Source organism: Carcharodon carcharias, chromosome 11 (assembly GCF_017639515.1).
Source record: "Carcharodon carcharias isolate sCarCar2 chromosome 11, sCarCar2.pri, whole genome shotgun sequence".
Taxonomy (NCBI): Eukaryota; Metazoa; Chordata; class Chondrichthyes; order Lamniformes; family Lamnidae; genus Carcharodon; species Carcharodon carcharias.
The window spans coordinates 54028368-54098948 of NC_054477.1; positions in this window are offsets into that span (position 1 = coordinate 54028368).

A 70581-nucleotide genomic window follows, 5' to 3' on the forward strand; every position below is an offset into this window, starting at 1 on the left:
CCTGACTGTCTCTCCTCTCGTGCTGTTTTCAGACTCCTGACTGGCTCTCCTCTAGTGATGTTTTCAATCTCCTGACTGGCTCTCCTCTCGCACTGTTTTCAGTCTCCTGATTGTCTCTCCTCTCGCGCTGCTTTCAGTCTTCTGACTGTCTCTCCTCTCACGCTGTTTTCAACCTACCGACTGCCTCTCCTCCCGCGCTGTTTTCAGGTTCCTGATTGTCTCTCCTCTCGTGATGTTTTCAATCTCCTGACTGTCTCTCCTCTCGCGCTGTTTTCAATCTCCTGACTGTCTCTCCTCTAACACTGCTTTCAGATTCCTGATTGTCTCTCCTATCGTGATGTTTTCAATCTCCTGACTGCCTCTCCCCTCGTGTTGTTTTCAATCTCCTGACTGCCTCACCTGTCGCGCTGTTTTCAATCTCCTGACTGCCTCTCCTCCCGCGTTGTTTTCTGACTGCTGATTGTCTCTCCTCCTGCACTGTTTTCAATCTCCTGACTGTCTCTCCTCTCGCACTGTTTTCAATCTCCTGACTTCCTCTCCACTCACGCTGTTTTCAATCTCCCGGCTGTCTCTCCTCCCGCGCTGTTTTCAATCTCCTGACTGTCTCTCCTCTGACACTGTTTTCAATCTCCTGACTCTCTCTCCAATCGCGCTGTTTTCAATGTCCCGACTGTTCATCCACTCACGCTGTTTTCAATCTGCCAATTGTCCCTCCTGTTGCGCTGTTTTCAGTGTCCTGACTGTCTCTCCTCTCGCGCTGTTTTCAATCTCCCGACTGCCTCTCCAATCGCGCTGTTTTCAATCTACCGACTGCCTCTCCTCTCCCGCTGTTTTCAGACTCCTGATTGTCTCTCCTCTCGTGATGTTTTCAATCTCCTGACTGTCTCTCCTCTCGCACTGTTTTCAATCCCCCAACTGCCTCTCCTCTCGCGCTGTTTTCAGACTCCTGATTGTCTCTCTTCTGGTGATGTTTTCAATCTCCTGACTACCTCTCCTCTCGTGCTGTTTTCAAGCTCCTGAATGTCTCTCCTCTCGCACTGTTTTCAGACTCCTGATTGTCTCTCCTATCGTGATGTTTTCAATCTCCTGACTACCTCTCCTCTCGTGCTGTTTTCAGTGTCCTGACTGTCTCTCCTCTCGCGCTGTTTTCAATCTTCCGACTGCCTCTCCTCTCGCGCTGTGTTGAATCTCCCGACTGCCTCTCCAATCGCGCTGTTTTCAATCTACCGACTGCCTCTCCAATCGCGCTGTTTTCAATCTACCGACTGCCTCTCCTCTCACGCTGTTTTCAGACTCCTGATTGTCTCTCCTCTCGTGATGTTTTCAATCTCCTGACTGTCTCTCCTCTCGCACTGTTTTCAATCCCCCAACTGCCTCTCCTCTCGCGCTGTTTTCAGACTCCTGATTGTCTCTCCTCTCGTGATGTTTTCAATCTCCTGACTACCTCTCCTCTCGTGCTGTTTTCAATCTCCTGAATGTCTCTCCTCTCGCACTGTTTTCAGACTCCTGATTGTCTCTCCTATCGTGATGTTTTCAATCTCCTGACTACCTCTCCTCTCGTGCTGTTTTCAAGCTCCTGAATGTCTCTCCTCTCGCACTGTTTTCAGACTCCTGATTGTCTCTCCTCTCGTGATGTTTTCAATCTCCTGACTGTCTCTCCATTCGTGCTGTTTTCAATCTTCCGACTGTCCCTCCACTCACGCCGTTTTCAATCTCCTGACTGTCTCGTCTCTCGCGCTGTTTTCAATGTCCCGACTGTCCATCCACTCACGCTGTTTTCAATCCACCGACTGCCACACCTCCCGCGCTGTTTTCAGACTCCTGACTGTCTCTCCTCTCGTGCTGTTTTCAAGCTCCTGAATGTCTCTCCTCTCGGACTGTTTTCAGACTCCTGACTGTCTCTCCTCTCGTGCTGTTTTCAATCTCCCGGCTCTATCTCCAATCGCGCTGTTTTTACTCTCCTGACTGTCCATCCACTTGCGCTGTTTTCAATCTCCCAACTGCCTCTCCATTCACACCAATTATCTCTCCTCTTGCGCTGTTTTCAGTGTCCTGACTGTTTCTCCTCTCGCTCTGTTTTCAAACTACCGACTGCCTCTCCTCCCGCGCTGTTTTCATGTTCCTGATTGTCTCTCCTCTCGCGCTGTTTTCAATCTCCTGACAGTCTCTCCTCCCGCACATTTTTCAGACTCTTATTGTCTCTCCTCTCGTGATGTTTTCAATCTCCCGAATGCCTCTCCAATCGCGCTGTTTTCAATCCACCGACTGCCTCTCCTCTCGCGCTGTTTTCAGACTCCTGATTGTCTCTCCTCTCGTGATGTTTTCAAGCTTCCGACTGCCTCTCCTCTCGCGCTGTTTTGAATCTCCCGACTTCCTCTCCTTTTGCGCTGTTTTCAATCTCCCGACTGTCTCTCCATTCACGCTGTTTTCAATATCCCGACTGTCTCTCCTCTCGCACTGTATTCAATCTCCTGACTCTCTCTCCAATCGCGCTGTTTTTAATCTCCTGACTGTCCATACACATGCGCTGTTTTCAATCTCCCGACTTCCTCTCCATTCACACCAATTGTCTCTCCTCTTGCGCTGTTTTCAGTGTTCTGACCTTCTCTCCTCTCGCGCTGTTTTCAACCTACCGACTGCCTCTCCTCCCGCGCTGTTTTCATGTTCCTGATTGTCTCTCCTCTCGTGATGTTTTCAATCTCCTGACTGTCTCTCCTCTCGCGCTGTTTTCAATCTCCTGACAGTCTCTCCTCCCGCATTGTTTTCAGACACTTATTGTCTCTCCTCTCGTGATGTTTTCAATCTCCCGACTGCCTCTCCACTCACGCTGTTTTGAATCTCCCGACTTCCTCTCCTCTCGCGCTGTTTTCAATCTCCCGACTGTCTCTCCATTCACGCTGTTTTCAATATCCCGACTGTCTCTCCTCTCGCACTGTATTCAATCTCCTGACTCTCTCTCCAATCGCGCTGTTTTTAGTCTCCTGACTGTCCATACACTTGCGCTGTTTTCAATCTCCCGACTGCCTCTCCATTCACACCAATTGTCTCTCCTCTTGCGCTGTTTTCAGTGTTCTGACTGTCTCTCCTCTCGCGCTGTTTTCAACCTACCGACTGCCTCTCCTCCCGCGCTGTTTTCAGGTTCCTGATTGACTCTCCTCTCGTGATGTTTTCAATCTCCTGACTGTCTCTCCTCTCGCGCTGTTTTCAATCTCCTGACTGTCTCTCCTCTAACACATCTTTCAGATTCCTGATTGTCTCTCCTATCGTGATGTTTTCAATCTCCTGACTGCCTCTCCCCTCGTGTTGTTTTCAATCTCCTGACTGCCTGACCTGTCGCGATGTTTTCAATCTCCTGACTGCCTCTCCTCCCGCATTGTTTTCTGACTGCTGATTGTCTCTCCTCCTGCACTGTTTTCAATCTCCTGACTGTCTCTCCTCTCGCACTGTTTTCAATCTCCTGACTGCCTCTCATCTCACGCTGTTTTCAATCTCCCGACTGTCTCTCCATTCGTGCTGTTTTCAATCTCCTGACAATTCTTGCACTCGCGCTTTTTTCAGACTCCTGACTGTCTCTCCTCTCGCGCTGTTTTTAATCTCCTGACTGTCCATACACTTGCGCTGTTTTCAATCTCTCGACTGCATCTCCATTCATGCCAATTGTCTCTCCTCACGCGCTGTTTTCAGATTCCTGATTATCCTCCTCTCGTGATGTTTTCAATCTCCTGACTGGCTCTCCCCTCGCGCTGTTTTAAATCACCTGACCGTCTCTCCTCTCGCACTGTTTTCAATCTCCTGACTTCCTCTCCACTCACGCTGTTTTCAATCTCCCGGCTGTCTCTCCATTCGTGCTGTTTTCAATCTTCCGATTGTTCCTCCACTCGCGCTTTATTCAGACTCCCGACTGCCTCTCCACTCACACTATTTTCAATATCCCGACAGTTCCTCCACTCACGCTGTTTTCAATCTCTTGACTTGCTCACCTCTCGTGCTGTTTTCAGACTCCTGATTGTCTCTCCTCTCGTGATGTTTTCAATCTCCTGACTGTCTCTCCTCTCGTGATGTTTTCAATCTCCCGACTGCCCCTCCGCCCGCTCTGTTTTCAGACTCCTGACTGTCTCTCCTCTCGTGATGTTTTCAATCTCCTGACTGTCTCTCCCCTCGCGCTGTTTTCAATCTCCCGACAGCCTCTCCTCCCGCTCTGTTTTCAGACTCCTGACTGTCTCTCCTCTCGTGCTGTTTTCAGACTCCTGACTGGCTCTCCTCTAGTGATGTTTTCAATCTCCTGACTGGCTCTCCTCTCGCACTGTTTTCAGTCTCCTGATTGTCTCTCCTCTCGTGCTGCTTTCAGTCTTCTGACTGTCTCTCCTCTCACGCTGTTTTCAACCTACCGACTGCCTCTCCTCCCGCGCTGTTTTCAGGTTCCTGATTGTCTCTCCTCTCGTGATGTTTTCAATCTCCTGACTGTCTCTCCTCTCGCGCTGTTTTCAATCTCCTGACTGTCTCTCCTCTAACACTGCTTTCAGATTCCTGATTGTCTCTCCTATCGTGATGTTTTCAATCTCCTGACTGCCTCTCCCCTCGTGTTGTTTTCAATCTCCTGACTGCCTCACCTGTCGCGCTGTTTTCAATCTCCTGACTGCCTCTCCTCCCGCGTTGTTTTCTGACTGCTGATTGTCTCTCCTCCTGCACTGTTTTCAATCTCCTGACTGTCTCTCCTCTCGCACTGTTTTCAATCTCCTGACTGCCTCTCATCTCACGCTGTTTTCAATCTCCCGACTGTCTCTCCATTCGTGCTGTTTTCAATCTCCTGACAATTCCTCCACTCGCGCTTTTTTCAGACTCCTGACTGTCTCTCCTCTCGCGCTGTTTTTAATCTCCTGACTGTCCATACACTTGCGCTGTTTTCAATCTCTCGACTGCATCTCCATTCATGCCAATTGTCTCTCCTCACGCCCTGTTTTCAGATTCCTGATTATCCTCCTCTCGTGATGTTTTCAATCTCCTGACTGGCTCTCCCCTCGCGCTGTTTTAAATCACCTGACCGTCTCTCCTCTCGCACTGTTTTCAATCTCCTGACTTCCTCTCCACTCACGCTGTTTTCAATCTCCCGGCTGTCTCTCCTCCCGCGCTGTTTTCAATCTCCTGACTGTCTCTCCTCTGACACTGTTTTCAATCTCCTGACTCTCTCTCCAATCGCGCTGTTTTCAATGTCCCGACTGTTCATCCACTCACGCTGTTTTCAATCTGCCAATTGTCCCTCCTGTTGCGCTGTTTTCAGTGTCCTGACTGTCTCTCCTCTCGCGCTGTTTTCAATCTCCCGACTGCCTCTCCAATCGCGCTGTTTTCAATCTACCGACTGCCTCTCCTCTCACGCTGTTTTCAGACTCCTGATTGTCTCTCCTCTCGTGATGTTTTCAATCTCCTGACTGTCTCTCCTCTCGCACTGTTTTCAATCCCCCAACTGCCTCTCCTCTCGCGCTGTTTTCAGACTCCTGATTGTCTCTCTTCTGGTGATGTTTTCAATCTCCTGACTACCTCTCCTCTCGTGCTGTTTTCAAGCTCCTGAATGTCTCTCCTCTCGCACTGTTTTCAGACTCCTGATTGTCTCTCCTATCGTGATGTTTTCAATCTCCTGACTACCTCTCCTCTCGTGCTGTTTTCAGTGTCCTGACTGTCTCTCCTCTCGCGCTGTTTTCAATCTTCCGACTGCCTCTCCTCTCGCGCTGTGTTGAATCTCCCGACTGCCTCTCCAATCGCGCTGTTTTCAATCTACCGACTGCCTCTCCAATCGCGCTGTTTTCAATCTACCGACTGCCTCTCCTCTCACGCTGTTTTCAGACTCCTGATTGTCTCTCCTCTCGTGATGTTTTCAATCTCCTGACTGTCTCTCCTCTCGCACTGTTTTCAATCCCCCAACTGCCTCTCCTCTCGCGCTGTTTTCAGACTCCTGATTGTCTCTCCTCTCGTGATGTTTTCAATCTCCTGACTACCTCTCCTCTCGTGCTGTTTTCAATCTCCTGAATGTCTCTCCTCTCGCACTGTTTTCAGACTCCTGATTGTCTCTCCTATCGTGATGTTTTCAATCTCCTGACTACCTCTCCTCTCGTGCTGTTTTCAAGCTCCTGAATGTCTCTCCTCTCGCACTGTTTTCAGACTCCTGATTGTCTCTCCTCTCGTGATGTTTTCAATCTCCTGACTGTCTCTCCATTCGTGCTGTTTTCAATCTTCCGACTGTCCCTCCACTCACGCCGTTTTCAATCTCCTGACTGTCTCGTCTCTCGCGCTGTTTTCAATGTCCCGACTGTCCATCCACTCACGCTGTTTTCAATCCACCGACTGCCACACCTCCCGCGCTGTTTTCAGACTCCTGACTGTCTCTCCTCTCGTGCTGTTTTCAAGCTCCTGAATGTCTCTCCTCTCGCACTGTTTTCAGACTCCTGACTGTCTCTCCTCTCGTGCTGTTTTCAATCTCCCGGCTCTATCTCCAATCGCGCTGTTTTTACTCTCCTGACTGTCCATCCACTTGCGCTGTTTTCAATCTCCCAACTGCCTCTCCATTCACACCAATTATCTCTCCTCTTGCGCTGTTTTCAGTGTCCTGACTGTTTCTCCTCTCGCTCTGTTTTCAAACTACCGACTGCCTCTCCTCCCGCGCTGTTTTCATGTTCCTGATTGTCTCTCCTCTCGCGCTGTTTTCAATCTCCTGACAGTCTCTCCTCCCGCACTCTTTTCAGACTCTTATTGTCTCTCCTCTCGTGATGTTTTCAATCTCCCGAATGCCTCTCCAATCGCGCTGTTTTCAATCCACCGACTGCCTCTCCTCTCGCGCTGTTTTCAGACTCCTGATTGTCTCTCCTCTCGTGATGTTTTCAAGCTTCCGACTGCCTCTCCTCTCGCGCTGTTTTGAATCTCCCGACTTCCTCTCCTTTTGCGCTGTTTTCAATCTCCTGACTGTCTCTCCATTCACGCTGTTTTCAATATCCCGACTGTCTCTCCTCTCGCACTGTATTCAATCTCCTGACTCTCTCTCCAATCGCGCTGTTTTTAATCTCCTGACTGTCCATACACATGCGCTGTTTTCAATCTCCCGACTTCCTCTCCATTCACACCAATTGTCTCTCCTCTTGCGCTGTTTTCAGTGTTCTGACTGTCTCTCCTCTCGCGCTGTTTTCAACCTACCGACTGCCTCTCCTCCCGCGCTGTTTTCATGTTCCTGATTGTCTCTCCTCTCGTGATGTTTTCAATCTCCTGACTGTCTCTCCTCTCGCGCTGTTTTCAATCTCCTGACAGTCTCTCCTCCCGCATTGTTTTCAGACACTTATTGTCTCTCCTCTCGTGATGTTTTCAATCTCCCGACTGCCTCTCCACTCACGCTGTTTTGAATCGCCCGACTTCCTCTCCTCTCGCGCTGTTTTCAATCTCCCGACTGTCTCTCCATTCACGCTGTTTTCAATATCCCGACTGTCTCTCCTCTCGCACTGTATTCAATCTCCTGACTCTCTCTCCAATTGCGCTGTTTTTAGTCTCCTGACTGTCCATACACTTGCGCTGTTTTCAATCTCCCGACTGCCTCTCCATTCACACCAATTGTCTCTCCTCTTGCGCTGTTTTCAGTGTTCTGACTGTCTCTCCTCTCGCGCTGTTTTCAACCTACCGACTGCCTCTCCTCCCGCGCTGTTTTCAGGTTCCTGATTGACTCTCCTCTCGTGATGTTTTCAATCTCCTGACTGTCTCTCCTCTCGCGCTGTTTTCAATCTCCTGACTGTCTCTCCTCTAACACATCTTTCAGATTCCTGATTGTCTCTCCTATCGTGATGTTTTCAATCTCCTGACTGCCTCTCCCCTCGTGTTGTTTTCAATCTCCTGACTGCCTGACCTGTCGCGATGTTTTCAATCTCCTGACTGCCTCTCCTCCCGCATTGTTTTCTGACTGCTGATTGTCTCTCCTCCTGCACTGTTTTCAATCTCCTGACTGTCTCTCCTCTCGCACTGTTTTCAATCTCCTGACTGCCTCTCATCTCACGCTGTTTTCAATCTCCCGACTGTCTCTCCATTCGTGCTGTTTTCAATCTCCTGACAATTCCTGCACTCGCGCTTTTTTCAGACTCCTGACTGTCTCTCCTCTCGCGCTGTTTTTAATCTCCTGACTGTCCATACACTTGCGCTGTTTTCAATCTCTCGACTGCATCTCCATTCATGCCAATTGTCTCTCCTCACGCGCTGTTTTCAGATTCCTGATTATCCTCCTCTCGTGATGTTTTCAATCTCCTGACTGGCTCTCCCCTCGCGCTGTTTTAAATCACCTGACCGTCTCTCCTCTCGCACTGTTTTCAATCTCCTGACTTCCTCTCCACTCACGCTGTTTTCAATCTCCCGGCTGTCTCTCCATTCGTGCTGTTTTCAATCTTCCGATTGTTCCTCCACTCGCGCTTTATTCAGACTCCCGACTGCCTCTCCACTCACACTATTTTCAATATCCCGACAGTTCCTCCACTCACGCTGTTTTCAATCTCTTGACTGGCTCACCTCTCGTGCTGTTTTCAGACTCCTGATTGTCTCTCCTCTCGTGATGTTTTCAATCTCCTGACTGTCTCTCCTCTCGTGATGTTTTCAATCTCCCGACTGCCCCTCCGCCCGCTCTGTTTTCAGACTCCTGACTGTCTCTCCTCTCGTGATGTTTTCAATCTCCTGACTGTCTCTCCCCTCGCGCTGTTTTCAATCTCCCGACAGCCTCTCCTCCCGCTCTGTTTTCAGACTCCTGACTGTCTCTCCTCTCGTGCTGTTTTCAGACTCCTGACTGGCTCTCCTCTAGTGATGTTTTCAATCTCCTGACTGGCTCTCCTCTCGCACTGTTTTCAGTCTCCTGATTGTCTCTCCTCTCGCGCTGCTTTCAGTCTTCTGACTGTCTCTCCTCTCGCACTGTTTTCAGACTCCTGATTGTCTCTCCTCTCGTGATGTTCTCAGTCTCCCAACTGTCTCTCCTCTCTCACTGCTTTCAGATTCCTGATTGTCTCTCCTATCGTGATGTTTTCAATCTCCTGACTGCCTCTCCTCTCGTGTTGTTTTCAATCTCCTGACTGCCTCACCTGTCGCACTGTTTTCAATCTACCGACTGCCTCTCCTCTCGCGCTGTTTTCAGACTCCTGATTGTCTCTCCTCTCGTGATGTTTTCAATCTCCTGACTGTCTCTCCTCTTGCGCTGTTTTCAATCTCCTGACTGTCTCTCCTCTCGCACTGTTTTCAATCTCCCAACTGCCTCTCCTCTCGTGCTGTTTTCAGACTCCTGATTGTCTCTCCTCTCGTGATGTTTTCAATCTCCTGACTGTCTCTCCTCTTGCGCTGTTTTCAATCTCCTGACTGCCTCTCCTCCTGCGCTGTTTTCAGACTCCTGACTGTCTCTCCTCTCGTGATGTTTTCAATCTCCTGACTGGCTCTCCTCTCGCGCTGTTTTCAGTCTCCTGATTGTCTCTCCTCTCGCGTTGCTTTCAGTCTTCTGTCTCTCCTCTCGCGCTGTTTTCACTCTCCTGATTGTCTCTCCTCTCGTGATGTTTTCAATCTCCTGACTGGCTCTCCTCTCGCGCTGTTTTCAGTCTTTTGATTGTCTCTCCTCTCGCACTGCTTTCAGTCTCCTGACTGGATATTCTCTCCCGCTGTTTTCAGTCTCCTGATTGTCTCTCCTGTCATGCTGTTTTCAATCTCCTGATTGGCTCTCCTCTCGCGCTGTTTTCAATCTCCTGGCTCTCTCTCCAATCGCGCTGTTTTTAATCTCCTGACTGTCCATCCACTTGCGCTGTTTTCAATCTCCCAACTGCCTCTCCATTCACACCAATTATCTCTCCTCTTGCGCTGTTTTCAGTGTCCTGACTGTTTCTCCTCTCGCTCTGTTTTCAAACTACCGACTGCCTCTCCTCCCGCGCTGTTTTCATGTTCCTGATTGTCTCTCCTCTCGCGCTGTTTTCAATCTCCTGACAGTCTCTCCTCCCGCACTCTTTTCAGACTCTTATTGTCTCTCCTCTCGTGATGTTTTCAATCTCCCGAATGCCTCTCCAATCGCGCTGTTTTCAATCCACCGACTGCCTCTCCTCTCGCGCTGTTTTCAGACTCCTGATTGTCTCTCCTCTCGTGATGTTTTCAAGCTTCCGACTGCCTCTCCTCTCGCGCTGTTTTGAATCTCCCGACTTCCTCTCCTTTTGCGCTGTTTTCAATCTCCCGACTGTCTCTCCATTCACGCTGTTTTCAATATCCCGACTGTCTCTCCTCTCGCACTGTATTCAATCTCCTGACTCTCTCTCCAATCGCGCTGTTTTTAATCTCCTGACTGTCCATACACATGCGCTGTTTTCAATCTCCCGACTTCCTCTCCATTCACACCAATTGTCTCTCCTCTTGCGCTGTTTTCAGTGTTCTGACTGTCTCTCCTCTCGCGCTGTTTTCAACCTACCGACTGCCTCTGCTCCCGCGCTGTTTTCAGGTTCCTGATTGTCTCTCCTCTCGTGATGTTTTCAATCTCCTGACTGCCTCTCCCCTCGTGTTGTTTTCAATCTCCTGACTGCCTCACCTGTCGCGCTGTTTTCAATCTCCTGACTGCCTCTCCTCCCGCGTTGTTTTCTAACTGCTGATTGTCTCTCCTCCTGCACTGTTTTCAATCTCCTGACTGTCTCTCCTCTCGCACTGTTTTCAATCTCCTGACTGCCTCTCATCTCACGCTGTTTTCAATCTCCCGACTGTCTCTCCATTCGTGCTGTTTTCAATCTCCTGACAATTCCTCCACTCGCGCTTTTTTCAGACTCCTGACTGTCTCTCCTCTCGCGCTGTTTTTAATCTCCTGACTGTCCATACACTTGCGCTGTTTTCAATCTCTCGACTGCATCTCCATTCATGCCAATTGTCTCTCCTCACGCGCTGTTTTCAGATTCCTGATTGTCCTCCTCTCGTGATGTTTTCAATCTCCTGACTGGCTCTCCCCTCGCGCTTTTTTAAATCTCCTGACCGTCTCTCCTCTCGCACTGTTTTCAATCTCCTGACTATCTCTCCTCTCATGATGTTTTCAATCTCCTGACTTCCTCTCCACTCACGCTGTTTTCAATCTCCCGGCTGTCTCTCTATTCGTGCTGTTTTCAATCTTCCGATTGTTCCTCCACTCGCGCTTTATTCAGACTCCCGACTGCCTCTCCACTCACACTGTTTTCAATATCCCGACAGTTCCTCCACTCACGCTGTTTTCAATCTCTTGACTGGCTCACCTCCCGTGCTGTTTTCAGACTCCTGATTGTCTCTCCTCTCGTGATGTTTTCAATCTCCTGACTGTCTCTCCTCTCATGATGTTTTCAATCTCCTGACTGTCTCTCCCCTCGCGCTATTTTCAATCTCCCGACTGCCTCTCCTCCCGCTCTGTTTTCAGACTCCTGACTGTCTCTCCTCTCGCGCTGTTTTCAATCTCCTGACAGTCTCTCCTCCCGCACTCTTTTCAGACTCTTATTATCTCTCCTCTCGTGATGTTTTCAATCTCCCGAATGCCTCTCCAATCGCGCTGTTTTCAATCCACCGACTGCCTCACCTCCCGCGCTGTTTTCAGACTCCTGACTGTCTCTCCTCTCGCGCTGCTTTCAGACGCCTGACTGTCTCACCTCTCGCGCTGTTTTCAGACTCCTGACTGTCTCTCCTCTCGCGCTGTTTTCAATCTCCCGGCTCTATCTCCAATCGCGCTGTTTTTACTCTCCTGACTGTCCATCCACTTGCACTGTTTTCAATCTCCCAACTGCCTCTCCATTCACACCAATTATCTCTCCTCTTGCGCTGTTTTCCGTGTCCTGACTGTTTCTCCTCTCGCGCTGTTTTCAATCTACCGACTGCCTCTCCTCCCGCGCTGTTTTCATGTTCCTGATTGTCTCTCCTCTCGTGATGTTTTCAATCTCCTGACTGTCTCTCCTCTCGCGCTGTTTTCAATCTCCTGACAGTCTCTCCTCCCGCACTGTTTTCAGACTCTTTTTGTCTCTCCTCTCGTGATGTTTTCAATCTCCCGACTGCCTCTCCAATCGCGCTGTTTTCAATCTACCGACTGCCTCTCCTCTCGCGCTGTTTTCAGACTCCTGATTGTCTCTCCTCTCGTGATGTTTTCAAGCTTCCGACTGCCTCTCCTCTCGCGCTGTTTTGAATCTCCCGACTTCCTCTCCTTTTGCGCTGTTTTCAATCTCCCGACTGTCTCTCTCTTCACGCTGTTTTCAATATCCCGACTGTCTCTCCTCTCGCACTGTATTCAATCTCCTGACTCTCTCTCCAATCACGCTGTTTTTAATCTCCTGACTGTCCATACACATGCGCTGTTTTCAATCTCCCGACTGCCTCTCCATTCACACCAATTGTCTCTCCTCTTGCGCTGTTTTCAGTGTTCTGACTGTCTCTCCTCTCGCGCTGTTTTCAACCTACCGACTGCCTCTGTTCCCGCGCTGTTTTCAGGTTCCTGATTGTCTCTCCTCTCGTGATGTTTTCAATCTCCTGACTGCCTCTCCCCTCGTGTTGTTTTCAATCTCCTGACTGCCTCACCTGTCGCGCTGTTTTCAATCTCCTGACTGCCTCTCCTCCCGCGTTGTTTTCTGACTGCTGATTGTCTCTCCTCCTGCACTGTTTTCAATCTCCTGACTGTCTCTCCTCTCGCACTGTTTTCAATCTCCTGACTGCCTCTCATCTCACGCTGTTTTCAATCTCCCGACTGTCTCTCCATTCGTCTGTTTTCAATCTCCTGACAATTCCTCCACTCGCGCTTTTTTCAGACTCCTGACTGTCTCTCCTCTCGCGCTGTTTTTAATCTCCTGACTGTCCATACACTTGCGCTGTTTTCAATCTCTCGACTGCATCTCCATTCATGCCAATTGTCTCTCCTCACGCGCTGTTTTCAGATTCCTGATTGTCCTCCTCTCGTGATGTTTTCAATCTCCTGACTGGCTCTCCCCTTGCGCTCTTTTAAATCTCCTGACCGTCTCTCCTCTCGCACTGTTTTCAATCTCCTGACTATCTCTCCTCTCATGATGTTTTCAATCTCCTGACTTCCTCTCCACTCACGCTGTTTTCAATCTCCCGGCTGTCTCTCCATTCGTGCTGTTTTCAATCTTCCGATTGTTCCTTCACTCGCGCTTTATTCAGACTCCCGACTGCCTCTCCACTCACACTGTTTTCAATATCCCGACAGTTCCTCCACTCACGCTGTTTTCAATCTCTTGACTGGCTCACCTCTCGTGCTGTTTTCAGACTTCTGATTGTCTCTCCTCTCGTGATGTTTTCAATCTCCTGACTGTCTCTCCTCTCGTGATGTTTTCAATCTCCCGACTGCCCCTCCTCCCGCTCTGTTTTCAGACTCCTGAGTGTCTCTCCTCTCGTGATGTTTTCAATCTCCTGGCTGTCTCTCCCCTCGCGCTGTTTTCAATCTCCCGACTGCCTCTCCTCCCGCTCTGTTTTCAGACTCCTGACTGTATCTCCTCTCGTGCTGTTTTCAGACTCCTGACTGTCTCTCCTCTCGTGATGTTTTCAATCTCCTGACTGGCTCTCCTCTCACGCTGTTTTCAGTCTCCTGATTGTCTCTCCTCTCGCGCTGTTTTCAGTCTCCTGATTGTCTCTCCTCTCGTGATGTTCTCAGTCTCCCAACTGTCTCTCCTCTCTCACTGCTTTCAGATTCCTGATTGTCTCTCCTATCGTGATGTTTTCAATCTCCTGACTGCCTCTCCTCTCGTGTTGTTTTCAATCTCCTGACTGCCTCACCTGTCGCACTGTTTTCAATCTACCGACTGCCTCTCCTCTCGAGCTGTTTTCAGACTCCTGATTGTCTCTCCTCTCGGGATGTTTTCAATCTCCTGACTGTCTCTCCTCTCGCACTGTTTTCAATCTCCCAACTGCCTCTCCTCTCGTGCTGTTTTCAGACTCCTGATTGTCTCTCCTCTAGTGATGTTTTCAATCTCCTGACTGTCTCTCCTCTCGCGCTGTTTTCAATCTCCCGACTGCCTCTCCTCCTGCGCTGTTTTCAGACTCCTGACTGTCTCTCCTCTCGTGATGTTTTCAATCTCCTGACTGGCTCTCCTCTCGCGCTGTTTTCAGTCTCCTGATTGTCTCTCCTCTCGCGCTGCTTTCAGTCTTCTGATTGTCTCTCCTCTCGCACTGTTTTCAGTCTCCTGATTGTCTCTCCTCTCGTGATGTTTTCAATCTCCTGACTGGCTCTCCTCTTGCGCTGTTTTCAGTCTTTTGATTGTCTCTCCTCTCGCACTGCTTTCTGTCTCCTGACTGGATATCCTCTCCCGCTGTTTTCAGTCTCCTGATTGTCTCTCCTCTCATGCTGTTTTCAATCTCCTGACTGGCTCTCCTCTCGCGCTGTTTTCAGTCTCCTGACTGTCGCACCTCTCACACTGTTTTCAATCCACCGACTGTCTCTCCTCTCGCGCTGTTTTCAGACTCCTGACTGTCTCTCCTCTCGTGATGTTTTCAATCTCCTGACTGGCTCTCCCCTCGCGCTGTTTCAAATCACCTGACCGTCTCTCCTTCCGCACTGTTTTCAGACTCCTTATTGTCTCTCCTCTCGTGATGTTTTCAGTCTCCCGACTGCCTCTCCTCTCACGCTGTTTTCAATCTCCTGACTGCCTCTCCTCTCACACTGTTTTCAGACTCCTGATTGTCTCTCCACTCAAGCTTTTTTCAATCTCCCGACTGTCTCTTCATTCGTGCTGTTTTCAATCTTCCGATTTTTCCTCCGCTCGCGCTGTTTTCAATGTCCCGACTGTTCCTCCACTCATGCTGTTTTCAAAATCCTGACTCTCTCTCCAATCGCGCTGTTTTCAGATTCCTGACTGTCTCTCCTCTCGTGCTGTTTTCAATCTCCTGACTGACTCTCCTCCAGTGCTGTTTTCAATGTCCCGATTTTCTCTCCTCTCGCGCTGTTTTCAATATCCCGACTGTTCATCCACTCACGCTGTTTTCAATCTGCCTATTGTCTCTCCTGTTGCGCTTTCAGTCTCCTGACTGTCCCTCCACTCGCGCTGTTTTCAATCTCCTGACTGTCTCTCCTCACGCGCTGTTTTCAATATCCCGACTGTTCATCCACTCACGCTGTTTTCAATCTGCCTATTGTCTCTCCTGTTGCGCTTTCAGTCTCCTGACTGTCCCTCCACTCGCGCTGTTTTCAATCTCCTGACTGTCTCTCCTCTCACGCTGTTTTCAATCTCCTGACAATCTCTCCTCCCGCGGTGTTTTCAGACTTCTGATTGTCTCTCCTCTCCTGATGTTTTCAATCTCCCGACTGCCTCTCCTCCCACGCTGTTTTCAGACGCCTGATTGTCTCTCCTCTCACGCTGTTTTTAATCTCCTGAAAGTCTCTCCTCCCGCGCTGTTTTCAATCTTCCGATTGTTCCTCCACTCGCGCTGTTTTCAATATCCCGACAGTTCCTCCACTCACGCTGTTTTCAATCTCCTTACTGCCTCTCCTCCCGTGCTGTTTTCAGACTCCTGATTGTCTCTCCTCTCGTGATGTTTTCAGTGTCCTGACAGCCTTTCCTCTCACGCTGTTTTCAATCTCCCGACTGTCTCTCCTCCCGCGCTGTTTTCAATCTCCTGACTGTCTCTCCTCTGACACTGTTTTCAATCTCCTGACTCTCTCTCCATCGCGCTGTTTTCAATGTCCCGACTGTTCATCCACTCACGCTGTTTTCAATCTGCCAATTGTCCCTCCTGTTGCGCTGTTTTCAGTGTCCTGACTGTCTCTCCTCTCGCGCTGTTTTCAATCTTCCGACTGCCTCTCCTCTCGCGCTGTGTTGAATCTCCCGACTGCCTCTCCAATCACGCTGTTTTCAATCTACCGACTGCCTCTCCAATCGCGCTGTTTTCAATCTACCGACTGCCTCTCCTCTCACGCTGTTTTCAGACTCCTGATTGTCTCTCCTCTCGTGATGTTTTCAATCTCCTGACTGTCTCTCCTCTCGCACTGTTTTCAATCCCCCAACTACCTCTCCTCTCGCGCTGTTTTCAGACTCCTGATTGTCTCTCCTCTCGTGATGTTTTCAATCTCCTGACTACCTCTCCTCTCGTGCTGTTTTCAATCTCCTGAATGTCTCTCCTCTCGCACTGTTTTCAGACTCCTGATTGTCTCTCCTATCGTGATGTTTTCAATCTCCTGACTACCTCTCCTCTCGTGCTGTTTTCAAGCTCCTGAATGTCTCTCCTCTCGCACTGTTTTCAGACTCCTGATTGTCTCTCCTCTCGTGATGTTTTCAATCTCCTGACTGTCTCTCCATTCGTGCTGTTTTCAATCTTCCGACTGTCCCTCCACTCACGCCGTTTTCAATCTCCTGACTGTCTCGTCTCTCGCGCTGTTTTCAATGTCCCGACTGTCCATCCACTCACGCTGTTTTCAATCCACCGACTGCCACACCTCCCGCGCTGTTTTCAGACTCCTGACTGTCTCTCCTCTCGCGCTGTTTTCAGACTCCTGACTGTCTCTCCTCTCGCGCTGTTTTCAGACTCCAGACTGTCTCTCCTCTCGTGCTGTTTTCAATCTCCTGGCTCTCTCTCCACTAGCGCTGTTTTTAATCTCCTGACTGTCCATCCACTTGCGCTGTTTTCAATCTCCCAACTGCCTCTCCATTCACACCAATTATCTCTCCTCTTGCGCTGTTTTCAATGTCCCGACTGTTCATCCACTCACGCTGTTTTCAATCTGCCAATTGTCCCTCCTGTTGCGCTGTTTTCAGTGTCCTGACTGTCTCTCCTCTCGCGCTGTTTTCAATCTCCCGACTGCCTCTCCAATCGCGCTGTTTTCAATCTACCGACTGCCTCTCCTCTCACGCTGTTTTCAGACTCCTGATTGTCTCTCCTCTCGTGATGTTTTCAATCTCCTGACTGTCTCTCCTCTCGCACTGTTTTCAATCCCCCAACTGCCTCTCCTCTCGCGCTGTTTTCAGACTCCTGATTGTCTCTCTTCTGGTGATGTTTTCAATCTCCTGACTACCTCTCCTCTCGTGCTGTTTTCAAGCTTCTGAATGTCTCTCCCATCGCACTGTTTTCAGACTCCTGATTGTCTCTCCTATCGTGATGTTTTCAATCTCCTGACTACCTCTCCTCTCGTGCTGTTTTCAAGCTCCCGACTGCCTCTCCTCTCGCGCTGTGTTGAATCTCCCGACTGCCTCTCCAATCGCGCTGTTTTCAATCTACCGACTGCCTCTCCAATCGCGCTGTTTTCAATCTACCGACTGCCTCTCCTCTCACGCTGTTTTCAGTCTCCTGATTGTCTCTCCTCTCGTGATGTTTTCAATCTCCTGACTGTCTCTCCTCTCGCACTGTTTTCAATCCCCCAACTGCCTCTCCTCTCGCGCTGTTTTCAGACTCCTGATTGTCTCTCCTCTCGTGATGTTTTCAATCTCCTGACTACCTCTCCTCTCGTGCTGTTTTCAATCTCCTGAATGTCTCTCCTCTCGCACTGTTTTCAGACTCCTGATTGTCTCTCCTATCGTGATGTTTTCAATCTCCTGACTACCTCTCCTCTCGTGCTGTTTTCAAGCTCCTGAATGTCTCTCCTCTCGCACTGTTTTCAGACTCCTGATTGTCTCTCCTCTCGTGATGTTTTCAATCTCCTGACTGTCTCTCCATTCGTGCTGTTTTCAATCTTCCGACTGTCCCTTCACTCACGCCGTTTTCAATCTCCTGACTGTCTCGTCTCTCGCGCTGTTTTCAATGTCCCGACTGTCCATCCACTCACGCTGTTTTCAATCCACCGACTGCCACACCTCCCGCGCTGTTTTCAGACTCCTGACTGTCTCTCCTCTCGCGCTGTTTTCAGACTCCTGACTGTCTCTCCTCTCGTGCTGTTTTCAATCTCCTGGCTCTCTCTCCAATTGCGCTGTTTTGAATCTCCTGACTGTCCATCCACTTGCGCTGTTTTCAATCTCCCAACTGCCTCTCCATTCACACCAATTATCTCTCCTCTTGCGCTGTTTTCAGTGTCCTGACTGTTTCTCCTCTCGCGCTGTTTTCAATCTACCGACTGCCTCTCCTCCCGCGCTGTTTTCATGTTCCTGATTGTCTCTCCTCTCGTGATGTTTTCAATCTCCTGACTGTCTCTCCTCTCGCGCTGTTTTCAATCTCCTGACAGTCTCTCCTCCCGCACTGTTTTCAGACTCTTATTGTCTCTCCTCTCGTGATGTTTTCAATCTCCTGAATGCCTCTCCAATCGCGCTGTTTTCAATCCACCGACTGCCTCACCTCCCGCGCTGTTTTCAGACTCCTGACTGTTTCTCCTCTCGCGCTGCTTTCAGACGCCTGACTGTCTCACCTCTCGCGCTTTTTTCAGACTCCTGACTGTCTCTCCTCTCGCGCTGTTTTCAATCTCCCGGCTCTATCTCCAATCGCGCTGTTTTTACTCTCCTGACTGTCCATCCACTTGCGCTGTTTTCAATCTCCCAACTGCCTCTCCATTCACACCAATTATCTCTCCTCTTGCGCTGTTTTCAGTGTCCTGACTGTTTCTCCTCTCGCGCTGTTTTCAATCTACCGACTGCCTCTCCTTCCGCGCTGTTTTCATGTTCCTGATTGTCTCTCCTCTCGTGATGTTTTCAATCTCCTGACTGTCTCTCCTCTCGCGCTGTTTTCAATCTCCTGACAGTCTCTCCTCCCGCATTGTTTTCAGACTCTTATTGTCTCTCCTTTCGTGATGTTTTCAATCTCCCGACTGCCTCTCCAATCGCGCTGTTTTCAATCTACCGACTGCCTCTCCTCTCGCGCTGTTTTCAGACTCCTGATTGTCTCTCCTCTCGTGATGTTTTCAAGCTTCCGACTGCCTCTCCACTCGCGCTGTTTTGAATCTCCTGACTTCCTCTCCTTTTGCGCTGTTTTCAATCTCCCGACTGTCTCTCCATTCACGCTGTTTTCAATATCCCGACTGTCTCTCCTCTCGCACTGTATTCAATCTCCTGACTCTCTCTCCAATCGCGCTGTTTTTAATCTCCTGACTGTCCATACACTTGCGCTGTTTTCAATCTCCCGACTGCCTCTCCATTCACACCAATTGTCTCTCCTCTTGCGCTGTTTTCAGTGTTCTGACTGTCTCTCCTCTCGCGCTGTTTTCAACCTACCGACTGCCTCTCCTCCCGCGCTGTTTTCAGGTTCCTGATTGTCTCTCCTCTCGTGATGTTTTCAATCTCCTGACTGTCTCTCCTCTCGCGCTGTTTTCAATCTCCTGACTTTCTCTCCTCTAACACATCTTTCAGATTCCTGATTGTCTCTCCTATCGTGATGTTTTCAATCTCCTGACTGCCTCTCCCCTCGTGTTGTTTTCAATCTCCTGACTGCCTCACCTGTCGCGCTGTTTTCAATCTCCTGACTGCCTCTCCTCCCGCGTTGTTTTCTGACTGCTGATTGTCTCTCCTCCTGCACTGTTTTCAATCTCCTGACTGTCTCTCCTCTCGCACTGTTTTCAATCTCCTGACTGCCTCTCATCTCACGCTGTTTTCAATCTCCCGACTGTCTCTCCATTCGTGCTGTTTTCAATCTCCTGACAATTCCTCCACTCGCGATTTTTTCAGACTCCTGACTGTCTCTCCTCTCGCGCTGTTTTTAATCTCCTGACTGTCCATACACTTGCGCTGTTTTCAATCTCTCGACTGCATCTCCATTCATGCCAATTGTCTCTCCTCACGCCCTGTTTTCAGATTCCTGATTATCCTCCTCTCGTGATGTTTTCAATCTCCTGACTGGCTCTCCCCTCGCGCTGTTTTAAATCACCTGACCGTCTCTCCTCTCGCACTGTTTTCAATCTCCTGACTTCCTCTCCACTCACGCTGTTTTCAATCTCCCGGCTGTCTCTCCATTCGTGCTGTTTTCAATCTTCCGATTGTTCCTCCACTCGCGCTTTATTCAGACTCCCGACTGCCTCTCCACTCACACTATTTTCAATATCCCGACAGTTCCTCCACTCACGCTGTTTTCAATCTCTTGACTGGCTCACCTCTCGTGCTGTTTTCAGACTCCTGATTGCCTCTCCTCTCCTGATGTTTTCAATCTCCTGACTGTCTCTCCTCTCGTGATGTTTTCAATCTCCCGACTGCCTCTCCATTCACACCAATTGTCTCTCCTCTTGCGCTGTTTTCAGTGTTTTGACTGTCTCTCCTCTCGCGCTGTTTTCAACGTACCGACTGCCTCTCCTCCCGCGCTGTTTTCAGGTTCCTGATTGTCTCTCCTCTCGTGATGTTTTCAATCTCCTGACTGTCTCTCCTCTCGCGCTGTTTTCAATCTCCTGACTTTCTCTCCTCTAACACATCTTTCAGATTCCTGATTGTCTCTCCTATCGTGATGTTTTCAATCTCCTGACTGCCTCTCCCCTCGTGTTGTTTTCAATCTCCTGACTGCCTCTCATCTCACGCTGTTTTCAATCTCCCGACTGTCTCTCCATTCGTCTGTTTTCAATCTCCTGACAATTCCTCCACTCGCGCTTTTTTCAGACTCCTGACTGTCTCTCCTCTCGCGCTGTTTTTAATCTCCTGACTGTCCATACACTTGCGCTGTTTTCAATCTCTCGACTGCATCTCCATTCATGCCAATTGTCTCTCCTCACGCGCTGTTTTCAGATTCCTGATTGTCCTCCTCTCGTGATGTTTTCAATCTCCTGACTGGCTCTCCCCTTGCGCTCTTTTAAATCTCCTGACCGTCTCTCCTCTCGCACTGTTTTCAATCTCCTGACTATCTCTCCTCTCATCATGTTTTCAATCTCCTGACTTCCTCTCCACTCACGCTGTTTTCAATCTCCCGACTGTCTCTCCATTCGTGCTGTTTTCAATCTTCCGATTGTTCCTTCACTCGCGCTTTATTCAGACTCCCGACTGCCTCTCCACTTACACTGTTTTCAATATCCCGACAGTTCCTCCACTCACGCTGTTTTCAATCTCTTGACTGGCTCACCTCTCGTGCTGTTTTCAGACTCCTGATTGTCTCTCCTCCCGCTCTGTTTTCAGACTCCTGAGTGTCTCTCCTCTCGTGATGTTTTCAATCTCCTGGCTGTCTCTCCCCTCGCGCTGTTTTCAATCTCCCGACTGCCTCTCCTCCCGCTCTGTTTTCAGACTCCTGACTGTATCTCCTCTCGTGCTGTTTTCAGACTCCTGACTGTCTCTCCTCTCGTGATGTTTTCAATCTCCTGACTGGCTCTCCTCTCACGCTGTTTTCAGTCTCCTGATTGTCTCTCCTCTCGCGCTGTTTTCAGTCTCCTGATTGTCTCTCCTCTCGTGATGTTCTCAGTCTCCCAACTGTCTCTCCTCTCTCACTGCTTTCAGATTCCTGATTGTCTCTCCTATCGTGATGTTTTCAATCTCCTGACTGCCTCTCCTCTCGTGTTGTTTTCAATCTCCTGACTGCCTCACCTGTCGCACTGTTTTCAATCTACCGACTGCCTCTCCTCTCGAGCTGTTTTCAGACTCCTGATTGTCTCTCCTCTCGGGATGTTTTCAATCTCCTGACTGTCTCTCCTCTCGCACTGTTTTCAATCTCCCAACTGCCTCTCCTCTCGTGCTGTTTTCAGACTCCTGATTGTCTCTCCTCTAGTGATGTTTTCAATCTCCTGACTGTCTCTCCTCTCGCGCTGTTTTCAATCTCCCGACTGCCTCTCCTCCTGCGCTGTTTTCAGACTCCTGACTGTCTCTCCTCTCGTGATGTTTTCAATCTCCTGACTGGCTCTCCTCTCGCGCTGTTTTCAGTCTCCTGATTGTCTCTCCTCTCGCGCTGCTTTCAGTCTTCTGATTGTCTCTCCTCTCGCACTGTTTTCAGTCTCCTGATTGTCTCTCCTCTCGTGATGTTTTCAATCTCCTGACTGGCTCTCCTCTTGCGCTGTTTTCAGTCTTTTGATTGTCTCTCCTCTCGCACTGCTTTCTGTCTCCTGACTGGATATCCTCTCCCGCTGTTTTCAGTCTCCTGATTGTCTCTCCTCTCATGCTGTTTTCAATCTCCTGACTGGCTCTCCTCTCGCGCTGTTTTCAGTCTCCTGACTGTCGCACCTCTCACACTGTTTTCAATCCACCGACTGTCTCTCCTCTCGCGCTGTTTTCAGACTCCTGACTGTCTCTCCTCTCGTGATGTTTTCAATCTCCTGACTGGCTCTCCCCTCGCGCTGTTTCAAATCACCTGACCGTCTCTCCTTCCGCACTGTTTTCAGACTCCTTATTGTCTCTCCTCTCGTGATGTTTTCAGTCTCCCGACTGCCTCTCCTCTCGCGCTGTTTTCAATCTCCTGACTGCCTCTCCTCTCACACTGTTTTCAGACTCCTGATTGTCTCTCCACTCAAGCTTTTTTCAATCTCCCGACTGTCTCTTCATTCCTGCTGTTTTCAATCTTCCGATTTTTCCTCCGCTCGCGCTGTTTTCAATGTCCCGACTGTTCCTCCACTCATGCTGTTTTCAAAATCCTGACTCTCTCTCCAATCGCGCTGTTTTCAGATTCCTGACTGTCTCTCCTCTCGTGCTGTTTTCAATCTCCTGACTGACTCTCCTCCAGTGCTGTTTTCAATCTCCCGATTTTCTCTCCTCTCGCGCTGTTTTCAATATCCCGACTGTTCATCCACTCACGCTGTTTTCAATCTGCCTATTGTCTCTCCTGTTGCGCTTTCAGTCTCCTGACTGTCCCTCCACTCGCGCTGTTTTCAATCTCCTGACTGTCTCTCCTCACGCGCTGTTTTCAATATCCCGACTGTTCATCCACTCACGCTGTTTTCAATCTGCCTATTGTCTCTCCTGTTGCGCTTTCAGTCTCCTGACTGTCCCTCCACTCGCGCTGTTTTCAATCTCCTGACTGTCTCTCCTCTCACGCTGTTTTCAATCTCCTGACAATCTCTCCTCCCGCGGTGTTTTCAGACTTCTGATTGTCTCTCCTCTCCTGATGTTTTCAATCTCCCGACTGCCTCTCCTCCCACGCTGTTTTCAGACGCCTGATTGTCTCTCCTCTCACGCTGTTTTTAATCTCCTGAAAGTCTCTCCTCCCGCGCTGTTTTCAATCTTCCGATTGTTCCTCCACTCGCGCTGTTTTCAATATCCCGACAGTTCCTCCACTCACGCTGTTTTCAATCTCCTTACTGCCTCTCCTCCCGTGCTGTTTTCAGACTCCTGATTGTCTCTCCTCTCGTGATGTTTTCAGTGTCCTGACAGCCTTTCCTCTCACGCTGTTTTCAATCTCCCGACTGTCTCTCCTCCCGCGCTGTTTTCAATCTCCTGACTGTCTCTCCTCTGACACTGTTTTCAATCTCCTGACTCTCTCTCCAATCGCGCTGTTTTCAATGTCCCGACTGTTCATCCACTCACGCTGTTTTCAATCTGCCAATTGTCCCTCCTGTTGCGCTGTTTTCAGTGTCCTGACTGTCTCTCCTCTCGCGCTGTTTTCAATCTTCCGACTGCCTCTCCTCTCGCGCTGTATTGAATCTCCCGACTGCCTCTCCAATCGCGCTGTTTTCAATCTACCGACTGCCTCTCCAATCGCGCTGTTTTCAATCTACCGACTGCCTCTCCTCTCACGCTGTTTTCAGACTCCTGATTGTCTCTCCTCTCGTGATGTTTTCAATCTCCTGACTGTCTCTCCTCTCGCACTGTTTTCAATCCCCCAACTGCCTCTCCTTTCGCGCTGTTTTCAGACTCCTGATTGTCTCTCCTCTCGTGATGTTTTCAATCTCCTGACTACCTCTCCTCTCGTGCTGTTTTCAATCTCCTGAATGTCTCTCCTCTCGCACTGTTTTCAGACTCCTGATTGTCTCTCCTATCGTGATGTTTTCAATCTCCTGACTACCTCTCCTCTCGTGCTGTTTTCAAGCTCCTGAATGTCTCTCCTCTCGCACTGTTTTCAGACTCCTGATTGTCTCTCCTCTCGTGATGTTTTCAATCTCCTGACTGTCTCTCCATTCGTGCTGTTTTCAATCTTCCGACTGTCCCTCCACTCACGCCGTTTTCAATCTCCTGACTGTCTCGTCTCTCGCGCTGTTTTCAATGTCCCGACTGTCCATCCACTCACGCTGTTTTCAATCCACCGACTGCCACACCTCCCGCGCTGTTTTCAGACTCCTGACTGTCTCTCCTCTCGTGCTGTTTTCAGACTCCTGACTGTCTCTCCTCTCGCGCTGTTTTCAGACTCCTGACTGTCTCTCCTCTCGTGCTGTTTTCAATCTCCTGGCTCTCTCTCCAATTGCGCTGTTTTTAATCTCCTGACTGTCCATCCACTTGCGCTGTTTTCAATCTCCCAACTGCCTCTCCATTCACACCAATTATCTCTCCTCTTGCGCTGTTTTCAATGTCCCGACTGTTCATCCACTCACGCTGTTTTCAATCTGCCAATTGTCCCTCCTGTTGCGCTGTTTTCAGTGTCCTGACTGTCTCTCCTCTCGCGCTGTTTTCAATCTCCCGACTGCCTCTCCAATCGCGCTGTTTTCAATCTACCGACTGCCTCTCCTCTCACGCTGTTTTCAGACTCCTGATTGTCTCTCCTCTCGTGATGTTTTCAATCTCCTGACTGTCTCTCCTCTCGCACTGTTTTCAATCCCCCAACTGCCTCTCCTCTCGCGCTGTTTTCAGACTCCTGATTGTCTCTCTTCTGGTGATGTTTTCAATCTCCTGACTACCTCTCCTCTCGTGCTGTTTTCAAGCTCCTGAATGTCTCTCCCATCGCACTGTTTTCAGACTCCTGATTGTCTCTCCTATCGTGATGTTTTCAATCTCCTGACTACCTCTCCTCTCGTGCTGTTTTCAAGCTCCTGAATGTCTCTCCCATCGCACTGTTTTCAGACTCCTGATTGTCTCTCCTATCGTGATGTTTTCAATCTCCTGACTACCTCTCCTCTCGTGCTGTTTTCAAGCTCCTGACTGTCTCTCCTCTCGCGCTGTTTTCAATCTTCCGACTGCCTCTCCTCTCGCGCTGTGTTGAATCTCCCGACTGCCTCTCCAATCGCGCTGTTTTCAATCTACCGACTGCCTCTCCAATCGCGCTGTTTTCAATCTACCGACTGCCTCTCCTCTCACGCTGTTTTCAGACTCCTGATTGTCTCTCCTCTCGTGATGTTTTCAATCTCCTGACTGTCTCTCCTCTCGCACTGTTTTCAATCCCCCAACTGCCTCTCCTCTCGCGCTGTTTTCACACTCCTGATTGTCTCTCCTCTCGTGATGTTTTCAATCTCCTGACTACCTCTCCTCTCGTGCTGTTTTCAATCTCCTGAATGTCTCTCCTCTCGCACTGTTTTCAGACTCCTGATTGTCTCTCCTATCGTGATGTTTTCAATCTCCTGACTACCTCTCCTCTCGTGCTGTTTTCAAGCTCCTGAATGTCTCTCCTCTCGCACTGTTTTCAGACTCCTGATTGTCTCTCCTCTCGTGATGTTTTCAATCTCCTGACTGTCTCTCCATTCGTGCTGTTTTCAATCTTCCGACTGTCCCTTCACTCACGCCGTTTTCAATCTCCTGACTGTCTCGTCTCTCGCGCTGTTTTCAATGTCCCGACTGTCCATCCACTCACGCTGTTTTCAATCCACCGACTGCCACACCTCCCGCGCTGTTTTCAGACTCCTGACTGTCTCTCCTCTCGCGCTGTTTTCAGACTCCTGACTGTCTCTCCTCTCGTGCTGTTTTCAATCTCCTGGCTCTCTCTCCAATTGCGCTGTTTTGAATCTCCTGACTGTCCATCCACTTGCGCTGTTTTCAATCTCCCAGCTGCCTCTCCATTCACACTAATTATCTCTCCTCTTGCGCTGTTTTCAGTGTCCTGACTGTTTCTCCTCTCGCGCTGTTTTCAATCTACCGACTGCCTCTCCTCCCGCGCTGTTTTCATGTTCCTGATTGTCTCTCCTCTCGTGATGTTTTCAATCTCCTGACTGTCTCTCCTCTCGCGCTGTTTTCAATCTCCTGACAGTCTCTCCTCCCGCACTGTTTTCAGACTCTTATTGTCTCTCCTCTCGTGATGTTTTCAATCTCCTGAATGCCTCTCCAATCGCGCTGTTTTCAATCCACCGACTGCCTCACCTCCCGCGCTGTTTTCAGACTCCTGACTGTTTCTCCTCTCGCGCTGCTTTCAGACGCCTGACTGTCTCACCTCTCGCGCTTTTTTCAGACTCCTGACTGTCTCTCCTCTCGCGCTGTTTTCAATCTCCCGGCTCTATCTTCAATCGCGCTGTTTTTACTCTCCTGACTGTCCATCCACTTGCGCTGTTTTCAATCTCCCTACTGCCTCTCCATTCACACCAATTATCTCTCCTCTTGCGCTGTTTTCAGTGTCCTGACTGTTTCTCCTCTCGCGCTGTTTTCAATCTACCGACTGCCTCTCCTCCCGCGCTGTTTTCATGTTCCTGATTGTCTCTCCTCTCGTGATGTTTTCAATCTCCTGACTGTCTCTCCTCTCGCGCTGTTTTCAATCTCCTGACAGTCTCTCCTCCCGCATTGTTTTCAGACTCTTATTGTCTCTCCTTTCGTGATGTTTTCAATCTCCCGACTGCCTCTCCAATCGCGCTGTTTTCAATCTACCGACTGCCTCTCCTCTCGCGCTGTTTTCAGACTCCTGATTGTCTCTCCTCTCGTGATGTTTTCAAGCTTCCGACTGCCTCTCCACTCGCGCTGTTTTGAATCTCCCGACTTCCTATCCTTTTGCGCTGTTTTCAATCTCCCGACTGTCTCTCCATTCACGCTGTTTTCAATATCCCGACTGTCTCTCCTCTCGCACTGTATTCAATCTCCTGACTCTCTCTCCAATCGCGCTGTTTTTAATCTCCTGACTGTCCATACACTTGCGCTGTTTTCAATCTCCCGACTGCCTCTCCATTCACACCAATTGTCTCTCCTCTTGCGCTGTTTTCAGTGTTCTGACTGTCTCTCCTCTCGCGCTGTTTTCAACCTACCGACTGCCTCTCCTCCCGCGCTGTTTTCAGGTTCCTGATTGTCTCTCCTCTCGTGATGTTTTCAATCTCCTGACTGTCTCTCCTCTCGCGCTGTTTTCAATCTCCTGACTTTCTCTCCTCTAACACATCTTTCAGATTCATGATTGTCTCTCCTATCGTGATGTTTTCAATCTCCTGACTGCCTCTCCCCTCGTGTTGTTTTCAATCTCCTGACTGCCTCACCTGTCGCGCTGTTTTCAATCTCCTGACTGCCTCTCCTCCCGCGTTGTTTTCTGACTGCTGATTGTCTCTCTTCCTGCACTGTTTTCAATCTCCTGACTGTCTCTCCTCTCGCACTGTTTTCAATCTCCTGACTGCCTCTCATCTCACGCTGTTTTCAATCTCCCGACTGTCTCTCCATTCGTGCTGTTTTCAATCTCCTGACAATTCCTGCACTCGCGCTTTTTTCAGACTCCTGACTGTCTCTCCTCTTGCGCTGTTTTTAATCTCCTGACTGTCCATACACTTGCGCTGTTTTCAATCTCTCGACTGCATCTCCATTCATGCCAATTGTCTCTCCTCACGCCCTGTTTTCAGATTCCTGATTATCCTCCTCTCGTGATGTTTTCAATCTCCTGACTGGCTCTCCCCTCGCGCTGTTTTAAATCACCTGACCGTCTCTCCTCTCGCACTGTTTTCAATCTCCTGACTTCCTCTCCACTCACGCTGTTTTCAATCTCCCGGCTGTCTCTCCATTCGTGCTGTTTTCAATCTTCCGATTGTTCCTCCACTCGCGCTTTATTCAGACTCCCGACTGCCTCTCCACTCACACTATTTTCAATATCCCGACAGTTCCTCCACTCGCGCTGTTTTCAATCTCTTGACTGGCTCACCTCTCGTGCTGTTTTCAGACTCCTGATTGCCTCTCCTCTCCTGATGTTTTCAATCTCCTGACTGTCTCTCCTCTCATGATGTTTTCAATCTCCCGACTGCCTCTCCATTCACACCAATTGTCTCTCCTCTTGCGCTGTTTTCAGTGTTCTGACTGTCTCTCCTCTCGCGCTGTTTTCAACCTACCGACTGCCTCTCCTCCCGCGCTGTTTTCAGGTTCCTGATTGTCTCTCCTCTCGTGATGTTTTCAATCTCCTGACTGTCTCTCCTCTCGCGCTGTTTTCAATCTCCTGACTGTCTCTCCTCTAACACTGCTTTCAGATTCCTGATTGTCTCTCCTATCGTGATGTTTTCAATCTCCTGACTGCCTCTCCCCTCGTGTTGATTTCAATCTCCTGACTGCCTCACCTGTCGCGCTGTTTTCAATCTCCTGACTGCCTCTCCTCCCGCGTTGTTTTCTGACTGCTGATTGTCTCTCCTCTCGTGATGTTTTCAATCTACCGACTGCCTCTCCTCCCGCGCTGTTTTCATGTTCCTGATTGTCTCTCCTCTCGTGATGTTTTCAATCCACCGACTGCCTCACCTCCCGCGCTGTTTTCAGACTCCTGACTGTCTCTCCTCTCGCGCTGCTTTCAGACGCCTGACTGTCTCACCTCTCGCGCTGTTTTCAGACTCCTGACTGTCTCTCCTCTCGTGCTGTTTTCAATCTCCCGGCTCTATCTCCAATCGCGCTGTTTTTACTCTCCTGACTGTCCATCCACTTGCGCTGTTTTCAATCTCCCAACTGCCTCTCCATTCACACCAATTATCTCTCCTCTTGCGCTGTTTTCAGTGTCCTGACTGTTTCTCCTCTCGCGCTGTTTTCAATCTACCGACTGCCTCTCCTCCCGCGCTGTTTTCATGTTCCTGATTGTCTCTCCTCTCGTGATGTTTTCAATCTCCTGACTGTCTCTCCTCTCGCGCTGTTTTCAATCTCCTGACAGTCTCTCCTCCCGCATTGTTTTCAGACTCTTATTGTCTCTCCTCTCGTGATGTTTTCAATCTCCCGACTGCCTCTCCACTCGCGCTGTTTTGAATCTCCCGACTGTCTCTCCTCTCGCGCTGTTTTCAATCTCCCGACTGTCTCTCCATTCACGCTGTTTTCAATATCCCGACTGTCTCTCCTCTCGCACTGTATTCAATCTCCTGACTCTCTCTCCAATCGCGCTGTTTTTAGTCTCCTGACTGTCCATACACTTGCGCTGTTTTCAATCTCCCGACTGCCTCTCCATTCACACCAATTATCTCTCCTCTTGCGCTGTTTTCAGTGTCCTGACTGTTTCTCCTCTCGCGCTGTTTTCAATCTACCGACTGCCTCTCCTCCCGCGCTGTTTTCATGTTCCTGATTGTCTCTCCTCTCGTGATGTTTTCAATCTCCTGACTGTCTCTCCTCTCGCGCTGTTTTCAATCTCCTGACAGTCTCTCCTCCCGCACTGTTTTCAGACTCTTATTGTCTCTCCTCTCGTGATGTTTTCAATCTCCTGAATGCCTCTCCAATCGCGCTGTTTTCAATCCACCGACTGCCTCACCTCCCGCGCTGTTTTCAGACTCCTGACTGTTTCTCCTCTCGCGCTGCTTTCAGACGCCTGACTGTCTCACCTCTCGCGCTTTTTTCAGACTCCTGACTGTCTCTCCTCTCGCGCTGTTTTCAATCTCCCGGCTCTATCTTCAATCGCGCTGTTTTTACTCTCCTGACTGTCCATCCACTTGCGCTGTTTTCAATCTCCCTACTGCCTCTCCATTCACACCAATTATCTCTCCTCTTGCGCTGTTTTCAGTGTCCTGACTGTTTCTCCTCTCGCGCTGTTTTCAATCTACCGACTGCCTCTCCTCCCGCGCTGTTTTCATGTTCCTGATTGTCTCTCCTCTCGTGATGTTTTCAATCTCCTGACTGCCTCTCCTCTCGCGCTGTTTTCAATCTCCTGACTGCCTCTCCTCTCACACTGTTTTCAGACTCCTGATTGTCTCTCCACTCAAGCTTTTTTCAATCTCCCGACTGTCTCTTCATTCGTGCTGTTTTCAATCTTCCGATTTTTCCTCCGCTCGCGCTGTTTTCAATGTCCCGACTGTTCCTCCACTCATGCTGTTTTCAAAATCCTGACTCTCTCTCCAATCGCGCTGTTTTCAGATTCCTGACTGTCTCTCCTCTCGTGCTGTTTTCAATCTCCTGACTGACTCTCCTCCAGTGCTGTTTTCAATCTCCCGATTTTCTCTCCTCTCGCGCTGTTTTCAATATCCCGACTGTTCATCCACTCACGCTGTTTTCAATCTGCCTATTGTCTCTCCTGTTGCGCTTTCAGTCTCCTGACTGTCCCTCCACTCGCGCTGTTTTCAATCTCCTGACTGTCTCTCCTCACGCGCTGTTTTCAATATCCCGACTGTTCATCCACTCACGCTGTTTTCAATCTGCCTATTGTCTCTCCTGTTGCGCTTTCAGTCTCCTGACTGTCCCTCCACTCGCGCTGTTTTCAATCTCCTGACTGTCTCTCCTCTCACGCTGTTTTCAATCTCCTGACAATCTCTCCTCCCGCGGTGTTTTCAGACTTCTGATTGTCTCTCCTCTCCTGATGTTTTCAATCTCCCGACTGCCTCTCCTCCCACGCTGTTTTCAGACGCCTGATTGTCTCTCCTCTCACGCTGTTTTTAATCTCCTGAAAGTCTCTCCTCCCGCGCTGTTTTCAATCTTCCGATTGTTCCTCCACTCGCGCTGTTTTCAATATCCCGACAGTTCCTCCACTCACGCTGTTTTCAATCTCCTTACTGCCTCTCCTCCCGTGCTGTTTTCAGACTCCTGATTGTCTCTCCTCTCGTGATGTTTTCAGTGTCCTGACAGCCTTTCCTCTCACGCTGTTTTCAATCTCCCGACTGTCTCTCCTCCCGCGCTGTTTTCAATCTCCTGACTGTCTCTCCTCTGACACTGTTTTCAATCTCCTGACTCTCTCTCCAATCGCGCTGTTTTCAATGTCCCGACTGTTCATCCACTCACGCTGTTTTCAATCTGCCAATTGTCCCTCCTGTTGCGCTGTTTTCAGTGTCCTGACTGTCTCTCCTCTCGCGCTGTTTTCAATCTTCCGACTGCCTCTCCTCTCGCGCTGTGTTGAATCTCCCGACTGCCTCTCCAATCGCGCTGTTTTCAATCTACCGACTGCCTCTCCAATCGCGCTGTTTTCAATCTACCGACTGCCTCTCCTCTCACACTGTTTTCAGACTCCTGATTGTCTCTCCTCTCGTGATGTTTTCAATCTCCTGACTGTCTCTCCTCTCGCACTGTTTTCAATCCCCCAACTGCCTCTCCTCTCGCGCTGTTTTCAGACTCCTGATTGTCTCTCCTCTCGTGATGTTTTCAATCTCCTGACTACCTCTCCTCTCGTGCTGTTTTCAATCTCCTGAATGTCTCTCCTCTCGCACTGTTTTCAGACTCCTGATTGTCTCTCCTATCGTGATGTTTTCAATCTCCTGACTACCTCTCCTCTCGTGCTGTTTTCAAGCTCCTGAATGTCTCTCCTCTCGCACTGTTTTCAGACTCCTGATTGTCTCTCCTCTCGTGATGTTTTCAATCTCCTGACTGTCTCTCCATTCGTGCTGTTTTCAATCTTCCGACTGTCCCTCCACTCACGCCGTTTTCAATCTCCTGACTGTCTCGTCTCTCGCGCTGTTTTCAATGTCCCGACTGCCTCTCCAATCGCTCTGTTTTCAATCTACCGACTGCCTCTCCACTCACGCTGTTTTCAATCCACCGACTGCCACACCTCCCGCGCTGTTTTCAGACTCCTGACTGTCTCTCCTCTCGCGCTGTTTTCAGACTCCTGACTGTCTCTCCTCTCGCGCTGTTTTCAGACTCCTGACTGTCTCTCCTCTCGTGCTGTTTTCAATCTCCTGGCTCTCTCTCCAATTGCGCTGTTTTTAATCTCCTGACTGTCCATCCACTTGCGCTGTTTTCAATCTCCCAACTGCCTCTCCATTCACACCAATTATCTCTCCTCTTGCGCTGTTTTCAATGTCCCGACTGTTCATCCACTCACGCTGTTTTCAATCTGCCAATTGTCCCTCCTGTTGCGCTGTTTTCAGTGTCCTGACTGTCTCTCCTCTCGCGCTGTTTTCAATCTCCCGACTGCCTCTCCAATCGCGCTGTTTTCAATCTACCGACTGCCTCTCCTCTCACGCTGCTTTCAGACTCCTGATTGTCTCTCCTCTCGTGATGTTTTCAATCTCCTGACTGTCTCTCCTCTCGCACTGTTTTCAATCCCCCAACTGCCTCTCCTCTCGCGCTGTTTTCAGACTCCTGATTGTCTCTCTTCTGGTGATGTTTTCAATCTCCTGACTACCTCTCCTCTCGTGCTGTTTTCAAGCTCCTGAATGTCTCTCCCATCGCACTGTTTTCAGACTCCTGATTGTCTCTCCTATCGTGATGTTTTCAATCTCCTGACTACCTCTCCTCTCGTGCTGTTTTCAAGCTCCTGAATGTCTCTCCCATCGCACTGTTTTCAGACTCCTGATTGTCTCTCCTATCGTGATGTTTTCAATCTCCTGACTACCTCTCCTCTCGTGCTGTTTTCAAGCTCCTGACTGTCTCTCCTCTCGCGCTGTTTTCAATCTTCCGACTGCCTCTCCTCTCGCGCTGTGTTGAATCTCCCGACTGCCTCTCCAATCGCGCTGTTTTCAATCTACCGACTGCCTCTCCAATCGCGCTGTTTTCAATCTACCGACTGCCTCTCCTCTCACGCTGTTTTCAGACTCCTGATTGTCTCTCCTCTCGTGATGTTTTCAATCTCCTGACTGTCTCTCCTCTCGCACTGTTTTCAATCCCCCAACTGCCTCTCCTCTCGCGCTGTTTTCAGACTCCTGATTGTCTCTCCTCTCGTGATGTTTTCAATCTCCTGACTACCTCTCCTCTCGTGCTGTTTTCAATCTCCTGAATGTCTCTCCTCTCGCACTGTTTTCAGACTCCTGATTGTCTCTCCTATCGTGATGTTTTCAATCTCCTGACTACCTCTCCTCTCGTGCTGTTTTCAAGCTCCTGAATGTCTCTCCTCTCGCACTGTTTTCAGACTCCTGATTGTCTCTCCTCTCGTGATGTTTTCAATCTCCTGACTGTCTCTCCATTCGTGCTGTTTTCAATCTTCCGACTGTCCCTTCACTCACGCCGTTTTCAATCTCCTGACTGTCTCGTCTCTCGCGCTGTTTTCAATGTCCCGACTGTCCATCCACTCACGCTGTTTTCAATCCACCGACTGCCACACCTCCCGCGCTGTTTTCAGACTCCTGACTGTCTCTCCTCTCGCGCTGTTTTCAGACTCCTGACTGTCTCTCCTCTCGTGCTGTTTTCAATCTCCTGGCTCTCTCTCCAATTGCGCTGTTTTGAATCTCCTGACTGTCCATCCACTTGCGCTGTTTTCAATCTCCCAACTGCCTCTCCATTCACACCAATTATCTCTCCTCTTGCGCTGTTTTCAGTGTCCTGACTGTTTCTCCTCTCGCGCTGTTTTCAATCTACCGACTGCCTCTCCTCCCGCGCTGTTTTCATGTTCCTGATTGTCTCTCCTCTCGTGATGTTTTCAATCTCCTGACTGTCTCTCCTCTCGCGCTGTTTTCAATCTCCTGACAGTCTCTCCTCCCGCACTGTTTTCAGACTCTTATTGTCTCTCCTCTCGTGATGTTTTCAATCTCCTGAATGCCTCTCCAATCGCGCTGTTTTCAATCCACCGACTGCCTCACCTCCCGCGCTGTTTTCAGACTCCTGACTGTTTCTCCTCTCGCGCTGCTTTCAGACGCCTGACTGTCTCACCTCTCGCGCTTTTTTCAGACTCCTGACTGTCTCTCCTCTCGCGCTGTTTTCAATCTCCCGGCTCTATCTCCAATCGCGCTGTTTTTACTCTCCTGACTGTCCATCCACTTGCGCTGTTTTCAATCTCCCAACTGCCTCTCCATTCACACCAATTATCTCTCCTCTTGCGCTGTTTTCAGTGTCCTGACTGTTTCTCCTCTCGCGCTGTTTTCAATCTACCGACTGCCTCTCCTTCCGCGCTGTTTTCATGTTCCTGATTGTCTCTCCTCTCGTGATGTTTTCAATCTCCTGACTGTCTCTCCTCTCGCGCTGTTTTCAATCTCCTGACAGTCTCTCCTCCCGCATTGTTTTCAGACTCTTATTGTCTCTCCTTTCGTGATGTTTTCAATCTCCCGACTGCCTCTCCAATCGCGCTGTTTTCAATCTACCGACTGCCTCTCCTCTCGCGCTGTTTTCAGACTCCTGATTGTCTCTCCTCTCGTGATGTTTTCAAGCTTCCGACTGCCTCTCCTCTCGCGCTGTTTTGAATCTCCTGACTTCCTCTCCTTTTGCGCTGTTTTCAATCTCCCGACTGTCTCTCCATTCACGCTGTTTTCAATATCCCGACTGTCTCTCCTCTCGCACTGTATTCAATCTCCTGACTCTCTCTCCAATCGCGCTGTTTTTAATCTCCTGACTGTCCATACACTTGCGCTGTTTTCAATCTCCCGACTGCCTCTCCATTCACACCAATTGTCTTTCCTCTTGCGCTGTTTTCAGTGTTCTGACTGTCTCTCCTCTCGCGCTGTTTTCAACCTACCGACTGCCTCTCCTCCCGCGCTGTTTTCAGGTTCCTGATTGTCTCTCCTCTCGTGATGTTTTCAATCTCCAGACTGTCTCTCCTCTCGCGCTGTTTTCAATCTCCTGACTTTCTCTCCTCTAACACATCTTTCAGATTCCTGATTGTCTCTCCTATCGTGATGTTTTCAATCTCCTGACTGCCTCTCCCCTCGTGTTGTTTTCAATCTCCTGACTGCCTCACCTGTCGCGCTGTTTTCAATCTCCTGACTGCCTCTCCTCCCGCGTTGTTTTCTGACTGCTGATTGTCTCTCCTCCTGCACTGTTTTCAATCTCCTGACTGTCTCTCCTCTCGCACTGTTTTCAATCTCCTGACTGCCTCTCATCTCACGCTGTTTTCAATCTCCCGACTGTCTCTCCATTCGTGCTGTTTTCAATCTCCTGACAATTCCTCCACTCGCGCTTTTTTCAGACTCCTGACTGTCTCTCCTCTCGCGCTGTTTTTAATCTCCTGACTGTCCATACACTTGCGCTGTTTTCAATCTCTCGACTGCATCTCCATTCATGCCAATTGTCTCTCCTCACGCGCTGTTTTCAGATTCCTGATTATCCTCCTCTCGTGATGTTTTCAATCTCCTGACTGGCTCTCCCCTCGCGCTGTTTTAAATCACCTGACCGTCTCTCCTCTCGCACTGTTTTCAATCTCCTGACTTCCTCTCCACTCACGCTGTTTTCAATCTCCCGGCTGTCTCTCCATTCGTGCTGTTTTCAATCTTCCGATTGTTCCTCCACTCGCGCTTTATTCAGACTCCCGACTGCCTCTCCACTCACACTATTTTCAATATCCCGACAGTTCCTCCACTCACGCTGTTTTCAATCTCTTGACTGGCTCACCTCTCGTGCTGTTTTCAGACTCCTGATTGCCTCTCCTCTCCTGATGTTTTCAATCTCCTGACTGTCTCTCCTCTCGTGATGTTTTCAATCTCCCGACTGCCTCTCCATTCACACCAATTGTCTCTCCTCTTGCGCTGTTTTCAGTGTTTTGACTGTCTCTCCTCTCGCGCTGTTTTCAACCTACCGACTGCCTCTCCTCCCGCGCTGTTTTCAGGTTCCTGATTGTCTCTCCTCTCGTGATGTTTTCAATCTCCTGACTGTCTCTCCTCTCGCGCTGTTTTCAATCTCCTGACTTTCTCTCCTCTAACACATCTTTCAGATTCCTGATTGTCTCTCCTATCGTGATGTTTTCAATCTCCTGACTGCCTCTCCCCTCGTGTTGTTTTCAATCTCCTGACTGCCTCTCATCTCACGCTGTTTTCAATCTCCCGTCTGTCTCTCCATTCGTCTGTTTTCAATCTCCTGACAATTCCTCCACTCGCGCTTTTTTCAGACTCCTGACTGTCTCTCCTCTCGCGCTGTTTTTAATCTCCTGACTGTCCATACACTTGCGCTGTTTTCAATCTCTCGACTGCATCTCCATTCATGCCAATTGTCTCTCCTCACGCGCTGTTTTCAGATTCCTGATTGTCCTCCTCTCGTGATGTTTTCAATCTCCTGACTGGCTCTCCCCTTGCGCTCTTTTAAATCTCCTGACCGTCTCTCCTCTCGCACTGTTTTCAATCTCCTGACTATCTCTCCTCTCATCATGTTTTCAATCTCCTGACTTCCTCTCCACTCACGCTGTTTTCAATCTCCCGACTGTCTCTCCATTCGTGCTGTTTTCAATCTTCCGATTGTTCCTTCACTCGCGCTTTATTCAGACTCCCGACTGCCTCTCCACTTACACTGTTTTCAATATCCCGACAGTTCCTCCACTCACGCTGTTTTCAATCTCTTGACTGGCTCACCTCTCGTGCTGTTTTCAGACTCCTGATTGTCTCTCCTCTCGTGATGTTTTCAATCTCCTGACTGTCTCTCCTCTCGTGATGTTTTCAATCTCCCGACTGCCCCTCCTCCCGCTCTGTTTTCAGACTCCTGAGTGTCTCTCCTCTCGTGATGTTTTCAATCTCCTGGCTGTCTCTCCCCTCGCGCTGTTTTCAATCTCCCGACTGCCTCTCCTCCCGCTCTGTTTTCAGACTCCTGACTGTATCTCCTCTCGTGCTGTTTTCAGACTCCTGACTGTCTCTCCTCTCGTGATGTTTTCAATCTCCTGACTGGCTCTCCTCTCACGCTGTTTTCAGTCTCCTGATTGTCTCTCCTCTCGCGCTGTTTTCAGTCTCCTGATTGTCTCTCCTCTCGTGATGTTCTCAGTCTCCCAACTGTCTCTCCTCTCTCACTGCTTTCAGATTCCTGATTGTCTCTCCTATCGTGATGTTTTCAATCTCCTGACTGCCTCTCCTCTCGTGTTGTTTTCAATCTCCTGACTGCCTCACCTGTCGCACTGTTTTCAATCTACCGACTGCCTCTCCTCTCGAGCTGTTTTCAGACTCCTGATTGTCTCTCCTCTCGGGATGTTTTCAATCTCCTGACTGTCTCTCCTCTCGCACTGTTTTCAATCTCCCAACTGCCTCTCCTCTCGTGCTGTTTTCAGACTCCTGATTGTCTCTCCTCTAGTGATGTTTTCAATCTCCTGACTGTCTCTCCTCTCGCGCTGTTTTCAATCTCCCGACTGCCTCTCCTCCTGCGCTGTTTTCAGACTCCTGACTGTCTCTCCTCTCGTGATGTTTTCAATCTCCTGACTGGCTCTCCTCTCGCGCTGTTTTCAGTCTCCTGATTGTCTCTCCTCTCGCGCTGCTTTCAGTCTTCTGATTGTCTCTCCTCTCGCACTGTTTTCAGTCTCCTGATTGTCTCTCCTCTCGTGATGTTTTCAATCTCCTGACTGGCTCTCCTCTTGCGCTTTTTTCAGTCTTTTGATTGTCTCTCCTCTCGCACTGCTTTCTGTCTCCTGACTGGATATCCTCTCCCGCTGTTTTCAGTCTCCTGATTGTCTCTCCTCTCATGCTGTTTTCAATCTCCTGACTGGCTCTCCTCTCGCGCTGTTTTCAGTCTCCTGACTGTCGCACCTCTCACACTGTTTTCAATCCACCGACTGTCTCTCCTCTCGCGCTGTTTTCAGACTCCTGACTGTCTCTCCTCTCGTGATGTTTTCAATCTCCTGACTGGCTCTCCCCTCGCGCTGTTTCAAATCACCTGACCGTCTCTCCTTCCGCACTGTTTTCAGACTCCTTATTGTCTCTCCTCTCGTGATGTTTTCAGTCTCCCGACTGCCTCTCCTCTCGCGCTGTTTTCAATCTCCTGACTGCCTCTCCTCTCACACTGTTTTCAGACTCCTGATTGTCTCTCCACTCAAGCTTTTTTCAATCTCCCGACTGTCTCTTCATTCGTGCTGTTTTCAATCTTCCGATTTTTCCTCCGCTCGCGCTGTTTTCAATGTCCCGACTGTTCCTCCACTCATGCTGTTTTCAAAATCCTGACTCTCTCTCCAATCGCGCTGTTTTCAGATTCCTGACTGTCTCTCCTCTCGTGCTGTTTTCAATCTCCTGACTGACTCTCCTCCAGTGCTGTTTTCAATGTCCCGATTTTCTCTCCTCTCGCGCTGTTTTCAATATCCCGACTGTTCATCCACTCACGCTGTTTTCAATCTGCCTATTGTCTCTCCTGTTGCGCTTTCAGTCTCCTGACTGTCCCTCCACTCGCGCTGTTTTCAATCTCCTGACTGTCTCTCCTCACGCGCTGTTTTCAATATCCCGACTGTTCATCCACTCACGCTGTTTTCAATCTGCCTATTGTCTCTCCTGTTGCGCTTTCAGTCTCCTGACTGTCCCTCCGCTCGCGCTGTTTTCAATCTCCTGACTGTCTCTCCTCTCACGCTGTTTTCAATCTCCTGACAATCTCTCCTCCCGCGGTGTTTTCAGACTTCTGATTGTCTCTCCTCTCCTGATGTTTTCAATCTCCCGACTGCCTCTCCTCCCACGCTGTTTTCAGATGCCTGATTGTCTCTCCTCTCACGCTGTTTTTAATCTCCTGAAAGTCTCTCCTCCCGCGCTGTTTTCAATCTTCCGATTGTTCCTCCACTCGCGCTGTTTTCAATATCCCGACAGTTCCTCCACTCACGCTGTTTTCAATCTCCTTACTGCCTCTCCTCCCGTGCTGTTTTCAGACTCCTGATTGTCTCTCCTCTCGTGATGTTTTCAGTGTCCTGACAGCCTTTCCTCTCACGCTGTTTTCAATCTCCCGACTGTCTCTCCTCCCGCGCTGTTTTCAATCTCCTGACTGTCTCTCCTCTGACACTGTTTTCAATCTCCTGACTCTCTCTCCAATCGCGCTGTTTTCAATGTCCCGACTGTTCATCCACTCACGCTGTTTTCAATCTGCCAATTGTCCCTCCTGTTGCGCTGTTTTCAGTGTCCTGACTGTCTCTCCTCTCGCGCTGTTTTCAATCTTCCGACTGCCTCTCCTCTCGCGCTGTATTGAATCTCCCGACTGCCTCTCCAATCGCGCTGTTTTCAATCTACCGACTGCCTCTCCAATCGCGCTGTTTTCAATCTACCGACTGCCTCTCCTCTCACGCTGTTTTCAGACTCCTGATTGTCTCTCCTCTCGTGATGTTTTCAATCTCCTGACTGTCTCTCCTCTCGCACTGTTTTCAATCCCCCAACTGCCTCTCCTTTCGCGCTGTTTTCAGACTCCTGATTGTCTCTCCTCTCGTGATGTTTTCAATCTCCTGACTACCTCTCCTCTCGTGCTGTTTTCAATCTCCTGAATGTCTCTCCTCTCGCACTGTTTTCAGACTCCTGATTGTCTCTCCTATCGTGATGTTTTCAATCTCCTGACTACCTCTCCTCTCGTGCTGTTTTCAAGCTCCTGAATGTCTCTCCTCTCGCACTGTTTTCAGACTCCTGATTGTCTCTCCTCTCGTGATGTTTTCAATCTCCTGACTGTCTCTCCATTCGTGCTGTTTTCAATCTTCCGACTGTCCCTCCACTCACGCCGTTTTCAATCTCCTGACTGTCTCGTCTCTCGCGCTGTTTTCAATGTCCCGACTGTCCATCCACTCACGCTGTTTTCAATCCACCGACTGCCACACCTCCCGCGCTGTTTTCAGACTCCTGACTGTCTCTCCTCTCGCGCTGTTTTCAGACTCCTGACTGTCTCTCCTCTCGCGCTGTTTTCAGACTCCTGACTGTCTCTCCTCTCGTGCTGTTTTCAATCTCCTGGCTCTCTCTCCAATTGCGCTGTTTTTAATCTCCTGACTGTCCATCCACTTGCGCTGTTTTCAATCTCCCAACTGCCTCTCCATTCACACCAATTATCTCTCCTCTTGCGCTGTTTTCAATGTCCCGACTGTTCATCCACTCACGCTGTTTTCAATCTGCCAATTGTCCCTCCTGTTGCGCTGTTTTCAGTGTCCTGACTGTCTCTCCTCTCGCGCTGTTTTCAATCTCCCGACTGCCTCTCCAATCGCGCTGTTTTCAATCTACCGACTGCCTCTCCTCTCACGCTGTTTTCAGACTCCTGATTGTCTCTCCTCTCGCACTGTTTTCAATCCCCCAACTGCCTCTCCTCTCGCGCTGTTTTCAGACTCCTGATTGTCTCTCTTCTGGTGATGTTTTCAATCTCCTGACTACCTCTCCTCTCGTGCTGTTTTCAAGCTCCTGAATGTCTCTCCCATCGCACTGTTTTCAGACTCCTGATTGTCTCTCCTATCGTGATGTTTTCAATCTCCTGACTACCTCTCCTCTCGTGCTGTTTTCAAGCTCCTGAATGTCTCTCCCATCGCACTGTTTTCAGACTCCTGATTGTCTCTCCTATCGTGATGTTTTCAATCTCCTGACTACCTCTCCTCTCGTGCTGTTTTCAAGCTCCTGACTGTCTCTCCTCTCGCGCTGTTTTCAATCTTCCGACTGCCTCTCCTCTCGCGCTGTGTTGAATCTCCCGACTGCCTCTCCAATCGCGCTGTTTTCAATCTACCGACTGCCTCTCCAATCGCGCTGTTTTCAATCTACCGACTGCCTCTCCTCTCACGCTGTTTTCAGACTCCTGATTGTCTCTCCTCTCGTGATGTTTTCAATCTCCTGACTGTCTCTCCTCTCGCACTGTTTTCAATCCCCCAACTGCCTCTCCTCTCGCGCTGTTTTCACACTCCTGATTGTCTCTCCTCTCGTGATGTTTTCAATCTCCTGACTACCTCTCCTCTCGTGCTGTTTTCAATCTCCTGAATGTCTCTCCTCTCGCACTGTTTTCAGACTCCTGATTGTCTCTCCTATCGTGATGTTTTCAATCTCCTGACTACCTCTCCTCTCGTGCTGTTTTCAAGCTCCTGAATGTCTCTCCTCTCGCACTGTTTTCAGACTCCTGATTGTCTCTCCTCTCGTGATGTTTTCAATCTCCTGACTGTCTCTCCATTCGTGCTGTTTTCAATCTTCCGACTGTCCCTTCACTCACGCCGTTTTCAATCTCCTGACTGTCTCGTCTCTCGCGCTGTTTTCAATGTCCCGACTGTCCATCCACTCACGCTGTTTTCAATCCACCGACTGCCACACCTCCCGCGCTGTTTTCAGACTCCTGACTGTCTCTCCTCTCGCGCTGTTTTCAGACTCCTGACTGTCTCTCCTCTCGTGCTGTTTTCAATCTCCTGGCTCTCTCTCCAATTGCGCTGTTTTGAATCTCCTGACTGTCCATCCACTTGCGCTGTTTTCAATCTCCCAGCTGCCTCTCCATTCACACTAATTATCTCTCCTCTTGCGCTGTTTTCAGTGTCCTGACTGTTTCTCCTCTCGCGCTGTTTTCAATCTACCGACTGCCTCTCCTCGCGCGCTGTTTTCATGTTCCTGATTGTCTCTCCTCTCGTGATGTTTTCAATCTCCTGACTGTCTCTCCTCTCGCGCTGTTTTCAATCTCCTGACAGTCTCTCCTCCCGCACTCTTTTCAGACTCTTATTGTCTCTCCTCTCGTGATGTTTTCAATCTCCTGAATGCCTCTCCAATCGCGCTGTTTTCAATCCACCGACTGCCTCACCTCCCGCGCTGTTTTCAGACTCCTGACTGTTTCTCCTCTCGCGCTGCTTTCAGACGCCTGACTGTCTCACCTCTCGCGCTTTTTTCAGACTCCTGACTGTCTCTCCTCTCGCGCTGTTTTCAATCTCCCGGCTCTATCTTCAATCGCGCTGTTTTTACTCTCCTGACTGTCCATCCACTTGCGCTGTTTTCAATCTCCCTACTGCCTCTCCATTCACACCAATTATCTCTCCTCTTGCGCTGTTTTCAGTGTCCTGACTGTTTCTCCTCTCGCGCTGTTTTCAATCTACCGACTGCCTCTCCTCCCACGCTGTTTTCATGTTCCTGATTGTCTCTCCTCTCGTGATGTTTTCAATCTCCTGACTGTCTCTCCTCTCGCGCTGTTTTCAATCTCCTGACAGTCTCTCCTCCCGCATTGTTTTCAGACTCTTATTGTCTCTCCTTTCGTGATGTTTTCAATCTCCCGACTGCCTCTCCAATCGCGCTGTTTTCAATCTACCGACTGCCTCTCCTCTCGCGCTGTTTTCAGACTCCTGATTGTCTCTCCTCTCGTGATGTTTTCAAGCTTCCGACTGCCTCTCCACTCGCGCTGTTTTGAATCTCCCGACTTCCTATCCTTTTGCGCTGTTTTCAATCTCCCGACTGTCTCTCCATTCACGCTGTTTTCAATATCCCGACTGTCTCTCCTCTCGCACTGTATTCAATCTCCTGACTCTCTCTCCAATCGCGCTGTTTTTAATCTCCTGACTGTCCATACACTTGCGCTGTTTTCAATCTCCCGACTGCCTCTCCATTCACACCAATTGTCTCTCCTCTTGCGCTGTTTTCAGTGTTCTGACTGTCTCTCCTCTCGCGCTGTTTTCAACCTACCGACTGCCTCTCCTCCCGCGCTGTTTTCAGGTTCCTGATTGTCTCTCCTCTCGTGATGTTTTCAATCTCCTGACTGTCTCTCCTCTCGCGCTGTTTTCAATCTCCTGACTTTCTCTCCTCTAACACATCTTTCAGATTCCTGATTGTCTCTCCTATCGTGATGTTTTCAATCTCCTGACTGCCTCTCCCCTCGTGTTGTTTTCAATCTCCTGACTGCCTCACCTGTCGCGCTGTTTTCAATCTCCTGACTGCCTCTCCTCCCGCGTTGTTTTCTGACTGCTGATTGTCTCTCTTCCTGCACTGTTTTCAATCTCCTGACTGCCTCTCATCTCACGCTGTTTTCAATCTCCCGACTGTCTCTCCATTCGTGCTGTTTTCAATCTCCTGACAATTCCTGCACTCGCGCTTTTTTCAGACTCCTGACTGTCTCTCCTCTTGCGCTGTTTTTAATCTCCTGACTGTCCATACACTTGCGCTGTTTTCAATCTCTCGACTGCATCTCCATTCATGCCAATTGTCTCTCCTCACGCCTTGTTTTCAGATTCCTGATTATCCTCCTCTCGTGATGTTTTCAATCTCCTGACTGGCTCTCCCCTCGCGCTGTTTTAAATCACCTGACCGTCTCTCCTCTCGCACTGTTTTCAATCTCCTGACTTTCTCTCCACTCACGCTGTTTTCAATCTCCCGGCTGTCTCTCCATTCGTGCTGTTTTCAATCTTCCGATTGTTCCTCCACTCGCGCTTTATTCAGACTCCCGACTGCCTCTCCACTCACACTATTTTCAATATCCCGACAGTTCCTCCACTCGCGCTGTTTTCAATCTCTTGACTGGCTCACCTCTCGTGCTGTCTTCAGACTCCTGATTGCCTCTCCTCTCCTGATGTTTTCAATCTCCTGACTGTCTCTCCTCTCGTGATGTTTTCAATCTCCCGACTGCCTCTCCATTCACACCAATTGTCTCTCCTCTTGCGCTGTTTTCAGTGTTCTGACTGTCTCTCCTCTCGCGCTGTTTTCAACCTACCGACTGCCTCTCCTCCCGCGCTGTTTTCAGGTTCCTGATTGTCTCTCCTCTCGTGATGTTTTCAATCTCCTGACTGTCTCTCCTCTCGCGCTGTTTTCAATCTCCTGACTGTCTCTCCTCTAACACTGCTTTCAGATTCCTGATTGTCTCTCCTATCGTGATGTTTTCAATCTCCTGACTGCCTCTCCCCTCGTGTTGATTTCAATCTCCTGACTGCCTCACCTGTCTCGCTGTTTTCAATCTCCTGACTGCCTCTCCTCCCGCATTGTTTTCTGACTGCTGATTGTCTCTCCTCTCGTGATGTTTTCAATCTACCGACTGCCTCTCCTCCCGCGCTGTTTTCATGTTCCTGATTGTCTCTCCTCTCGTGATGTTTTCAATCCACCGACTGCCTCACCTCCCGCGCTGTTTTCAGACTCCTGACTGTCTCTCCTCTCGCGCTGCTTTCAGACGCCTGACTGTCTCACCTCTCGCGCTGTTTTCAGACTCCTGACTGTCTCTCCTCTCGTGCTGTTTTCAATCTCCCGGCTCTATCTCCAATCGCGCTGTTTTTACTCTCCTGACTGTCCATCCACTTGCGCTGTTTTCAATCTCCCAACTGCCTCTCCATTCACACCAATTATCTCTCCTCTTGCGCTGTTTTCAGTGTCCTGACTGTTTCTCCTCTCGCGCTGTTTTCAATCTACCGACTGCCTCTCCTCCCGCGCTGTTTTCATGTTCCTGATTGTCTCTCCTCTCGTGATGTTTTCAATCTCCTGACTGTCTCTCCTCTCGCGCTGTTTTCAATCTCCTGACAGTCTCTCCTCCCGCATTGTTTTCAGACTCTTATTGTCTCTCCTCTCGTGATGTTTTCAATCTCCCGACTGCCTCTCCACTCGCGCTGTTTTGAATCTCCCGACTGTCTCTCCTCTCGCGCTGTTTTCAATCTCCCGACTGTCTCTCCATTCACGCTGTTTTCAATATCCCGACTGTCTCTCCTCTCGCACTGTATTCAATCTCCTGACTCTCTCTCCAATCGCGCTGTTTTTAGTCTCCTGACTGTCCATACACTTGCGCTGTTTTCAATCTCCCGACTGCCTCTCCATTCACACCAATTATCTCTCCTCTTGCGCTGTTTTCAGTGTCCTGACTGTTTCTCCTCTCGCGCTGTTTTCAATCTACCGACTGCCTCTCCTCCCGCGCTGTTTTCATGTTCCTGATTGTCTCTCCTCTCGTGATGTTTTCAATCTCCTGACTGTCTCTCCTCTCGCGCTGTTTTCAATCTCCTGACAGTCTCTCCTCCCGCACTCTTTTCAGACTCTTATTGTCTCTCCTCTCGTGATGTTTTCAATCTCCTGAATGCCTCTCCAATCGCGCTGTTTTCAATCCACCGACTGCCTCACCTCCCGCGCTGTTTTCAGACTCCTGACTGTTTCTCCTCTCGCGCTGCTTTCAGACGCCTGACTGTCTCACCTCTCGCGCTTTTTTCAGACTCCTGACTGTCTCTCCTCTCGCGCTGTTTTCAATCTCCCGGCTCTATCTTCAATCGCGCTGTTTTTACTCTCCTGACTGTCCATCCACTTGCGCTGTTTTCAATCTCCCTACTGCCTCTCCATTCACACCAATTATCTCTCCTCTTGCGCTGTTTTCAGTGTCCTGACTGTTTCTCCTCTCGCGCTGTTTTCAATCTACCGACTGCCTCTCCTCCCGCGCTGTTTTCATGTTCCTGATTGTCTCTCCTCTCGTGATGTTTTCAATCTCCTGACTGTCTCTCCTCTCGCGCTGTTTTCAATCTCCTGACAGTCTCTCCTCCCGCATTGTTTTCAGACTCTTATTGTCTCTCCTTTCGTGATGTTTTCAATCTCCCGACTGCCTCTCCAATCGCGCTGTTTTCAATCTACCGACTGCCTCTCCTCTCGCGCTGTTTTCAGACTCCTGATTGTCTCTCCTCTCGCGATGTTTTCAAGCTTCCGACTGCCTCTCCACTCGCCCTGTTTTGAATCTCCCGACTTCCTATCCTTTTGCGCTGTTTTCAATCTCCCGACTGTCTCTCCATTCACGCTGTTTTCAATATCCCGACTGTCTCTCCTCTCGCACTGTATTCAATCTCCTGACTCTCTCTCCAATCGCGCTGTTTTTAATCTCCTGACTGTCCATACACTTGCGCTGTTTTCAATCTCCCGACTGCCTCTCCATTCACACCAATTGTCTCTCCTCTTGCGCTGTTTTCAGTGTTCTGACTGTCTCTCCTCTCGCGCTGTTTTCAACCTACCGACTGCCTCTCCTCCCGCGCTGTTTTCAGGTTCCTGATTGTCTCTCCTCTCGTGATGTTTTCAATCTCCTGACTGTCTCTCCTCTCGCGCTGTTTTCAATCTCCTGACTTTCTCTCCTCTAACACATCTTTCAGATTCCTGATTGTCTCTCCTATCATGATGTTTTCAATCTCCTGACTGCCTCTCCCCTCGTGTTGTTTTCAATCTCCTGACTGCCTCACCTGTCGCGCTGTTTTCAATCTCCTGACTGCCTCTCCTCCCGCGTTGTTTTCTGACTGCTGATTGTCTCTCTTCCTGCACTGTTTTCAATCTCCTGACTGTCTCTCCTCTCGCACTGTTTTCAATCTCCTGACTGCCTCTCATCTCACGCTGTTTTCAATCTCCCGACTGTCTCTCCATTCGTGCTGTTTTCAATCTCCTGACAATTCCTGCACTCGCGCTTTTTTCAGACTCCTGACTGTCTCTCCTCTTGCGCTGTTTTTAATCTCCTGACTGTCCATACACTTGCGCTGTTTTCAATCTCTCGACTGCATCTCCATTCATGCCAATTGTCTCTCCTCACGCCCTGTTTTCAGATTCCTGATTATCCTCCTCTCGTGATGTTTTCAATCTCCTGACTGGCTCTCCCCTCGCGCTGTTTTAAATCACCTGACCGTCTCTCCTCTCGCACTGTTTTCAATCTCCTGACTTCCTCTCCACTCACGCTGTTTTCAATCTCCCGGCTGTCTCTCCATTCGTGCTGTTTTCAATCTTCCGATTGTTCCTCCACTCGCGCTTTATTCAGACTCCCGACTGCCTCTCCACTCACACTATTTTCAATATCCCGACAGTTCCTCCACTCGCGCTGTTTTCAATCTCTTGACTGGCTCACCTCTCGTGCTGTTTTCAGACTCCTGATTGCCTCTCCTCTCCTGATGTTTTCAATCTCCTGACTGTCTCTCCTCTCGTGATGTTTTCAATCTCCCGACTGCCTCTCCATTCACACCAATTGTCTCTCCTCTTGCGCTGTTTTCAGTGTTCTGACTGTCTCTCCTCTCGCGCTGTTTTCAACCTACCGACTGCCTCTCCTCCCGCGCTGTTTTCAGGTTCCTGATTGTCTCTCCTCTCGTGATGTTTTCAATCTCCTGACTGTCTCTCCTCTCGCGCTGTTTTCAATCTCCTGACTGTCTCTCCTCTAACACTGCTTTCAGATTCCTGATTGTCTCTCCTATCGTGATGTTTTCAATCTCCTGACTGCCTCTCCCCTCGTGTTGATTTCAATCTCCTGACTGCCTCACCTGTCGCGCTGTTTTCAATCTCCTGACTGCCTCTCCTCCCGCGTTGCTTTCTGACTGCTGATTGTCTCTCCTCCTGCACTGTTTTCAATCTCCTGACTGTCTCTCCTCTCGCACTGTTTTCAATCTCCTGATTGTCTCTCCTCTCGTGATGTTTTCAATCTCCTGACTGTCTCTCCTCTCGCACTGTTTTCAATCCCCCAACTGCCTCTCCTCTCGCGCTGTTTTCAGACTCCTGATTGTCTCTCCTCTCGTGATGTTTTCAATCTCCTGACTACCTCTCCTCTCGTGCTGTTTTCAAGCTCCTGAATGTCTCTCCTCTCGCACTGTTTTCAGACTCCTGATTGTCTCTCCTCTCATGATGTTTTCAATCTCCTGACTGTCTCTCCATTCGTGCTGTTTTCAATCTTCCGACTGACCCTCCACTCACGCCGTTTTCAATCTCCTGACTGTCTCGTCTCTCGCGCTGTTTTCAATGTCCCGACTGTCCATCCACTCACGCTGTTTTCAATCCACCGACTGCCTCACCTCCCGCGCTGTTTTCAGACTCCTGACTGTCTCTGCTCTCGCGCTGCTTTCAGACGCCTGACTGTCTCACCTCTCGCGCTGTTTTCAGACTCCTGACTGTCTCTCCTCTCGTGCTGTTTTCAATCTCCCGGCTCTATCTCCAATCGCGCTGTTTTTACTCTCCTGACTGTCCATCCACTTGCGCTGTTTTCAATCTCCCAACTGCCTCTCCATTCACACCAATTATCTCTCCTCTTGCGCTGTTTTCAGTGTCCTGACTGTTTCTCCTCTCGCGCTGTTTTCAATCTACCGACTGCCTCTCCTCCTGCGCTGTTTTCATGTTCCTGATTGTCTCTCCTCTCGTGATGTTTTCAATCTCCTGACTGTCTCTCCTCTCGCGCTGTTTTCAATCTCCTGACAGTCTCTCCTCCCGCAATGTTTTCACACCCTTATTGTCTCTCCTCTCGTGATGTTTTCAATCTCCCGACTGCCTCTCTAATCGCGCTGTTTTCAATCTACCGACTGCCTCTCCTCTCGCGCTGTTTTCAGACTCCTGATTGTCTCTCCTCTCGTGATGTTTTCAAGCTTCCGACTGCCTCTCCTCTCGCGCTGTTTTGAATCTCCCGACTTCCTCTCCTTTTGCGCTGTTTTCAATCTCCCGACTGTCTCTCCATTCACGCTGTTTTCAATATCCCGACTGTCTCTCCTCTCGCACTGTATTCAATCTCCTGACTCTCTCTCCAATCGCGCTGTTTTTAATCTCCTGACTGTCCATACACATGCGCTGTTTTCAATCTCCCGACTGCCTCTCCATTCACACCAATTGTCTCTCCTCTTGCGCTGTTTTCAGTGTTCTGACTGTCTCTCCTCTCACGCTGTTTTCAACCTACCGACTGCCTCTCCTCCCGCGCTGTTTTCAGGTTCCTGATTGTCTCTCCTCTCGTGATGTTTTCAATGTCCTGACTGTCTCTCCTCTCGCGCTGTTTTCAATCTCCTGACTGTCTCTCCTCTAACACTGCTTTCAGATTCCTGATTGTCTCTCCTATCGTGATGTTTTCAATCTCCTGACTGCCTCTCCCCTCGTGTTGTTTTCAATCTCCTGACTGCCTCACCTGTCGCGCTGTTTTCAATCTCCTGACTGCCTCTCCTCCCGCGTTGTTTTCTGACTGCTGATTGTCTCTCCTCCTGCACTGTTTTCAATCTCCTGACTGTCTCTCCTCTCGCACTGTTTTCAATCTCCTGACTGCCTCTCATCTCACGCTGTTTTCAATCTCCCGACTGTCTCTCCATTCGTGCTGTTTTCAATCTCCTGACAATTCCTCCACTCGCGCTTTTTTCAGACTCCTGACTGTCTCTCCTCTCGCGCTGTATTTAATCTCCTGACTGTCCATACACTTGCGCTGTTTTCAATCTCTCGACTGCATCTCCATTCATGCCAATTGTCTCTCCTCACGCGCTGTTTTCAGATTCCTGATTATCCTCCCCTCGTGATGTTTTCAATCTCCTGACTGGCTCTCCCCTCGCGCTGTTTTAAATCACCTGACCGTCTCTCCTCTCGCACTGTTTTCAATCTCCTGACTTCCTCTCCACTCACGCTGTTTTCAATCTCCCGGCTGTCTCTCCTCCCGCGCTGTTTTCAATCTCCTGACTGTCTCTCCTCTGACACTGTTTTCAATCTCCTGACTCTCTCTCCAATCGCGCTGTTTTCAATGTCCCGACTGTTCATCCACTCACGCTGTTTTCAATCTGCCAATTGTCCCTCCTGTTGCGCTGTTTTCAGTGTCCTGACTGTCTCTCCTCTCGCGCTGTTTTCAATCTCCCGACTGCCTCTCCAATCGCGCTGTTTTCAATCTACCGACTGCCTCTCCTCTCACGCTGTTTTCAGACTCCTGATTGTCTCTCCTCTCGTGATGTTTTCAATCTCCTGACTGTCTCTCCTCTCGCACTGTTTTCAATCCCCCAACTGCCTCTCCTCTCGCGCTGTTTTCAGACTCCTGATTGTCTCTCTTCTGGTGATGTTTTCAATCTCCTGACTACCTCTCCTCTCGTGCTGTTTTCAAGCTCCTGAATGTCTCTCCTCTCGCACTGTTTTCAGACTCCTGATTGTCTCTCCTATCGTGATGTTTTCAATCTCCTGACTACCTCTCCTCTCGTGCTGTTTTCAAGCTCCTGACTGTCTCTCCTCTCCCGCTGTTTTCAATCTTCCGACTGCCTCTCCTCTCGCGCTGTGTTGAATCTCCCGACTGCCTCTCCAATCGCGCTGTTTTCAATCTACCGACTGCCTCTCCAATCGCGCTGTTTTCAATCTACCGACTGCCTCTCCTCTCACGCTGTTTTCAGACTCCTGATTGTCTCTCCTCTCGTGATGTTTTCAATCTCCTGACTGTCTCTCCTCTCGCACTGTTTTCAATCCCCCAACTGCCTCTCCTCTCGCGCTGTTTACACACTCCTGATTGTCTCTCCTCTCGTGATGTTTTCAATCTCCTGACTACCTCTCCTCTCGTGCTGTTTTCAATCTCCTGAATGTCTCTCCTCTCGCACTGTTTTCAGACTCCTGATTGTCTCCCCTATCGTGATGTTTTCAATCTCCTGACTACCTCTCCTCTCGTGCTGTTTTCAAGCTCCTGAATGTCTCTCCTCTCGCAGTGTTTTCAGACTCCTGATTGTCTCTCCTCTCGTGATGTTTTCAATCTCCTGACTGTCTCTCCTCTCGCGCTGTTTTCAATCTCCTGACAGTCTCTCCTCCCGCACTCTTTTCAGACTCTTATTGTCTCTCCTCTCGTGATGTTTTCAATCTCCCGAATGCCTCTCCAATCGCGCTGTTTTCAATTCACCGACTGCCTCACCTCCCGCGCTGTTTTCAGACTCCTGACTGTCTCTCCTCTCGCGCTGCTTTCAGACGCCTGACTGTCTCACCTCTCGCGCTGTTTTCAGACTCCTGACTGTCTCTCCTCTCGTGCTGTTTTCAATCTCCCGGCTCTATCTCCAATCGCGCTGTTTTTACTCTCCTGACTGTCCATCCACTTGCGCTGTTTTCAATCTCCCAACTGCCTCTCCATTCACACCAATTATCTCTCCTCTTGCGCTGTTTTCAGTGTCCTGACTGTTTCTCCTCTCGCGCTGTTTTCAATCTACCGACTGCCTCTCCTCCCGCGCTGTTTTCATGTTCCTGATTGTCTCTCCTCTCATGATGTTTTCAATCTCCTGACTGTCTCTCCTCTCGCGCTGTTTTCAATCTCCTGACAGTCTCTCCTCCCGCATTGTTTTCAGACTCTTATTGTCTCTCCTCTCGTGATGTTTTCAATCTCCCGACTGCCTCTCCACTCGCGCTGTTTTGAATCTCCCGACTTCCTCTCCTCTCGCGCTGTTTTCAATCTCCCGACTGTCTCTCCATTCACGCTGTTTTCAATATCCCGACTGTCTCTCCTCTCGCACTGTATTCAATCTCCTGACTCTCTCTCCAATCGCGCTGTTTTTAGTCTCCTGACTGTCCATACACTTGCGCTGTTTTCAATCTCCCGACTGCCTCTCCATTCACACCAATTGTCTCTCCTCTTGCGCTGTTTTCAGTGTTCTGACTGTCTCTCCTCTCGCGCTGTTTTCAACCTACCGACTGCCTCTCCTCCCGCGCTGTTTTCAGGTTCCTGATTGACTCTCCTCTCGTGATGTTTTCAATCTCCTGACTGTCTCTCCTCTCGCGCTGTTTTCAATCTCCTGACTGTCTCTCCTCTAACACATCTTTCAGATTCCTGATTGTCTCTCCTATCGTGATGTTTTCAATCTCCTGACTGCCTCTCCCCTCGTGTTGTTTTCAATCTCCTGACTGCCTCACCTGTCGCGCTGTTTTCAATCTCCTGACTGCCTCTCCTCCCGCATTGTTTTCTGACTGCTGATTGTCTCTCCTCCTGCACTGTTTTCAATCTCCTGACTGTCTCTCCTCTCGCACTGTTTTCAATCTCCTGACTGCCTCTCATCTCACGCTGTTTTCAATCTCCTGACTGTCTCTCCATTCGTGCTGTTTTCAATCTCCTGACAATTCCTGCACTCGCGCTTTTTTCAGACTCCTGACTGTCTCTCCTCTCGCGCTGTTTTTAATCTCCTGACTGTCCATACACTTGCGCTGTTTTCAATCTCTCGACTGCATCTCCATTCATGCCAAATGTCTCTCCTCACGCGCTGTTTTCAGATTCCTGATTATCCTCCTCTCGTGATGTTTTCAATCTCCTGACTGGCTCTCCCCTCGCGCTGTTTTAAATCACCTGACCGTCTCTCCTCTCGCACTGTTTTCAATCTCCTGACTTCCTCTCCACTCACGCTGTTTTCAATCTCCCGGCTGTCTCTCCATTCGTGCTGTTTTCAATCTTCCGATTGTTCCTCCACTCGCGCTTTATTCAGACTCCCGACTGCCTCTCCACTCACACTATTTTCAATATCCCGACAGTTCCTCCACTCACGCTGTTTTCAATCTCTTGACTGGCTCACCTCTCGTGATGTTTTCAGACTCCTGATTGTCTCTCCTCTCGTGATGTTTTCAATCTCCTGACTGTCTCTCCTCTCGTGATGTTTTCAATCTCCCGACTGCCCCTCCGCCCGCTCTGTTTTCAGACTCCTGACTGTCTCTCCTCTCGTGATGTTTTCAATCTCCTGACTGTCTCTCCCCTCGCGCTGTTTTCAATCTCCCGACAGCCTCTCCTCCCGCTCTGTTTTCAGACTCCTGACTGTCTCTCCTCTCGTGCTGTTTTCAGACTCCTGACTGGCTCTCCTCTAGTGATGTTTTCAATCTCCTGACTGGCTCTCCTCTCGCACTGTTTTCAGTCTGCTGATTGTCTCTCCTCTCGCGCTGCTTTCAGTCTTCTGACTGTCTCTCCTCTCGCACTGTTTTCAGACTCCTGATTGTCTCTCCTCTCGTGGTGTTCTCAGTCTCCCAACTGTCTCTCCTCTCTCACTGCTTTCAGATTCCTGATTGTCTCTCCTATCGTGATGTTTTCAATCTCCTGACTGCCTCTCCTCTCGTGTTGTTTTCAATCTCCTGACTGCCTCACCTGTCGCACTGTTTTCAATCTACCGACTGCCTCTCCTCTCGCGCTGTTTTCAGACTCCTGATTGTCTCTCCTCTCGTGATGTTTTCAATCTCCTGACTGTCTCTCCTCTTGCGCTGTTTTCAATCTCCTGACTGTCTCTCCTCTCGCACTGTTTTCAATCTCCCAACTGCCTCTCCTCTCGTGCTGTTTTCAGACTCCTGATTGTCTCTCCTCTCGTGATGTTTTCAATCTCCTGACTGTCTCTCCTCTTGCGCTGTTTTCTTTCTCCTGACTGCCTCTCCTCCTGCGCTGTTTTCAGACTCCTGACTGTCTCTCCTCTCGTGATGTTTTCAATCTCCTGACTGGCTCTCCTCTCGCGCTGTTTTCAGTCTCCTGATTGTCTCTCCTCTCGCGTTGCTTTCAGTCTCCTGACTGTCTCTCCTCTCGCGCTGTTTTCACTCTCCTGATTGTCTCTCCTCTCGTGATGTTTTCAATCTCCTGACTGGCTCTCCTCTCGCGCTGTTTTCAGTCTTTTGATTGTCTCTCCTCTCGCACTGCTTTCAGTCTCCTGACTGGATATTCTCTCCCGCTGTTTTCAGTCTCCTGATTGTCTCTCCTCTCATGCTGTTTTCAATCTCCTGATTGGCTCTCCTCTCGCGCTGTTTTCAATCTCCTGGCTCTCTCTCCAATCGCGCTGTTTTTAATCTCCTGACTGTCCATCCACTTGCGCTGTTTTCAATCTCCCAACTGCCTCTCCATTCACACCAATTATCTCTCCTCTTGCGCTGTTTTCAGTGTCCTGACTGTTTCTCCTCTCGCTCTGTTTTCAATCTACCGACTGCCTCTCCTCCCGCGCTGTTTTCATGTTCCTGATTGTCTCTCCTCTCGCGCTGTTTTCAATCTCCTGACAGTCTCTCCTCCCGCACTCTTTTCAGACTCTTATTGTCTCTCCTCTCGTGATGTTTTCAATCTCCCGAATGCCTCTCCAATCGCGCTGTTTTCAATCCACCGACTGCCTCTCCTCTCGCGCTGTTTTCAGACTCCTGATTGTCTCTCCTCTCGTGATGTTTTCAAGCTTCCGACTGCCTCTCCTCTCGCGCTGTTTTGAATCTCCCGACTTCCTCTCCTTTTGCGCTGTTTTCAATCTCCCGACTGTCTCTCCATTCACGCTGTTTTCAATATCCCGACTGTCTCTCCTCTCGCACTGTATTCAATCTCCTGACTCTCTCTCCAATCGCGCTGTTTTTAATCTCCTGACTGTCCATACACATGCGCTGTTTTCAATCTCCCGACTGCCTCTCCATTCACACCAATTGTCTCTCCTCTTGCGCTGTTTTCAGTGTTCTGACTGTCTCTCCTCTCGCGCTGTTTTCAACCTACCGACTGCCTCTGCTCCCGCGCTGTTTTCAGGTTCCTGATTGTCTCTCCTCTCGTGATGTTTTCAATCTCCTGACTGCCTCTCCCCTCGTGTTGTTTTCAATCTCCTGACTGCCTCACCTGTCGCGCTGTTTTCAATCTCCTGACTGCCTCTCCTCCCGCGTTGTTTTCTAACTGCTGATTGTCTCTCCTCCTGCACTGTTTTCAATCTCCTGACTGTCTCTCCTCTCGCACTGTTTTCAATCTCCTGACTGCCTCTCATCTCACGCTGTTTTCAATCTCCCGACTGTCTCTCCATTCGTGCTGTTTTCAATCTCCTGACAATTCCTCCACTCGCGCTTTTTTCAGACTCCTGACTGTCTCTCCTCTCGCGCTGTTTTTAATCTCCTGACTGTCCATACACTTGCGCTGTTTTCAATCTCTCGACTGCATCTCCATTCATGCCAATTGTCTCTCCTCACGCGCTGTTTTCAGATTCCTGATTGTCCTCCTCTCGTGATGTTTTCAATCTCCTGACTGGCTCTCCCCTCGCGCTTTTTTAAATCTCCTGACCGTCTCTCCTCTCGCACTGTTTTCAATCTCCTGACTATCTCTCCTCTCATGATGTTTTCAATCTCCTGACTTCCTCTCCACTCACGCTGTTTTCAATCTCCCGGCTGTCTCTCTATTCGTGCTGTTTTCAATCTTCCGATTGTTCCTCCACTCGCGCTTTATTCAGACTCCCGACTGCCTCTCCACTCACACTGTTTTCAATATCCCGACAGTTCCTCCACTCACGCTGTTTTCAATCTCTTGACTGGCTCACCTCTCGTGCTGTTTTCAGACTCCTGATTGTCTCTCCTCTCGTGATGTTTTCAATCTCCTGACTGTCTCTCCTCTCGTGATGTTTTCAATCTCCTGACTGTCTCTCCCCTCGCGCTGTTTTCAATCTCCCGACTGCCTCTCCTCCCGCTCTGTTTTCAGACTCCTGACTGTCTCTCCTCTCGCGCTGTTTTCAATCTCCTGACAGTCTCTCCTCCCGCACTCTTTTCAGACTCTTATTATCTCTCCTCTCGTGATGTGTTCAATCTCCCGAATGCCTCTCCAATCGCGCTGTTTTCAATCCACCGACTGCCTCACCTCCCGCGCTGTTTTCAGACTCCTGACTGTCTCTCCTCTCGCGCTGCTTTCAGACGCCTGACTGTCTCACCTCTCGCGCTGTTTTCAGACTCCTGACTGTCTCTCCTCTCGCGCTGTTTTCAATCTCCCGGCTCTATCTCCAATCGCGCTGTTTTTACTCTCCTGACTGTCCATCCACTTGCGCTGTTTTCAATCTCCCAACTGCCTCTCCATTCACACCAATTATCTCTCCTCTTGCGCTGTTTTCAGTGTCCTGACTGTTTCTCCTCTCGCGCTGTTTTCAATCTACCGACTGCCTCTCCTCCCGCGCTGTTTTCATGTTCCTGATTGTCTCTCCTCTCGTGATGTTTGCAATCTCCTGACTGTCTCTCCTCTCGCGCTGTTTTCAAACTCCTGACAGTCTCTCCTCCCGCACTGTTTTCAGACTCTTATTGTCTCTCCTCTCGTGATGTTTTCAATCTCCCGACTGCCTCTCCAATCGCGCTGTTTTCAATCTACCGACTGCCTCTCCTCTCGCGCTGTTTTCAGACTCCTGATTGTCTCTCCTCTCGTGATGTTTTCAAGCTTCCGACTGCCTCTCCTCTCGCGCTGTTTTGAATCTCCCGACTGTCTCTCTCTTCACGCTGTTTTCAATATCCCGACTGTCTCTCCTCTCGCACTGTATTCAATCTCCTGACTCTCTCTCCAATCGCGCTGTTTTTAATCTCCTGACTGTCCATACACATGCGCTGTTTTCAATCTCCCGACTGCCTCTCCATTCACACCAATTGTCTCTCCTCTTGCGCTGTTTTCAGTGTCCTGACTGTTTCTCCTCTCGCTCTGTTTTCAATCTACCGACTGCCTCTCCTCCCGCGCTGTTTTCATGTTCCTGATTGTCTCTCCTCTCGCGCTGTTTTCAATCTCCTGACAGTCTCTCCTCCCGCACTCTTTTCAGACTCTTATTGTCTCTCCTCTCGTGATGTTTTCAATCTCCCGAATGCCTCTCCAATCGCGCTGTTTTCAATCCACCGACTGCCTCTCCTCTCGCGCTGTTTTCAGACTCCTGATTGTCTCTCCTCTCGTGATGTTTTCAAGCTTCCGACTGCCTCTCCTCTCGCGCTGTTTTGAATCTCCCGACTTCCTCTCCTTTTGCGCTGTTTTCAATCTCCCGACTGTCTCTCCATTCACGCTGTTTTCAATATCCCGACTGTCTCTCCTCTCGCACTGTATTCAATCTCCTGACTCTCTCTCCAATCGCGCTGTTTTTAATCTCCTGACTGTCCATACACATGCGCTGTTTTCAATCTCCCGACTGCCTCTCCATTCACACCAATTGTCTCTCCTCTTGCGCTGTTTTCAGTGTTCTGACTGTCTCTCCTCTCGCGCTGTTTTCAACCTACCGACTGCCTCTGCTCCCGCGCTGTTTTCATGTTCCTGATTGTCTCTCCTCTCGTGATGTTTTCAATCTCCTGACTGCCTCTCCCCTCGTGTTGTTTTCAATCTCCTGACTGCCTCACCTGTCGCGCTGTTTTCAATCTCCTGACTGCCTCTCCTCCCGCGTTGTTTTCTAACTGCTGATTGTCTCTCCTCCTGCACTGTTTTCAATCTCCTGACTGTCTCTCCTCTCGCACTGTTTTCAATCTCCTGACTGCCTCTCATCTCACGCTGTTTTCAATCTCCCGACTGTCTCTCCATTCGTGCTGTTTTCAATCTCCTGACAATTCCTCCACTCGCGCTTTTTTCAGACTCCTGACTGTCTCTCCTCTCGCGCTGTTTTTAATCTCCTGACTGTCCATACACTTGCGCTGTTTTCAATCTCTCGACTGCATCTCCATTCATGCCAATTGTCTCTCCTCACGCGCTGTTTTCAGATTCCTGATTGTCCTCCTCTCGTGATGTTTTCAATCTCCTGACTGGCTCTCCCCTCGCGCTTTTTTAAATCTCCTGACCGTCTCTCCTCTCGCACTGTTTTCAATCTCCTGACTATCTCTCCTCTCATGATGTTTTCAATCTCCTGACTTCCTCTCCACTCACGCTGTTTTCAATCTCCCGGCTGTCTCTCTATTCGTGCTGTTTTCAATCTTCCGATTGTTCCTCCACTCGCGCTTTATTCAGACTCCCGACTGCCTCTCCACTCACACTGTTTTCAATATCCCGACAGTTCCTCCACTCACGCTGTTTTCAATCTCTTGACTGGCTCACCTCTCGTGCTGTTTTCAGACTCCTGATTGTCTCTCCTCTCGTGATGTTTTCAATCTCCTGACTGTCTCTCCTCTCGTGATGTTTTCAATCTCCTGACTGTCTCTCCCCTCGCGCTGTTTTCAATCTCCCGACTGCCTCTCCTCCCGCTCTGTTTTCAGACTCCTGACTGTCTCTCCTCTCGCGCTGTTTTCAATCTCCTGACAGTCTCTCCTCCCGCACTCTTTTCAGACTCTTATTATCTCTCCTCTCGTGATGTGTTCAATCTCCCGAATGCCTCTCCAATCGCGCTGTTTTCAATCCACCGACTGCCTCACCTCCCGCGCTGTTTTCAGACTCCTGACTGTCTCTCCTCTCGCGCTGCTTTCAGACGCCTGACTGTCTCACCTCTCGCGCTGTTTTCAGACTCCTGACTGTCTCTCCTCTCGCGCTGTTTTCAATCTCCCGGCTCTATCTCCAATCGCGCTGTTTTTACTCTCCTGACTGTCCATCCACTTGCGCTGTTTTCAATCTCCCAACTGCCTCTCCATTCACACCAATTATCTCTCCTCTTGCGCTGTTTTCAGTGTCCTGACTGTTTCTCCTCTCGCGCTGTTTTCAATCTACCGACTGCCTCTCCTCCCGCGCTGTTTTCATGTTCCTGATTGTCTCTCCTCTCGTGATGTTTTCAATCTCCTGACTGTCTCTCCTCTCGCGCTGTTTTCAATCTCCTGACAGTCTCTCCTCCCGCACTGTTTTCAGACTCTTATTGTCTCTCCTCTCGTGATGTTTTCAATCTCCCGACTGCCTCTCCAATCGCGCTGTTTTCAATCTACCGACTGCCTCTCCTCTCGCGCTGTTTTCAGACTCCTGATTGTCTCTCCTCTCGTGATGTTTTCAAGCTTCCGACTGCCTCTCCTCTCGCGCTGTTTTGAATCTCCCGACTGTCTCTCTCTTCACGCTGTTTTCAATATCCCGACTGTCTCTCCTCTCGCACTGTATTCAATCTCCTGACTCTCTCTCCAATCACGCTGTTTTTAATCTCCTGACTGTCCATACACATGCGCTGTTTTCAATCTCCCGACTGCCTCTCCATTCACACCAATTGTCTCTCCTCTTGCGCTGTTTTCAGTGTTCTGACTGTCTCTCCTCTCGCGCTGTTTTCAACCTACCGACTGCCTCTGTTCCCGCGCTGTTTTCAGGTTCCTGATTGTCTCTCCTCTCGTGATGTTTTCAATCTCCTGACTGCCTCTCCCCTCGTGTTGTTTTCAATCTCCTGACTGCCTCACCTGTCGCGCTGTTTTCAATCTCCTGACTGCCTCTCCTCCCGCGTTGTTTTCTGACTGCTGATTGTCTCTCCTCCTGCACTGTTTTCAATCTCCTGACTGTCTCTCCTCTCGCACTGTTTTCAATCTCCTGACTGCCTCTCATCTCACGCTGTTTTCAATCTCCCGACTGTCTCTCCATTCGTCTGTTTTCAATCTCCTGACAATTCCTCCACTCGCGCTTTTTTCAGACTCCTGACTGTCTCTCCTCTCGCGCTGTTTTTAATCTCCTGACTGTCCATACACTTGCGCTGTTTTCAATCTCTCGACTGCATCTCCATTCATGCCAATTGTCTCTCCTCACGCGCTGTTTTCAGATTCCTGATTGTCCTCCTCTCGTGATGTTTTCAATCTCCTGACTGGCTCTCCCCTTGCGCTCTTTTAAATCTCCTGACCGTCTCTCCTCTCGCACTGTTTTCAATCTCCTGACTATCTCTCCTCTCATGATGTTTTCAATCTCCTGACTTCCTCTCCACTCACGCTGTTTTCAATCTCCCGGCTGTCTCTCCATTCGTGCTGTTTTCAATCTTCCGATTGTTCCTTCACTCGCGCTTTATTCAGACTCCCGACTGCCTCTCCACTCACACTGTTTTCAATATCCCGACAGTTCCTCCACTCACGCTGTTTTCAATCTCTTGACTGGCTCACCTCTCGTGCTGTTTTCAGACTTCTGATTGTCTCTCCTCTCGTGATGTTTTCAATCTCCCGACTGCCTCTCCTCCCGCTCTGTTTTCAGACTCCTGACTGTATCTCCTCTCGTGCTGTTTTCAGACTCCTGACTGTCTCTCCTCCCGTGATGTTTTCAATCTCCTGACTGGCTCTCCTCTCACGCTGTTTTCAGTCTCCTGATTGTCTCTCCTCTCGCGCTGTTTTCAGTCTCCTGATTGTCTCTCCTCTCGTGATGTTCTCAGTCTCCCAACTGTCTCTCCTCTCTCACTGCTTTCAGATTCCTGATTGTCTCTCCTATCGTGATGTTTTCAATCTCCTGACTGCCTCTCCTCTCGTGTTGTTTTCAATCTCCTGACTGCCTCACCTGTCGCACTGTTTTCAATCTACCGACTGCCTCTCCTCTCGAGCTGTTTTCAGACTCCTGATTGTCTCTCCTCTCGGGATGTTTTCAATCTCCTGACTGTCTCTCCTCTCGCACTGTTTTCAATCTCCCAACTGCCTCTCCTCTCGTGCTGTTTTCAGACTCCTGATTGTCTCTCCTCTCGTGATGTTTTCAATCTCCTGACTGTCTCTCCTCTCGCGCTGTTTTCAATCTCCCGACTGCCTCTCCTCCTGCGCTGTTTTCAGACTCCTGACTGTCTCTCCTCTCGTGATGTTTTCAATCTCCTGACTGGCTCTCCTCTCGCGCTGTTTTCAGTCTCCTGATTGTCTCTCCTCTCGCGCTGCTTTCAGTCTTCTGATTGTCTCTCCTCTCGCACTGTTTTCAGTCTCCTGATTGTCTCTCCTCTCGTGATGTTTTCAATCTCCTGACTGGCTCTCCTCTTGCGCTGTTTTCAGTCTTTTGATTGTCTCTCCTCTCGCACTGCTTTCTGTCTCCTGACTGGAAATCCTCTCCCGCTGTTTTCAGTCTCCTGATTGTCTCTCCTCTCATGCTGTTTTCAATCTCCTGACTGGCTCTCCTCTCGCGCTGTTTTCAGTCTCCTGACTGTCGCACCTCTCACACTGTTTTCAATCCACCGACTGTCTCTCCTCTCGCGCTGTTTTCAGACTCCTGACTGTCTCTCCTCTCGTGATGTTTTCAATCTCCTGACTGGCTCTCCCCTCGCGCTGTTTCAAATCACCTGACCGTCTCTCCTTCCGCACTGTTTTCGGACTCCTTATTGTCTCTCCTCTCGTGATGTTTTCAGTCTCCCGACTGCCTCTCCTCTCGCGCTGTTTTCAATCTCCTGACTGCCTCTCCTCTCACACTGTTTTCAGACTCCTGATTGTCTCTCCACTCAAGCTTTTTTCAATCTCCCGACTGTCTCTTCATTCGTGCTGTTTTCAATCTTCCGATTTTTCCTCCGCTCGCGCTGTTTTCAATGTCCCGACTGTTCCTCCACTCATGCTGTTTTCAAAATCCTGACTCTCTCTCCAATCGCGCTGTTTTCAGATTCCTGACTGTCTCTCCTCTCGTGCTGTTTTCAATCTCCTGACTGACTCTCCTCCAGTGCTGTTTTCAATCTCCCGATTTTCTCTCCTCTCGCGCTGTTTTCAATATCCCGACTGTTCATCCACTCACGCTGTTTTCAATCTGCCTATTGTCTCTCCTGTTGCGCTTTCAGTCTCCTGACTGTCCCTCCACTCGCGCTGTTTTCAATCTCCTGACTGTCTCTCCTCACGCGCTGTTTTCAATATCCCGACTGTTCATCCACTCACGCTGTTTTCAATCTGCCTATTGTCTCTCCTGTTGCGCTTTCAGTCTCCTGACTGTCCCTCCACTCGCGCTGTTTTCAATCTCCTGACTGTCTCTCCTCTCACGCTGTTTTCAATCTCCTGACAATCTCTCCTCCCGCGGTGTTTTCAGACTTCTGATTGTCTCTCCTCTCCTGATGTTTTCAATCTCCCGACTGCCTCTCCTCCCACGCTGTTTTCAGACGCCTGATTGTCTCTCCTCTCACGCTGTTTTTAATCTCCTGAAAGTCTCTCCTCCCGCGCTGTTTTCAATCTTCCGATTGTTCCTCCACTCGCGCTGTTTTCAATATCCCGACAGTTCCTCCACTCACGCTGTTTTCAATCTCCTTACTGCCTCTCCTCCCGTGCTGTTTTCAGACTCCTGATTGTCTCTCCTCTCGTGATGTTTTCAGTGTCCTGACAGCCTTTCCTCTCACGCTGTTTTCAATCTCCCGACTGTCTCTCCTCCCGCGCTGTTTTCAATCTCCTGACTGTCTCTCCTCTGATACTGTTTTCAATCTCCTGACTCTCTCTCCAATCGCGCTGTTTTCAATGTCCCGACTGTTCATCCACTCACGCTGTTTTCAATCTGCCAATTGTCCCTCCTGTTGCGCTGTTTTCAGTGTCCTGACTGTCTCTCCTCTCGCGCTGTTTTCAATCTTCCGACTGCCTCTCCAATCGCGCTGTTTTCAATCTACCGACTGCCTCTCCAATCGCGCTGTTTTCAATCTACCGACTGCCTCTCCTCTCACGATGTTTTCAGACTCCTGATTGTCTCTCCTCTCGCGCTGTTTTCAGACTCCTGACTGTCTCTCCTCTCGTGATGTTTTCAATCTCCTGACTGGCTCTCCCCTCGCGCTGTTTCAAATCACCTGACCGTCTCTCCTTCCGCACTGTTTTCAGACTCCTTATTGTCTCTCCTCTCGTGATGTTTTCAGTCTCCCGACTGCCTCTCCTCTCGCGCTGTTTTCAATCTCCTGACTGCCTCTCCTCTCACACTGTTTTCAGACTCCTGATTGTCTCTCCACTCAAGCTTTTTTCAATCTCCCGACTGTCTCTTCATTCGTGCTGTTTTCAATCTTCCGATTTTTCCTCCGCTCGCGCTGTTTTCAATGTCCCGACTGTTCCTCCACTCATGCTGTTTTCAAAATCCTGACTCTCTCTCCAATCGCGCTGTTTTCAGATTCCTGACTGTCTCTCCTCTCGTGCTGTTTTCAATCTCCTGACTGACTCTCCTCCAGTGCTGTTTTCAATCTCCCGATTTTCTCTCCTCTCGCGCTGTTTTCAATATCCCGACTGTTCATCCACTCACGCTGTTTTCAATCTGCCTATTGTCTCTCCTGTTGCGCTTTCAGTCTCCTGACTGTCCCTCCACTCGCGCTGTTTTCAATCTCCTGACTGTCTCTCCTCACGCGCTGTTTTCAATATCCCGACTGTTCATCCACTCACGCTGTTTTCAATCTGCCTATTGTCTCTCCTGTTGCGCTTTCAGTCTCCTGACTGTCCCTCCACTCGCGCTGTTTTCAATCTCCTGACTGTCTCTCCTCTCACGCTGTTTTCAATCTCCTGACAATCTCTCCTCCCGCGGTGTTTTCAGACTTCTGATTGTCTCTCCTCTCCTGATGTTTTCAATCTCCCGACTGCCTCTCCTCCCACGCTGTTTTCAGACGCCTGATTGTCTCTCCTCTCACGCTGTTTTTAATCTCCTGAAAGTCTCTCCTCCCGCGCTGTTTTCAATCTTCCGATTGTTCCTCCACTCGCGCTGTTTTCAATATCCCGACAGTTCCTCCACTCACGCTGTTTTCAATCTCCTTACTGCCTCTCCTCCCGTGCTGTTTTCAGACTCCTGATTGTCTCTCCTCTCGTGATGTTTTCAGTGTCCTGACAGCCTTTCCTCTCACGCTGTTTTCAATCTCCCGACTGTCTCTCCTCCCGCGCTGTTTTCAATCTCCTGACTGTCTCTCCTCTGACACTGTTTTCAATCTCCTGACTCTCTCTCCAATCGCGCTGTTTTCAATGTCCCGACTGTGCATCCACTCACGCTGTTTTCAATCTGCAAATTGTCGCTCCTGTTGCGCTGTTTTCAGTGTCCTGACTGTCTCTCCTCTCGCGCTGTTTTCAATCTTCCGACTGCCTCTCCTCTCGCGCTGTGTTGAATCTCCCGACTGCCTCTCCAATCGCGCTGTTTTCAATCTACCGACTGCCTCTCCAATCGCGCTGTTTTCAATCTACCGACTGCCTCTCCTCTCACGCTGTTTTCAGACTCCTGATTGTCTCTCCTCTCGTGATGTTTTCAATCTCCTGACTGTCTCTCCTCTCGCACTGTTTTCAATCCCCCAACTGCCTCTCCTCTCGCGCTGTTTTCAGACTCCTGATTGTCTCTCCTCTCGTGATGTTTTCAATCTCCTGACTACCTCTCCTCTCGTGCTGTTTTCAATCTCCTGAATGTCTCTCCTCTCGCACTGTTTTCAGACTCCTGATTGTCTCTCCTATCGTGATGTTTTCAATCTCCTGACTACCTCTCCTCTCGTGCTGTTTTCAAGCTCCTGAATGTCTCTCCTCTCGCACTGTTTTCAGACTCCTGATTGTCTCTCCTCTCGTGATGTTTTCAATCTCCTGACTGTCTCTCCATTCGTGCTGTTTTCAATCTTCCGACTGTCCCTCCACTCACGCCGTTTTCAATCTCCTGACTGTCTCGTCTCTCGCGCTGTTTTCAATGTCCCGACTGTCCATCCACTCACGCTGTTTTCAATCCACCGACTGCCACACCTCCCGCGCTGTTTTCAGACTCCTGACTGTCTCTCCTCTCGCGCTGTTTTCAGACTCCTGACTGTCTCTCCTCTCGTGCTGTTTTCAATCTCCTGGCTCTCTCTCCAATTGCGCTGTTTTTAATCTCCTGACTGTCCATCCACTTGCGCTGTTTTCAATCTCCCAACTGCCTCTCCATTCACACCAATTATCTCTCCTCTTGCGCTGTTTTCAGTGTCCTGACTGTTTCTCCTCTCGCGCTGTTTTCAATCTACCGACTGCCTCTCCTCCCGCGCTGTTTTCATGTTCCTGATTGTCTCTCCTCTCGTGATGTTTTCAATCTCCTGACTGTCTCTCCTCTCGCGCTGTTTTCAATCTCCTGACAGTCTCTCCTCCCGCACTCTTTTCAGACTCTTATTGTCTCTCCTCTCGTGATGTTTTCAATCTCCTGAATGCCTCTCCAATCGCGCTGTTTTCAATCCACCGACTGCCTCACCTCCCGCGCTGTTTTCAGACTCCTGACTGTCTCTCCTCTTGCGCTGCTTTCAGACGTCTGACTGTCTCACCTCTCGCGCTGTTTTCAGACTCCTGACTGTCTCTCCTCTCGCGCTGTTTTCAATCTCCCGGCTCTATCTCCAAACGCGCTGTTTTTACTCTCCTGACTGTCCATCCACTTGCGCTGTTTTCAATCTCCCAACTGCCTCTCCATTCACACCAATTATCTCTCCTCTTGCGCTGTTTTCAGTGTCCTGACTGGATATTCTCTCCCGCTGTTTTCAGTCTCCTGATTGTCTCTCCTCTCATGCTGTTTTCAATCTCCTGATTGGCTCTCCTCTCGCGCTGTTTTCAGTCTCCTGACTGTCGCACCTCTCACACTGTTTTCAATCTACCGACTGCCTCTCCTCTCGCGCTGTTTTCAGACTCCTGATTGTCTCTCCTCTCGTGATGTTTTCAAGCTTCCGACTGCCTCTCCACTCGCGCTGTTTTGAATCTGCCGACTTCCTCTCCTTTTGCGCTGTTTTCAATCTCCCGACTGTCTCTCCATTCACGCTGTTTTCAATATCCCGACTGTCTCTCCTCTCGCACTGTATTCAATCTCCTGACTCTCTCTCCAATCGTGCTGTTTTTAATCTCCTGACTGTCCATACACTTGCGCTGTTTTCAATCTCCCGACTGCCTCTCCATTCACACCAATTGTCTCTCCTCTTGCGCTGTTTTCAGTGTTCTGACTGTCTCTCCTCTCGCGCTGTTTTCAACCTACCGACTGCCTCTCCTCCCGCGCTGTTTTCAGGTTCCTGATTGTCTCTCCTCTCGTGATGTTTTCAATGTCCTGACTGTCTCTCCTCTCGCGCTGTTTTCAATCTCCTGACTGTCTCTCCTCTAACACTGCTTTCAGATTCCTGATTGTCTCTCCTATCGTGATGTTTTCAATCTCCTGACTGCCTCACCTGTCGCGCTGTTTTCAATCTCCTGACTGCCTCTCCTCCCGCGTTGTTTTCTGACTGCTGATTGTCTCTCCTCCTGCACTGTTTTCAATCTCCTGACTGTCTCTCCTCTCGCACTGTTTTCAATCTCCTGACTGCCTCTCATCTCACGCTGTTTTCAATCTCCCGACTGTCTCTCCATTCGTGCTGTTTTCAATCTCCTGACAATTCCTCCACTCGCGCTTTTTTCAGACTCCTGACTGTCTCTCCTCTCGCGCTGTTTTTAATCTCCTGACTGTCCATACACTTGCGCTGTTTTCAATCTCTCGACTGCATCTCCATTCATGCCAATTGTCTCTCCTCACGCGCTGTTTTCAGATTCCTGATTATCCTCCTCTCGCGCTGTTTTCAGTCTCCTGATTGTCTCTCCTCTCGCGCTGCTTTCAGTCTTCTGACTGTCTCTCCTCTCGCGCTGTTTTCAACCTACCGACTGCCTCTCCTCCCGCGCTGTTTTCAGGTTCCTGATTGTCTCTCCTCTCGTGATGTTTTCAATCTCCTGACTGTCTCTCCTCTCGCGCTGTTTTCAATCTCCTGACTGTCTCTCCTCTAACACTGCTTTCAGATTCCTGATTGTCTCTCCTATCGTGATGTTTTCAATCTCCTGACTGCCTCTCCCCTCGTGTTGTTTTCAATCTCCTGACTGCCTCACCTGTCGCGCTGTTTTCAATCTCCTGACTGCCTCTCCTCCCGCGTTGTTTTCTGACTGCTGATTGTCTCTCCTCCTGCACTGTTTTCAATCTCCTGACTGTCTCTCCTCTCGCACTGTTTTCAATCTCCCGACTGCCTCTCCATTCACACCAATTGTCTCTCCTCTTGCGCTGTTTTCAGTGTTCTGACTGTCTCTCCTCTCGCGCTGTTTTCAACCGACCGACTGCCTCTGCTCCCGCGCTGTTTTCAGGTTCCTGATTGTCTCTCCTCTCGTGATGTTTTCAATCTCCTGACTGCCTCTCCCCTCGTGTTGTTTTCAATCTCCTGACTGCCTCACCTGTCGCGCTGTTTTCAATCTCCTGACTGCCTCTCCTCCTGCGTTGTTTTCTGACTGCTGATTGTCTCTCCTCCTGCACTGTTTTCAATCTCCTGACTGTCTCTCTTCTCGCACTGTTTTCAATCTCCTGACTGCCTCTCATCTCACGCTGTTTTCAATCTCCCGACTGTCTCTCCATTCGTCTGTTTTCAATCTCCTGACAAATCCTCCACTCGCGCTTTTTTCAGACTCCTGACTGTCTCTCCTCTCGCGCTGTTTTTAATCTCCTGACTGTCCATACACTTGCGCTGTTTTCAATCTCTCGACTGCATCTCCATTCATGCCAATTGTCTCTCCTCACGCGCTGTTTTCAGATTCCTGATTGTCCTCCTCTCGTGATGTTTTCAATCTCCTGACTGGCTCTCCCCTTGCGCTCTTTTAAATCTCCTGACCGTCTCTCCTCTCGCACTGTTTTCAATCTCCTGACTATCTCTCCTCTCATGATGTTTTCAATCTCCTGACTTCCTCTCCACTCACGCTGTTTTCAATCTCCCGACTGTCTCTCCATTCGTGCTGTTTTCAATCTTCCGATTGTTCCTTCACTCGCGCTTTATTCAGACTCCCGACTGCCTCTCCACTTACACTGTTTTCAATATCCCGACAGTTCCTCCACTCACGCTGTTTTCAATCTCTTGACTGGCTCACCTCTCGTGCTGTTTTCAGACTCCTGATTGTCTCTCCTCTCGTGATGTTTTCAATCTCCTGACTGTCTCTCCTCTCGTGATGTTTTCAATCTCCCGACTGCCCCTCCTCCCGCTCTGTTTTCAGACTCCTGAGTGTCTCTCCTCTCGTGATGTTTTCAATCTCCTGACTGTCTCTCCCCTCGCGCTGTTTTCAATCTCCCGACTGCCTCTCCTCCCGCTCTGTTTTCAGACTCCTGACTGTATCTCCTCTCGTGCTGTTTTCAGACTCCTGACTGTCTCTCCTCTCGTGATGTTTTCAATCTCCTGACTGGCTCTCCTCTCACGCTGTTTTCAGTCTCCTGATTGTCTCTCCTCTCGCGCTGTTTTCAGTCTCCTGATTGTCTCTCCTCTCGCGCTGCTTTCAGTCTTCTGACTGTCTCTCCTCTCGCGCTGTTTTCAGACTCCTGATTGTCTCTCCTCTCGTGATGTTCTCAGTCTCCCAACTGTCTCTCCTCTCTCACTGCTTTCAGATTCCTGATTATCTCTCCTATCGTGATGTTTTTAATCTCCTGACTGCCTCTCCTCTCGTGTTGTTTTCAATCTCCTGACTGCCTCACCTGTCGCACTGTTTTCAATCTACCGACTGCCTCTCCTCTCGAGCTGTTTTCAGACTCCTGAATGTCTCTCCTCTCGGGATGTTTTCAATCTCCTGACTGTCTCTCCTCTCGCACTGTTTTCAAACTCCCAACTGCCTCTCCTCTCGTGCTGTTTTCAGACTCCTGATTGTCTCTCCTCTTGTGATGTTTTCAATCTCCTGACTGTCTCTCCTCTCGCGCTGTTTTCAATCTCCCGACTGCCTCTCCTCCTGCGCTGTTTTCAGACTCCTGACTGTCTCTCCTCTCGTGATGTTTTCAATCTCCTGACTGGCTCTCCTCTCGCGCTGTTTTCAGTCTCCTGATTGTCTCTCCTCTCGCGCTGCTTTCAGTCTTCTGACTGTCTCTCCTCTCGCACTGTTTTCAGTCTCCTGATTGTCTCTCCTCTCGTGATGTTTTCAATCTCCTGACTGGCTCTCCTCTCGCGCTGTTTTCAGTCTTTTGATTGTCTCTCCTCTCGCACTGCTTTCAGTCTCCTGACTGGATATCCTCTCCCGCTGTTTTCAGTCTCCTGATTGTCTCTCCTCTCATGCTGTTTTCAATCTCCTGACTGGCTCTCCTCTCGCGCTGTTTTCAGTCTCCTGACTGTCGCACCTCTCACACTGTTTTCAATCCACCGACTGTCTCTCCTCTCGCGCTGTTTTCAGACTCCTGACTGTCTCTCCTCTCGTGATGTTTTCAATCTCCTGACTGGCTCTCCCCTCGCGCTGTTTCAAATCACCTGACCGTCTCTCCTTCCGCACTGTTTTCAGACTCCTTATTGTCTCTCCTCTCGTGATGTTTTCAGTCTCCCGACTGCCTCTCCTCTCGCGCTGTTTTCAATCTCCTGACTGCCTCTCCTCTCACACTGTTTTCAGACTCCTGATTGTCTCTCCACTCAAGCTTTTTTCAATCTCCCGACTGTCTCTTCATTCGTGCTGTTTTCAATCTTCCGATTTTTCCTCCGCTCGCGCTGTTTTCAATGTCCCGACTGTTCCTCCACTCATGCTGTTTTCAAAATCCTGACTCTCTCTCCAATCGCGCTGTTTTCAGATTCCTGACTGTCTCTCCTCTCGTGCTGTTTTCAATCTCCTGACTGACTCTCCTCCAGTGCTGTTTTCAATCTCCCGATTTTCTCTCCTCTCGCGCTGTTTTCAATATCCCGACTGTTCATCCACTCACGCTGTTTTCAATCTGCCTATTGTCTCTCCTGTTGCGCTTTCAGTCTCCTGACTGTCCCTCCACTCGCGCTGTTTTCAATCTCCTGACTGTCTCTCCTCACGCGCTGTTTTCAATATCCCGACTGTTCATCCACTCACGCTGTTTTCAATCTGCCTATTGTCTCTCCTGTTGCGCTTTCAGTCTCCTGACTGTCCCTCCACTCGCGCTGTTTTCAATCTCCTGACTGTCTCTCCTCTCACGCTGTTTTCAATCTCCTGACAATCTCTCCTCCCGCGGTGTTTTCAGACTTCTGATTGTCTCTCCTCTCCTGATGTTTTCAATCTCCCGACTGCCTCTCCTCCCACGCTGTTTTCAGACGCCTGATTGTCTCTCCTCTCACGCTGTTTTTAATCTCCTGAAAGTCTCTCCTCCCGCGCTGTTTTCAATCTTCCGATTGTTCCTCCACTCGCGCTGTTTTCAATATCCCGACAGTTCCTCCACTCACGCTGTTTGCAATCTCCTTACTGCCTCTCCTCCCGTGCTGTTTTCAGACTCCTGATTGTCTCTCCTCTCGTGATGTTTTCAGTGTCCTGACAGCCTTTCCTCTCACGCTGTTTTCAATCTCCTGACTGTCTCTCCTCCCGCGCTGTTTTCAATCTCCTGACTGTCTCTCCTCTGACACTGTTTTCAATCTCCTGACTCTCTCTCCAATCGCGCTGTTTTCAATGTCCCGACTGTTCATCCACTCACGCTGTTTTCAATCTGCCAATTGTCCCTCCTGTTGCGCTGTTTTCAGTGTCCTGACTGTCTCTCCTCTCGCGCTGTTTTCAATCTTCCGACTGCCTCTCCTCTCGCGCTGTGTTGAATCTCCCGACTGCCTCTCCAATCGCGCTGTTTTCAATCTACCGACTGCCTCTCCAATCGCGCTGTTTTCAATCTACCGACTGCCTCTCCTCTCACGCTGTTTTCAGACTCCTGATTGTCTCTCCTCTCGCGCTGTTTTCAGACTCCTGACTGTCTCTCCTCTCGTGATGTTTTCAATCTCCTGACTGGCTCTCCCCTCGCGCTGTTTCAAATCACCTGACCGTCTCTCCTTCCGCACTGTTTTCAGACTCCTTATTGTCTCTCCTCTCGTGATGTTTTCAGTCTCCCGACTGCCTCTCCTCTCGCGCTGTTTTCAATCTCCTGACTGCCTCTCCTCTCACACTGTTTTCAGACTCCTGATTGTCTCTCCACTCAAGCTTTTTTCAATCTCCCGACTGTCTCTTCATTCGTGCTGTTTTCAATCTTCTGATTTTTCCTCCGCTCGCGCTGTTTTCAATGTCCCGACTGTTCCTCCACTCATGCTGTTTTCAAAATCCTGACTCTCTCTCCAATCGCGCTGTTTTCAGATTCCTGACTGTCTCTCCTCTCGTGCTGTTTTCAATCTCCTGACTGACTCTCCTCCAGTGCTGTTTTCAATCTCCCGATTTTCTCTCCTCTCGCGCTGTTTTCAATATCCTGACTGTTCATCCACTCACGCTGTTTTCAATCTGCCTATTGTCTCTCCTGTTGCGCTTTCAGTCTCCTGACTGTCCCTCCACTCGCGCTGTTTTCAATCTCCTGACTGTCTCTCCTCACGCGCTGTTTTCAATATCCCGACTGTTCATCCACTCACGCTGTTTTCAATCTGCCTATTGTCTCTCCTGTTGCGCTTTCAGTCTCCTGACTGTCCCTCCACTCGCGCTGTTTTCAATCTCCTGACTGTCTCTCCTCTCACGCTGTTTTCAATCTCCTGACAATCTCTCCTCCCGCGGTGTTTTCAGACTTCTGATTGTCTCTCCTCTCCTGATGTTTTCAATCTCCCGACTGCCTCTCCTCCCACGCTGTTTTCAGACGCCTGATTGTCTCTCCTCTCACGCTGTTTTTAATCTCCTGAAAGTCTCTCCTCCCGCGCTGTTTTCAATCTTCCGATTGTTCCTCCACTCGCGCTGTTTTCAATATCCCGACAGTTCCTCCACTCACGCTGTTTTCAATCTCCTTACTGCCTCTCCTCCCGTGCTGTTTTCAGACTCCTGATTGTCTCTCCTCTCTTGATGTTTTCAGTGTCCTGACAGCCTTTCCTCTCACGCTGTTTTCAATCTCCCGACTGTCTCTCCTCCCGCGCCGTTTTCAATCTCCTGACTGTCTCTCCTCTGACACTGTTTTCAATCTCCTGACTCTCTCTCCAATCGCGCTGTTTTCAATGTCCCGACTGTTCATCCACTCACGCTGTTTTCAATCTGCCAATTGTCCCTCCTGTTGCGCTGTTTTCAGTGTCCTGACTGTCTCTCCT